Here is a 64164-nt window from a genome sequence, read left to right on the forward strand (position 1 = left end):
GAAACGTCTATAATTATTTTTCTATACTTATTACTTAGAAGTGGAAACAATGAAAAATAATACAAAGAGTGATTTTTAACCTTTATTATTTATGCTTATTATTACAGAATTAACCAAGTGATCTCTCATTTAATCCCACAGGCTTTGCGTGATAAGCATCTCCTATTTCACAGAAAGACTCTGAAAAGAAGGTGTTTTAATCCTGGCTTACCCAAAAGAAGGTTTTTTTCTTCTTCTGTCACACCTCAAATACAATGTGTTTGAAATGAGACTTATTTATGATCTACACCTCAGCACTATCACTCTGGATACTCCATCTATATCATTTTTTGTTTGCTTGTTTTTAACCCTGAAAAAAACACTTCTATGGTACAATTCTTCTTCATTGTGAAGACAAATATTTCCATTCCTCAGCTATAAATTTCATCTTTTAAATTAATATCCCTTTGTCTGTGTAATATGAGAAAGCTAGAGCTAAATATTCCACTCTTTGCTCTCTATGTCATATATTATTTTATAAAGCTTTATCTGGCCTCCTTGTATTTATCCTTTCTCTAAAATAAACAGTCCTATTCTTTTTACTCTCTTCAGAGGTGTTTTTTTTTTCATACCTTCCCTTATCCTCAGAAATCATTGCCAACTGTTTTCTATTTCTTCTTTCACTCAGCTCTTTCAACAGATGTAACAAAAACTTTTTACCATAAGCTTGTCAATGATTCATATTCTGACATGAAATGTTTTCCTTTTTTTCTATAATTCATAGATTACACTGCTTGAGGTACACTGGGTTTAATGAATGCTGCAGAGAACACAATGCCCCTATATACAAATAAGAGGTGGAGGCTTTTTAGGTCTTACTTTATTTTATAGCTGTACTCTTTCTTAAATGTGCCAGGCTTATATGTTTGTATGTTATATGGTAATACTGACTGCCTGTAGCTCTTTCCAGAACTTGATAATTTCAGCTAAAGCAGAAGTTTGTTCTTTATTGATTAAAAAAAATAAAATAAAAGTAAAACTTGCATTTGGAGCATTAGTTTGTACAGATACAACTTGTCTGTGCTGTTTAGCTATAATGGACTGTAAGAGGAAGAGAGACAGATCAACATCTCAAAATTCAGTGAGGGGTTCATTTCAGCCATTGTGTTCATGCATGTCTTGTTCTTTGGCTGCCTCCCCTTCTCCCTGCCTTCTGAAATGTGTGGCAGCCTGCTACTCTGCTGGTGAAACCCTGGCTGCCACGTCCCTGTGACTCTGTGCCACCATGCCAGTGTGCTCACCACTGTGCTGCTGGGGCAGGCAATGGAGCTTCCAGGGCAGCACACTCCCTCTCTGCTGCAGTAGGTCCTTAATGATCTTGAAGCTTATGCCCTTCAAGCATTGTTACACCCACCTGGCATTTACATGCCAAAAGTACAAAATGGAAGCACGAGAAAAACTTGAAATACAGAGAATGAAGTGCACTTCATTAGGCAGTGCTTTGATCTTGAGAAAACAGCTGGCTAATGGAAGAAAGCTAATCCTGCTGAGTGGTGGGGGAGACTGTAGGTTCACTGTTGAATTCCCAATATACAACCCAGGATTTCCAAGCCCATTAGTTTCAGCTACAGTCATAGAAGAACAACTACACCTTCTAGATAGATTACAGACGGCATATACCTGAGTCAGGCATGTTTGGCCATAACTTTGTGCCCTATTAAACCTGGCTTACTGGATTTGAAAAAAAAGAAAAAGTCTTACCTGTATGTTTCATATCTCTGATATCAGTGCATGATGATGAAGGACCCAGGGGTTTTAATCAACCAGTGGCTGAATAGGAGTCAACAGTGTGCCCAGGTGGCCAAGAAAGCAAATGGCACCCTGGTTTGTATTAGAAATGCTATGCCCCACAGGAGGAATGTGAAGGTGATTGGTGCCCTGTGCTCAGCACTGGAGAGGCCACATCTCAAGTACTGTGTCCAGTTTTGGGCACCTCAATACAAGAGAGATGTGGAGGTGCTGAAGCGAGTGCAAAGGAGGGCAACAAAGCTGATGAAAGGCCTATAGAATAAATCTTATGAAGAACAACTGAAGGAGCCAGGGCTGTTTAGTTTGAAGAAGAGGAGGCTAAGGAGAGCCGTGATTGCTCTCTACACCTGAAAGGACATTGTGGAGAGGTTGGTGCTGGTCCCTTCTCACAGTTAATTAGCGATAGGACAAGAGGGAATGGCATCAAACTGCAATACAGTAGGTTTAGACTGGACATTAAGAAAAAAAATTTCACAGAAAGAGTGGTCAGACATTGGAACAGGCTGCCCAGGAATGTGGTTGAGTTGCCATCCCTGGATGTGTTTCAAGGTCACTTAGATATGGTGCTTGGGGATATGGTTTAGAGGCATGCTTTGAAGAGTAGGGTCAATGGTTGGACTTGATGATCCCAGAGGACTTTTCTAACCTGAATGATTCTGTGATTCCATATAGATTTCTAGACATGCTCTGTTATATATTACAGGTGAAAGAATTGAAAATCAAATTTCCTGTAAAAAAAGGGAAAAAAATAATGGTATTAATTTCAGCCAAGATAAAGGAGAAGAAGAAAATATGCCTGTATGCCCATATGCATGTAAGCTTATGCACACACAGAGACACACACAGGCACTCACATTTGCTCAGTCACCTCCTAGTTTGCTTATATGCAAAGAACAAAAAATTTTATAGACAGAAATCTGAGTTCACTCTTTAATTGTTCTCCCTTATATTCTGAAGGATATTTCTTCTTGTTCTCTGCTAAAACTAGTTAGCTGAATGATGTTCCATGCTGTTATCTTATCCTAGAAGAAATGCCCTTGTTATAGAATCAGAGGAGACTGATCAATGTGAAACACCTGTTTATATTTCTTACTATTTTTATTATTTCTTCAGCTCCAGTGTATTTGAAATAGCTGGCATGCAGTGGCCAGTGCTTTTTTTTTTTTTTTTAAATAACTTGCACCCTAACTGTCTAACTGCTCAGTTTAAAGCTTCCCAGATGTCTCACTAACCCTCCCAACTTTGCCAGACCCAGAGATTTTCAAGGCCTCAGTGAAAACAAATGGAGTATTTCAAGAAAGAGGTCTGCAGTTTTTTCTACCTTCTTCAAGAAAGATCAAAAGTCTCTTCAAAATTTTTTCATGGAGACCTTAAAATATTTTTTCTGCATTCTTGTCACTATGCCCTTTGTTTGCTTTAGTGAAATCAGCCATTGCATTAGCAATGGTGGCTATGTAAATCTTGAAGCTTTTTGATTACATATACTCTTTTCTAGCATTTCCTCCTGCTCATTTAACAAGTGGCTTTAAATTTCGTACCATTGTGATGGGGCATATTTTAAATAGCAGTCTTTGCTTCCCTATATGTCATGCTGATATTAAAAGAACTCTAACTTGTTGTTTCTTGGGAAGAGATTATAAAGTCTTTAGAAATAAAATATGCATCAAGTTATCCTGTTTATTTCAGTGGAACTGCCTTTTGAGAATGCTTTGAGGGAGTAATTGATCTACCTGAAAAGATGTAGTGAGGTGAATCACAGAATCACTAAGGTTGGAAGAGACCTCAAAGATCATCGTGTCCAACCTGTCACCACAGACCTCATGACTAAACCATGGCACCAAGTGCCATGTCCAATCCCCTCTTGAACATCTCCAGGGATGTTGACTCCACCACCTCCCCAGGCAGCCCATTCCAAGGGCGAACGACTCTCTCAGTGAAGAACTTTCTCCTCACCTCGAGCCTAAACTTCCCCTGGCACAGCTTGAGACTGTGTCCTCTTGTTCTGAGCCTTATAATCTCTGTCCATTCCAATTAGAGATCTCATTCAACTACAAGATGACATTCAGCTAAGACTGCCCTCCTCAATGAGCCAAATGTCTACTTAAAGCTCATTTCTTAACAGTATATCTTAAAGGACTAGGTTATTTGTCCTGTTTCACCAGCATCTTTAGTATCGTTGTGTGGAATTTGTTCTCTTCTCCCTAGTAACAAGTAATAGGACAAGAGGAAATGGCTGTAAGTTGCAGAAGGGAAGGTTTAGATTGGATTCTACAATATGACCCACGTTGATTACAATTATTTTATTTTATTTTTTTTTACATTAACATGGTTTCAAATATCATGAGGGGAAGCCTGAGATTATAGGGGAATGTTAGTTTTCTTCTTTGTTGATGTTTTATTGCTGTAAAGTGTATCGCTTCCCATGTAAGCAAAATAGCCTCCATGGCTATCATATAAAAAGTCTTCCTTCTGGTGGACAAGACAGACAAAAATGTATAAAATTACTAGTTGTTATAATACACCTCATTCCCAGCCCCACAGTTTGCAACTGAAGCTGTCCACTGGCCAGCAAAGCAGGTATTGAATGGAATCAATAAATATTTGTCTGGGAGACAAATTGTATATGCACAAGCGCAGGGACACACAGAGTTTTACCCATGGGAAAGTTATTTTCCTGGGACCATCCACCTATCTGATGAAAAGGCTGACAAGATTTGCCCTTCTTTAGAGAATTTGCTGATATGGTGTCTGTTACTCTGATGATTAGTAAAAAGTTTTAAAAAGAGCAAGTAATTTTCATGGTCTTCCCTTTCCTGCCTTCTTTTTTGCTCACTGTATTACATCCAGTCTTCCTCTATGTCCCTTCTGAACAGATTTTACATTCCAAAAAGGACTTCCAAGAAAAACAAAACCAAACCAAACAAAAACAATTTCAAAAAAAGGGGTGGGGGGTGGGGAAGAGGGGTTAAAACCCCCATGTTTTGTTATGAAATAGGAAAACAGAGTCACAGAATTATTAAGGCTAGAATAAACTTCTGAGATCATGAAGTCTGGCTCATGACCTAACACCACCACAGTGACTAGACCATGCCACTAAGTGCCATATCCCATCTTTCCTTAAACACCACCAGGGACCAAAACTCCACCACCTCCTTGGCCAGTCCTTTCCAGTGTCTAAATACCCTTTCCATGAGGAAGTGCTTCCTAATATCCAACCTAAACCTCTCCTGGAGTAGCTTCAGCCCATGTCCTCTCATCTTGTCATGGTTTTCTAAAATATGTAAGAAAATATATCTTACAAAAAGACAAATCTTGTTTGGACACATCTCAAGTCACATGTGCATAAACTTACTTTAAATTGATGTCATTCTAATTCTTTCACCATATTTCAGAAATGTGTGCTAGTGAAAGAGATCTATAGTAAAAGTCCTTATATCATATGTTTGAAATAAGGTGATTTACACATATTAACTAAGGTTCAAAACACTTTGGAAACAGGTTGAAATTTTAAGTCAGTGTCAGAGCCTGGATTAAGTTTGAAGAGCTAATGAGAACCTGTAAACCAGAGGAATTAAGGAAGTGCTTTAGTGCATTTTCTCTATAGGAATAAACTTAATTGAAGTAAAGACTGAGTAGAGGTATCTATCCTCTTCCCTGGTCTACATCCCCTCTATCCACTCAAAAGACTGATTAGTTTGGAAAAAAAATTTAAAATATAGCCACATTGAAACTGCCATATTTATTAAAGCAATACCTTTATATTTTTAAATATTTAGAGTAGAAATTAAAATATATAGCACTCTCAGTGATTGCCAACCACATTCTTTTCAGCAGCTTCTCTACTGCCTTGGTTAATTGGTCCTAATATGCAGTTAATTACGTCACCCTGCATTTCTCCTCCTTTCCATTTACTTATCAAATACGGTGATTTTTCTTCCTTCTCTCTGTGTGGAGTGAAAAGATATTGCCATATTGACCCTTGAGTCCACTACGTAACAGTCAGGTCCCAGTGATATGTTGATAGTTCTTCTACATTTCACAAAATTGTCTCCACATATTGTGATAAGCTCTCCTAGAATTATATTTGTTCTTATGATTATGCAATATGTTAACTGCCTAAAAGGAAAACAGTATCTAAAATATGCATAAATAAGTACATCGAGATGCTTGAACGTGTCCAGAGAAGGGCAACAAGGCTGGTGAGAGGCCTTGAGCACAAGCCCTATGAGGAAAGGCTGAGGGAGCTGGGATTGTTTAGCCTGGAGAAGAGGAGGCTCAGGAGTGACCTCATTGTCCTCTACAACTACCTGAAAGGTGGTTGTAGCCAGGAAGGGGTTGGTCTCTTCTCCCAGGCAACCAGCACCAGAACAAGGGGACACAGTCTCAAGCTGCACCAGGGGAAGTTTAGACTCGAGGTGAGGCGAAAGTTCTTCACCGAGAGAGTCATTAGCCATTGGAATGGGCTGCCCAGGGAGGTAGTGGAGTCACCATCCCTGGAGGTGTTCAAGAGGAGAATGGATGTGGCATTTGGTGCCATGGTCTAGTCATGAGGTCTGTGGCGACAGGTTGGACTCAATGATCATCGAGGTCTCTTCCAACCTTGGCGATACTGTGATGCTGTAAGCAATCTCTTCATGTTAGGTGCTGAAGATCCTGCCACTCAAACAGAAAAGCAGGACCAGGTAAAGTGGAACAGATTGAGGTGAGATAGAGATGAGGTAATGGTAAGAGCATGCAGTTCCTTATGCAGGGAAACTCCTTGACAAAGGCAGCAACTGTGTTCCCTGAATCTCAGCATTAAGTCTCTAAAGTGTGATTCTCCTTCTACATCTCTTACATATTTCTCACCACTTGACCCTCTTTCTATCACTTTATGACAGAGGTGCTTTCAGTAGCTCTTTCACATAAGGAGTCAGGATTTCCTTTAATAGGAATGAAAACAGCTTAATTTAAGTTGTCAAAATACAACACAATTCAAAAGATGAATTCCTGTGTTCCCCAACAACATTCACCTCCTGAGTGCCTTATAATTACATTGACAGTGAACCCTGGGAAAGGATGAAATTGAATGATATGAAGGATGTGGAGGAAATGAGCATCAATTTGTTAAATACTATGTTTTCACTTTAGATTTTAACCTTTGTAGGGTACAATGTACACATGAAATGTGACTGACGAGTGAAGAGTGAACAGAAAAGCCTTTTAGTGAGAGTATAATATCATGGCTGTATTTAAAATTCTTGAAGCACTCCAGAGTTCTGGCGCAGGATGTTTTCCCCAAAGTACCTAATGTAAACATAAGCCTGTTTATGTTTCAGTAGGTGTGAATAAACTCAGCCAATACTCAGTGCCAAGAAAATGAAGCATTTTTTTCCCCATCACAGCAACTGACGTAAGTAATCAACTTGCTGTGTGTTGCAAATGAGGACTTCATTCTGCTGACTCCAATAAGCAATATTAATGCGTGTTTGAGAAGCTCAGAAAGGATAATTTTCTAGAGAGGAAAAATCTTAATTTTGTAGTGGTTTTTAGTAAAACAGACCCAACACAATGTTTTACAAGCCCAACTCCCTGATGTGATAGCATGCAACAGATTTTAATAGTTAGTTCAGAATCATGCCCATGCTATGAAAAGAACCATTGTGCCAGAGAGGTGGCATAAGGAGTGGAGGCAGGGGAGTGGTGGCTTATAGCAAAGAAAATAGTTTTAGTAGCCTGTGGAGCCAGTGGCCTTTTCTCTTTCTTGGGACACTGCAGAGACAAGCAAGCAACTCACAAAAACACAATTAAGCTTTTGATAGCACTGAAGGGAGAAGCTTGAGTATGGGTGCAGGGCAAAGGCAGGATTTTTCTAACATGAGGAGTCAATAACATCAGGTGGAACAGAGTTCTCTGGGTTTGCAACAGCTTTTTAAAAATGAGATGTTTCTGGGGAATTGAAACATCTAATCTGTAGCCAAGAGCACAGAAGGGAGGTGGCTTTGTGTTTTGTAAAAATAATGAAGCCATAGATCCAGAGCCAAATTTTGAAGAGGATTCTAAATACTGTTTTGGGGAAAAGATTATGGAAAGAATTACCGGTAGCTGTTGTCACCTCCCAAAGCACCACTGCTGAAAGAAAGAACTGAATAGCTTTTCTAATCTTTTTTCTTGTCCCTTTCTTTTGGAGGAAGTCAAGCAGAATGTAGTTAAAGGCTCTATTTCCACTGAAATCTTCTGTGTTAAATCAGACCTTCTGAGTCCAACCTTTCCTAGCAGATGCTCTTTTACTTTTTTATTCTTTTTCCTTGCTCCTTTTCTCCTTTTTCTCTTTTCTCTTTTCTCTCTTTTCTCTTTTCTCTTTCTTTTTTCTTTTCCTTTTTCTTCAGTAAGTAATCAGCATTTCATTAAGTGACTTTTACATAGTACAATCTTTGAGATATTTGTAGCTTGATAAGTATTGAATATGTGCTGCTAAGAGTGTTCAACAAATCCAGTTGCTTTGTTAATACTTAAAATGCAGGAAGGGAAAGGTAAAAAGGTAACAGAAGTTGTAACTTACTTGTTCTTTATATGTCTTGAAATCAGGGACTGCATTGAATTCAAACACTAATTAACAAAAGGCCTTTATGATTTTTCTGTCTGATCCAGCAGCATATGCATACATATACAGACATATCCAGTTTTAGTTTGCATTGGGACTTTGCACAATTTTCTGGCTTAGTGTAAGCAGAAATTTAGGTTACAACCTGTGTGGGCTCACACCCACTTCCACCCTCAAATTTGACTATGAGGTTTTGACATTCAGGTAAACTAAAAATTGCAAAGTGAACAACATCAAAATCAATGCGTTTTCTCTGGCTTGATGTCAGAAGTGAGGGAATCTGCACATTTTGCATGCTTTTGGAATATGACTTCATGGGAACGTTTCAAAAACATTAATCATCCTTTCAGGAGACTTCAGGACTCATGTTTTACCTTTGCTAACACACATAAATCACAAATCTGGAACATCAGCTCTGATTTCAATTATATTTGACACAATTCTCTTTTCACCAGTTGGATTAAATATGCTTTACTCTGCTTCCCAATCCTATAAACAGTTTAACAATAAAACTTTAAAATAAAGCATGTACCGCAACGCTTGGATAACCACAGTCTCAGTTTCAGACTATGAAGCTTCAGTTTTCAGAAGGCAAAATTGTTGTATTATGTGATAATTTTTTCCAGTTTTCTTCTTGTTGTTTTCCCTATCTATTTTTAGTGGATAAGAATTTCAAGTAACGTCACACTATACTTCAGCAGAAGCTTGAAACATTGCATTGTTTGACTAATTAAGACTAAAAAGTTTCTCTTGAACAAAATGTCATATGCACCAATTATATCTAATGAGGAAAACCGTAATTCTTAATAGGTCTCTTGTAAATTAAATGGGTCCTTTTGAAAATAAGTAAGTGTTAATTATTTGATAGAAACGAGATAAAACTCTACTGAAACTTATATATGAATAAAATATTATTATCTAAGGAAAAATGTAATTAATAATTGTTAAATTAAAAAAAAAAAAAGTGAAAGGTTATTTCAGTTCAAAAAAAGTTAATCCTTCTCTGTGATTCCTTACAAAAGCACAGAAAGAGAAGATACTGTCGTAGCACTTAACTACAGAAAAAAAAAATTACAATATTGTGTTCCTGCTGCTTCCAAAAAGATAACTTAGAAAGCTTTATGTAGCATGCAATGAATACCCTACACATGCAGAATCTTAAAAGAAAATGTTAATAACCAAAAATTTACAAATTTCAACCAAAGGCAATTAATGTCTTGGATATGAAATAGGTAACTCCTATTTTACTGATATCAGTTGAAACAATCAATTAATAAAGAAAAAATGCCAAAGAAAACCCAAAAGTAGTAATTTAATGTTGTTTTTAATTTCAAATTTATTTGTAACTCTAGCTGAAGAATGTTTTGCCTTTCTGTTGAAATTCACAGTGGTAGAATTATTATGGTTGTTGTTGCTGCTGCTCTTGCTGCTGCTGTTGTTACAATAAAGTCTTCAAACTGGAGACTGGAATGTCATACTAGAATATCCATTAAAAGTGTTTCACTCATGCTGTTACATGTAAACCTCTGAAGCTGGACAAGGTCCCCTAAAATCTCAGTTGGCAATAAACTGGAAAATTTTTCTCCAGTGCTCCTCCACTGAAGAAGTTATTTACTTCTATCCCTCCTTCCTACTCAGTAGACATACCTTTTGGGTTACTTTGCTATTTGCTTGTGATGGGTAAGAGCAGGAGGGCTTTGGCTACTCAAGCCTGATTTGTAGTGTGAAAGTGGAAGTCATTGCCAAAATGCTATGTGGTTAGTGGCAGCTTAAATGGTGATATATGATTTTCACTCATTTTAAGTTAATTCTGCCCAAGTCTTCTCTCCTATTTAAATGAATCTAGAACATTTTCTCTGTAAAATTGAAAGATTTGTGCATATTAAATGGGGAATTATAAACACTGATTTTTCATCTGTCTGATCTCTTGCTAGCTAACACATCATTTATTTTGTCTCTGAATTCTTCAGACACAAATCTGGAAAAGACTAACACAGTTTCTCAGTTTAGCCTGATCCAAAATTTTAGGAGTGAACAACTGACCTAATTACATATATAGTGAAAGCATTAAAATGCAGGATGATTTGAAAAATGCAGTATAGTTGGCAAAATACTATAGACCCAAAAAGCCTACAAACATACTTGTACAATTTCCTTCCCTACAGATAGACACAATCAGGTCACTAATGATAGTGTGGCCTTGAAAACTAAAGGTAGCTGTATTTTAGTTCTGAAGTTTGGAGAAAAAGAGAGTGGCGGAGGGGAACTCCTGAATACCTTCCAATGAGAAGCAACTTTATTTTCTGATGGGAAATTAGTTGCAATACCCTGGATGCTGTAGTGAAACACTTACTAAATATGAATAAAAACTATGCTTTAAAAACAGACCTAACAAACAATCAGTATTTTATTTATTTTTTTTTTTTTTTACGGTCAGCCTTTTATAGTCTCCCTAAGAGATTTACAGTCTCTATAGTCGTCAATGGTGTGACTGAGTGATCTCTCAGTGAGAACTGCCATGGTACTGTTGCTTCCCAGCAGGCAGTCCAGTCAGATGATGTAGAGTAGGCATAGGGAGACAGATCCCATTTGAATGCATGAAAAAAACATGATGCTGAAATTTCATAGCTGTTGTAGAGTATATTCTAGATGCCTGATCCTCATTTTTTGCACGCTTGGAGCTTCCATTCAGACATAATGCTGGATTTGTGCAAAACTGCACTCTGTCACTTGTTTGAATTTATCAGCATTTAATTTATGCCAACTCTGAGTGCATTGCAGGGCAGCACAGAAATCACAGGAACAACACGTGGCTGATGACCGTGCTGCTTTCATTCCTGTACCAGCTGGTGTTGCAAAGCTATGCAGCCTGGCCCTGTGGAAAGACAAGAGGAAGCAGGATAAACTCTCCGGAAATTTCTTACCACAGATGCCTCATCTGTAAACTGGGACTAATAGCACTTCACTATTTTGAGCAGTCCTTAATGTAGAGTTTGGATGTCCCTAATATATTACACTCTGAGCCTGAAGTGGTTTCTCCTGTGTCCAACAACCTGCTTCTCCAAAAGTTGCTGACTAGCTTGATAAGGAGTTGGATTAAGCTATTTGTTATCTGTCTGTATTGTACCCCAGGTACTTATCTATCTAAGGTACTTATATCAGCACCTTTACACCTAAGTGCTTCCAGTCTGTAATGGAAAGTATTTTCTTTATCATAGTCCTGGAAACAGTATTCTTTTCAATTTATAGATGGAGAACTGAAGCAGAGAAAGTAAATTACTTTCCTGCAGTTTTAACAAGAAACCTGAGGTGGAGGAAAGACCTGGCCCTTGCCTGGGTCTATGTCAGGCTGTGGCACCAACTGCCTGACAGGGAAAACAAGTTCAGGGAGGGGGGAGAATTAATTTTTAACAAAATGCATTGCTTTGGTTTATATCTGCCATATATCCAGTTCCACAAAATGCCCTGATCTAAAAGGAGAAGAGAGGCTCATTAAAACCAAATTGTTATTCCTTTCTCTCATAATATGTTTTTGAGCATGTCACATCCATAACTGCATGATTTCAAAATCTTTATGAACCATGTAAGCATCTTTTAGGAGGATCTTTTTGTGGCAACCTCTAACTATTCCCTTGTTGGGAAAAAAAAAATAAAGCTCAAAATAAACCAAAACAAACCACACACCTAAATGAAGTGTGGCCTAGCTAATTCTTTTTGTGACCATATGTGCTTAAGGGCTCTAACAAAATTACTTTTGGTTCACAATATAGTCTTTATCGTTTCTTAAGATAGAAGAAATATGCCTCAATCAGGGAAATAAACCCTACAGTAGCAAGAAAACCCATCTCTTCTTGCAACAGTCAAAATTGAAAGGGTAAGCATTACTATTTTGAAATACATTCTGATAGATTAGAATTTTGAATTCTAATGACAATAAAACCAACTATTTTGAAGGAATTGGTCAAAAGCAATTAACAATTAACCAAGCATTAATACCTTTTGTTCGTGCTGGCAGTTAGTAATTAGCCACTAGTTGGGACCATATGTCAAATATCTGCTATGGAAATTAAAATGACTGACAAAGGAAATTGGAGTGACTGGGGTCACTGACTGTATTGAGCCAACTGAGAATGGGCCAGGTTACTGTGTATGTATTGCATGTTGTTTTGTGTGAAGTGTGCTTGGAGCTAAATGAGGAAGTCTCTGGAGGAATGGGAGGAGAGAAGGAAAAGCCTCCTTCCCTAAACCCAGAAGTGCATGAGCAGGGACTGCTCTGCTAGAGCAAGCAGGGAAGCTACTGTATAAGAATCAAAGATCACATGGCCCACTCTAAAAGGTAATAGCAGGAGTGAGATTTTTCTAGGAACTTAGTGAATACTGTGGAGAGTTTGGGCAACCTTTAAAGCCACTGAAAGAGTAAAGGATTGTTCCCATGAGAACAGACTGACAGGGAAAAATTGGTTTCCTGTCTTTCTTATTTAGTCTTTCTCTTGTGGCATGTCTGAGATTTTTTTTTTTTATCTGAAGTGTTTTCTGTCTTACAGTTTTGTTGTCTCTTTTTAGTGGCCTTTTGTTTTATAGCCTGGTAACCATCTAGGTGTGTTATGTGCTTATTTTAAGGAATAAAGGTAAACCATTCCACACAGAGCTCTGACAGGCATGTGGTCCTACCACTAATTTTCTCTACATTGGTTCATCTAGAGTTAAGCAGTAAAATGGTATCCAAGGAGAAGTTACTCTATAAAGAACCACAAAGGTGAAAGTTTTTTTTCTCTAGGGTGGCACAGGAAATTTCTCTCCCGAGGCATGATATGGCAAAGATCAGGTGGTGGGTGGCTAAATACATGTAGGTGACTCGAGATGTGAAATATTTCATTCAACTCTTAAGGAAAGTAGATTAATCTTTGTTAAAAAAAGAATTTTTTTTATTAAAAGTCAGGACGAGCTATAAACTGAGTCATTCAACAGAAATAACCCAAACTGGTTTGCAATATAGAAAGACGTCAAGTTATTCCTTACTATAAATAGAAAATGCTGAAAAAAAGAAAAATGAAAGAAAAAATAGAAAAGGGGAGTGGGAGTATCAAAGTATAACATACTTAGAACTATTTAAATTATTTCCATATGTTGCATGCCAGACATTTGTTGTCCAAACTAACAGCAAGTAACTGATCTACAAAATAAAGAGCTTCTGCCTTATATAGTTTCTGTCACTTCATATTAAATGTCCCTGTTGTGGGTTAGAGCACTGTCTAGCATTAGATTGCAATACAGTATAGGTGACATGTAACAGGATAGTTGTGGTATAAAGAAAAAAAATGGTGTTAGGAAGAATCAGTCCTTACTACAAGGGCTGTTTAGCAGTATTACAAGAGAAAAACTTTCTTAATTACAGTAAACTGTAGTCCATCTTCTGACTCTTCTCTGGCTGAAGGTGCAGAAAGTAGCATTTGTACAGGCTTTGTTCTACAGAGGGATTCCTCTGAAGGTGACTCTTCCACAAAAACCACTCCCTGGATACTCTCTCGTTTATTGCAGTTAATATTAACTGGAGAGTCTCAGTTTAATGGCTTATTCCTTCAAAGGTGCCCAGGTTCTGTTGAAAGCTAAGGTGCCTGAGAGAAACGTCATGCTTTCTTGAAGTGAAACAGCCCCTGAGGAGAGTGGTTGGTTGGTTTTCACAGAGGATTTCATAGCCCACGTTCTCCCTTGCAGCAAGACAGCTGGGCTGTCAGGTGCTTGAGGTGACACTAGGCATAGCCCACCTTATTTTGGCTAGCACATGCATTCGTTTTGTGTCAATGACCATCTTTATTATCTAGTTGATACACTGTGAGTTTCAAAGGTAAGTCTCACAGCCAGATATCTACAAAACAATAGTGAGATTACTGTTGGCTTTGATGGTATGTGAAGAGAAGAGCAGGTCAGATGGGCAGGAGGCCCTAAAGCGGGGGAAGTCCTCTAAAGAAAAGTGCTGGAGAGCACAGATTGCTGCCTGGATATGCCAGACCTCATTTGTATGATGGATATGAAGTATTTGTGACATATTTTTTTTTTTGTTAAAATATCACTCTAGGTAACCCTGGAGTGAGCATGATATTTGTATTCATATTTGGAAATGTTTGTACAATGTTTCTGGGAGAGAGAGGTCACCAAAAGCTCCATCAAAGTTTTCAGCAATTCCAGAAAGAAAACTGTGAGAAAATAAAAGGGCAAGTGAAGAGTTTTCTTTCAGGTCTTGTGTGGTTTATAATGAGAATGGAGAGGATCACAGGATGTTAGGGGTTGGAAGGGACCTTAGAAGATCACCAAGTCCAACCCCCCTGCTAAAGCAGGACTATTGAATCCAGCGCAGGTCACACAGGAACACATCCAAATGTGTCCTGAAAGTCTCCAGAGAAGAAGACTCCACAACCTATGCTCCAGTTGCTCTGTGACCCACACAGTAAAGAAATTCCTCCTCATGTTGAGGTGGAACCTCCTGTGCTGGAGTTGATATCCATTGCCCCTTGTCCTATCCCAGGATGCAACTGCGCAAAGCCTGTCCCCCATCCCTCAGATATTTATAAACATTTATTAAATCCCCTCTCAGTCTTCTCCTCTCCAAACTAAAAAGCCCCAGGGCTCTCAGCCCCTCCTCATAGAGCAGTGCTCCAGTCCCTCAATCATCCTGGTGTTGTCTGCTGGTATCCAGGGAAAAAATTCAGTCTTGCAGAACTTGTTTGATTTATTAAAACTTTTTCTCTCGATCTGCAAAGCACAAGTTTTCCCACCAAGCAAAATGATAATGATGGAAAGATGTCATTGTACTAGCCACCACTGTGCTGCTGTATTCTGATGGGTTTGTTCTTTTTGCATGGAGGCAAAGCAAACCATGAACTGCAGTTGTACATTATGAAAGATTTATGGAAAATAAAGTTATTTTGAAACACCATCCTTTCACCACCACCTCTCATTTCCCATCATATCTGCCCCTTTGCCACCCCACCCACCCTATTTTCCCTCTTTTTCTCCTCAAACCCAGAGCATCTGGGCTCTATTGGAGTCTCCTCCCACCCCAGGTGTGGCCACTTTGCCCTCCCCACCCACTCCCCTATTTAATCTCCCCCAGGAAAGGCAGAAACCCCAATCTGTGCCCATTTGGGCTGGAGGATCCTCCTCTCATCACTGGTGAGTGCCTATGGTGCGCACTGGGTGATGGTGGTGGTGACAACAAAGGCCGGGGGGCCTGGTGGCCCCCCGGTTGTTAGGACCAGGATTGATGACTACTCCAATATCATCTATGGGTGCTGGCTGGGCCTTCTTACTGGGGCTGAGCTCCTCTGGGTGTTATCTTGGCTGGTTAAGGGTCTTGACCCTGGTTCTAGAATGGATGGTGGAACAGGAGCTGTTTAGGCAGGGTGGAGGATGGTGTAGAGGGAGCAGGAGCTGCTTTGGGAAGATGAAGGGGGAGGAAGGATTAAAAGGCCTGGTGGCTCCCCAGTTAAGTAGAAAGGCTTATTGAATGGAGAAAAGGAACATGGAGATAATGCTGAGTTTACAAAGAGTTCTTTGCCTTTGCTGCTGCCTTTCCAGCACTTTCTGCCTTCATGTCTCCTGACCAGCTTGAGGTCTGACTGCTAACATGAACTTTGAGAATCACCAATGGCTCCTTGAAATAGCTTAGACTTGAAGTATGGATTGTTAAGAGAAAAGAAGGAAGAACAGTTGTGAATCTCACAGGAGCAAGGAAACCAAAAGTGAGATGGAAAGAAAGTTCGATTCTTTGGGCTGATTTCAGCGGTGGAGAGAAGAAATGCTGGAATGGCCCCCGAGTCCTACTGAGTTCTGATCACTAGCAGCTCTAAGTAGAGCCTGCTTAATACTTGTGTGTCCTTAACAGGCCATGTGAACTGCAGACCCAGTGAACTACATGCAAGTTTAACCGGAATAGGAAGACTATATCATCTGATATATCAGTATCTCTGTCCTGTTGCAATAGCCTGGGGCTATTGCTAATCTTAATTATTCCAATTTCCCAAGTTGCTGTTTTCTTTTTTTGTCCCTGTTGCTTGCTTAACCTCTTGTTGATTAGTTCTGCTTGATAACCCCCTGTTTTGGGGGGGTTGTTTTGTTCTTACTCATAGCTGGAAAATTAAGAAATATTGTATATTCTTGAGCTCACAGTTTAAACTTATTTTCTTGCCTGTGTGTGGCTTGCTCTGTTATTCAGAGAAACCCGTTTCCTCTGTATTGTTTAGCAGGGGGTACTTGTGGATCCAGCATTCTTCCACTGCTAGAGAAACTGTCTTAGGGCTTATGATTTTTAAATAAAATATGTGAATAGTTGCTCGTGTAAAATTTCTACTTCAATTATTGGTGGAATTTCCATCCTCCTAATGTTCTACCTAAGGCACTTTTCTCCATTCTTTTGTATTTGTCATTCTCTATAGTATGTAGAGAGGATATACATATTTCTTACTATCATTTTCCATCTGTATGAAACAACACATCAAGTGTTGATCAGCAAGGGAACAGAGACAAAAAATCACTGGCATCTGTTGACAAGTTATTGCTTTCCTAGCAGAAACCTTTGCTTGGTTTATACTATCTTCTTTCAATTAATTGGGCAGCCATGTAACCCAAATATTGGTTAGCTTAATGTATTGTTGAGGTTATATGAGTCCCCAATTTTACCTTAAAAAGTGAAGTATTCTGTCAGTGATTTTACAAGAGTAGACAAGCATGAAATTAACTTTCTATATTAGCACTAGGTAAGCTTGCAGCCTGCTAGCATTGGTAGGAAATTTTACTAGAACCATAATATAAGGCTGTGGAGATTTCCCCCCTTCAGCTAGGTGAATTTCTTCAGCAAGTCAAACTTTTTTTTTTTTTTCTTCACTATTTTTTAAATATGGTATCTAAATTTCTATACTGGAACTTCCTACTGTAATTCCACTCTGCTACCTTGTGTTGTGTGTAGCTGTGGTATAGAATATTTTTGTGTACATAATATTATTATGGCACTACATAGTTAGAATGGTGCCATGTTACAAAGTTTTGGCTCACTGAATTAGAGCTTACTTTACAGCTCAGTTTAGACTGTGAAAGTAGGATTGAATAAGCATGGAGATACTTATCCACTATCCTAATACACGGGATCCTGTTTTAAAGCAAAAGAAGTCCCAACACAGTAGAGCTCAGGCTGTTGTTCAGAAACAGCTGTTCCTCTCTTCCTGTGCTCCTGTGTTCCTGTTAAGCCAGCTGCAGCTGAGAAGCACCATGCCTTTACTGTAACTTTCGTGTCAAATCATTCTGTTTGTGATTATTTGCATGCATTGTAGTACAACCATTCTAGGAATTTGTTCTGCAAGCTGAAAACCAGGTTGTATTTTTATATTTGTGCCTTTCCACCATGATATATTTTGATAGCATCTGTCTTCTAGCAAGAAAGCAAGCTGGCTCGAGTTTAACACTAGATCAAAAAGTACTTGCTCTTACACTGGTCCCTTGAATAAGTAATTGCAGTTGGGCAGTATACTAGATGGCTTCTAATACAGTTGTATAATCTCATCTTTTATTTTGAAAAGAATGCAAAATAAACTTTTTTTATCTACCTTTAATTGTAAATTAGCGTTTTAAATGATGTGGCTGTCATTTGAGCATGAAAACTAAGCTATACTATTTTACAGACCATTAGCCAAATTTACAAACATGTCTTGCGTTTTAAGCCTTTTGGTTAGCTTGTTGAGACTCAGTATTCCCCAGTACTTGCTTAAGACTGGTAATTGGCATTCAGAGAGCAGAATTCACCTGCCATTCTGACCATTGGTGACCTTCACTATGAATTAACTCAAAATCCATGTCAGGCAGCTAATTGAATGAAGCTGCGAACTTGTAAGTGGTAATGGTTATGATTAGTGTATAACATGCCATAACAGACATGATGTAATCTTGGTCTCAAGAGTATTAGGGTTGAAGTCTTGGGGGATTTGTGTGCCAGATTAAAGAGGGGATAAATGACAAGTGCGAACTTGAAAGGGGGAGAGAGGGAAAGGATTCCCTCTTCTTCCCAAAGACTACAAAGATGAAAATATTTAATTGGATTTGAGAGGTTGCTGAACTTTTTATTCGCATCAAAGTGCTTCATCTGTCTTTAAGTTAGAAGAACTGTCAGCAGTTCTTTCATCTGGCCTAGCAGAGGTATTTGTCACTTGTGGCTGGATGTGAAGAATAGTATTAGAATGACTGGGTTTTGTCATTGTTTCAGGGAGCTGGAGAACATCCATGGTTCACTAAAGCACATGCTGTGCATAGAGTGTACATGTGGGCTGGCTTATATGCTACTTTTTTGTTAGATACTTTCATAGCCATTACAGTAACAAGATTAGTGATGCAAAGCTCCTCATGCTTTCTTTAGACTTCACATTTTTTGTGTACTGGTGACAAATATGAACTGAACAGCCAGAAAAAGACATTTGGTAAGGATGATGTGGGTACATCTAAGCACACCCTGTGTGCAGGGAGGAAGAGCTATTGTAAACTGGATGGATCCTGCTGGGCTTTTAGGTTTAGAGCTCACAGATAAAAAGGAATTTATCTTTCATGAAATTTTCTTTGAACGTTGTGCCCTGTTTATATGCTTGTTAGAATATGACATCTTGCAAATATACTCTACAAGGCATGTTGCTGAACCAGTAAATGAAAGAAATGAAGCCTTTCATGGCTATTGCATGAGACCAGTAACCAGCCAGCTCATGAGTTGAGCATATGTCCAGAAATGCAAACGAAGGCTTTCCAAAGTGCTGCCAGCACAATAGTTGTACTACTGAATCACAAAAAGGATGTTTCAGAAATCTGCATATTTGCACTAATAGATTAAGTATGTAAATTATATTTAATATGAAAGAATTATGGGAACCAAATTTAACCAGTTTAGGAAGAATAATGGCATAATAATCTAGCTATTAAAATGGTTGAAGATCTGCATCACAGGAGTTATATTAACCTTACTAGTAATTTAGTGCATCATAATGGAGTTAGGCTTTCTCTTGTCAGTACATTTGCAAACTGACTATAAGAAAACTCCTGTTCTGGCAAGGAAGACTTGGATAGAAGCATATGCCTTTTTTGTGTCATCCATACAAAATTGTCATTGTGGTTATGGTAATGCATACAAATGGATGCACTGAGTAACACGACTTGAAGTCCTGGAATGGGTTGTCCAGGGAGGTGGTTGGGGTGCCATTCCTGGAGGAGTTTAAGAGCATGCTGGATGAGGCTCTGGCCAGCCTGATCTAGTGTGGGGTGTCCCTGCCCATGGCAGGGGAGTTGGAACTAGATGATCCGTGTGGTCCCTTCCAACCCTGAATAAAACTATGAAACTATGATGAAGCCACTCTCAAGCATTACAGGAGCACAGATAGGCTACATTATTTTCACTTGTTATCACCAGAGTAAGGATGGAATTATGTCTTTCTGGAGGTTTTACTCCAAGTGTTTGGTTATGGTTTGGCTTGATTTTCTGAGAATACATCCTTTATCTTCATTGTATCATTATTTATATGATTCTGAATACAGTTTGTAATGTCTTATAATTTCCCTCCAATCTGGCATGCCAAGCATAATTGTATCAAATGTTTTAGTTTTTTTTACCCAAACACCTTTCTTGTCCATTATTTGACCCAAGAAATATGAGGCTGTATATGTTTTTCTATGCTCTTACGCTTAACTCTAGCTTTGTTCCATTTTACTGAAGTTATTGCAGTTCCATGAGGCTTTGCTGCATCTAAATAAACAGTTCACTCTTTCATTTTGTTTCTAAGTGAAATTAGTTTAGAGCAGTCACACTATATTTTGTTTTGTTGGTATTTTTAAAAATTTCCTTGCAAATTTGATTGAAACTGATAAAGGTTTTCAAAAATTATGGATGGAAAAGGTCAGTGCCCTGGGGGATCTGCTTGATGGGTCAGGTGCACAAATAATTTTTTCGTCTATACACTTAGCTGCAGGAGGGAATACCATAAGGAACAGGACAGCAGCTATAGTCAACAAATGGCTTAGAAGCTGGTGTAATCAAAAGAATTTTGGGTTTTTCGATCTTGAAAAACTTTCTACTGCACCAGGTCAGCTGGCAACAGATGGAGCACATCTGTCCCAGAGGAGGGGAAAGATCAGAGTGTACGAGAATGGCCTATCCCTCAAAGGGAAAAAGATTCTAGGAAGAGAATTGGCAAGTCTCATAGATAGGGCTTTAAACTATATTTGAAGGGGGAATGGGCTGAAACCAGTTCCCCCAGGCAGGAGTCTGGGGGTGATAAGCTAGTGCCAGAAGTGAAACCAGCAGCCCAGCTGAAGTGCATGTATGCTAATGCATGAGGCATGGGTAACAAACAAGAGGAGCTGAAAGCCTTGTTGCAGCAGGAAAGTTATGATGTAGTTGCCATCACAGAGACGTGGTGGGATGACTCACATGACTGGAGCGCTGCAATTGATGGCTACAGGCTCTTCAGGAGAGACAGGCAAGGAAGAAGGGGTGGAGGGGTGGCCCTGTACATCAGGGAGGCACTAGATGCCATTGAGATGGAGATCAGGGATGATCAGGTTGAGTGCCTGTGGGTGAGAATTAGAGGGAAGGCCAACAAGGCTGACATCCTGGTTGGAGTCTGTTGTAGACCACCCAACCAGGATGAAGATGTTGATGAAGCATTCTATAGGCAGCTTAAGGGTGTCTCAAGATCGCCTGACCTTGTTCTCATGGGCGACTTCAACCTGCTTGGTATCTGCTGGGATCTTAACATAGCAGAGAGGAGGCAGTCTAGGAGGTTCTTAGAGTGCATGGAGGACAACTTCTTATCCCAGGTGCTGCATGAGCCTACCAGGGGTAAGGCTATGCTTGACCTCCTCTTCACCAATAGGGAAGGGCTGGTGGGTGATGTAGTGGTCAGAGGGTGTTTAGGGGCCAGTGACCATGAGATAATTGAATTTTCATTATTCAGTCAAGCTAAGAGGGGCAGCAAGAAGACCTCCACTCCGGACTTCCGGAGGGTGGACTTCAGGCTACTCAAGGAACTAACTCAGAAAGTTCCTTGGGATACAGCCCTTAAAAACAAAAGGGTCCAGGAGAGCTGGGCCTACTTCAAGGAAGACCTGTTGAAGGCTCAGGAACAGGCTGTGCCAATGTACCAGAAGATGAACCGCCGGGCTGATGGCCAGCCTGGATGGGTAATGAACTTCTAAAAGAACTAAGGGAAAAAAAAGAGGGTGTATCATCTTTGGAAGAAAGGTGAGGCAACCCATGAAAAGTTTAAGGATGTTGCTAGGTCTTGCAGGAAGAAAATTAGGGAGGCAAAAGCACATTTGGAGCTTAGCCTGGTCTCTGCTGTGAAGGACAACAAAAAGCCCTTCTATAAATAGGAAGGGTAAGGACAACCTTCACTCCTTGGTGGACATGGAGGGGAATGTTGTAACAAAGGATGAGGAAAAGGCAGAGTTACTTAACACCTTCTTTGCCTCAATTTTTACTAGCAGGACAGAATGTCTTCCAGACAGCTGGGCTGCAGAGCTAGCAGAAGGACCCAGGGAGCAGCATAGTTTTTCTCTGTTCCGGAATGGAGTAGTTAGAGATCTCCTCAGCCGCTTGGATCCCCACAAGTCCATGGGACCAGATGGGATCCATCCTAGGGTGTTGAGAGAGCTGGCAGATGAGCTGGCCAAGCCACTCTCCATTGTTTTTCAGCAGTCCTGGCTCACTGGAGAGGTCCCAGTAGACTGGAAGCTGGCCAATGTGGTGCCCATCCACAAGAAGGGCTGGTTGGATGAGCCAGGGAATTATAGGCCTGTCAGCCTGACCTCAGTGCCAGGCAAGATTATGGAATAGGTGATCTTGAGTGCAATCACACAGCACTTACAGGATGGCCAAAGGATCAGGCCCAGCCAGCATGGATTTAGGAAGGGCAGGTCCTGTCTGACTAACCTGATCTCTTTCTATGATCAGGTGACCTGCTTGGTGGATGTGGGGAAGGCTGTGGATGTAGTCTACCTGGACTTCAGCAAGGCCTTTGACACTGTCCCCCACAGCAAACTCCTGGCCAAGCTGTCAGCCCATGGCTTGGATGGGAGCACACTGCGATGGGTTAGGAACTGGCTGGAGGGCTGAGCCCAGAGAGTGGTGGTGAATGGTGCCACATCCAGCTGACAGCCAGTCACTAGTGGTGTCCCCCAGGGATCAGTGCTGGGCCCTGTGCTCTTTAACATCTTTGATGGTGATCTGGATGAGGGCATTCAGTCCATCATTAGTAAATTTGCTGACGACACCAAGCTGGGGGCAGGTATTGATCTGCTGGAGGGTAGAGAGGCTCTGCAGAGAGACCTTGACAGGCTGGACAGATGGGCAGAATCCAACAGCATGAGATTTAACACATCCAAGTGCCGGGTTCTGCACATTGGCCACAACAACCCCATGCAGTGCTATGGGCTGGGGTCAGAGTGGCTGGAGAGCAGCCAGGCAGAGAGGGACCTTGGGGTGCTGGTTGATGGTAGGATGAACATGAGCCTGCAGTGTGCCCAGGCAGCCAGGAGGGCCAATGGCATCCTGGTCTGCATCAGGAACAGTATGGCCAGCAGGAACAGGGTGGTCATTCTGCCCCTGTACACTGCACTGGTTAGGCCACACCTTGAGTACTGTGTCCAGTTCTGGGCCCCTCAGTTTAGGAGGGATGTTGACTTGCTGGAGTGTGTCCAGAGAAGGGCAGCGAAGTTAGTGAGGGGCTTGGAACACAAGCCCTATGAGGAGAGACTGAGGGAGCTGGGTGGGGTTGCTTAGCCTAGAGAAGAGAAGACTCAGGGGTGACCTTATTGCTCTCTACACCTACCTGAAGGAGGGTTGTAGACAGGCAGATGTTGGTCTCTCTTCCCAGGCAACCAGTACCAGAGCAAGGGGACACAGTCTCAGGCTGCGCCAGGGGAGGTTTACGCTGGAGGTCAGGAGGAAGTTTTACACAGAGAGAGTGATTGCCCATTGGAATGGGCTGCCTGAGGAGGTGGTGGAGTCACTGTCACTGGAGATATTCAGAAGGAGACTTGATAGGGTGCTGGGTTGCATGGTTTAGTTGATTAGGTGGTGTTGGATGATAGGTTGGACATGATGATCTTGAAGGTCTCTTCCAACCTGGTTTATTCTATTCTATTTGTGATGGTAAGAAGCCAGGTAAAAGGGAGAGTTTATTAGAAATAGTTTGGATGGAGCCTATATTAGGCATCAGAGAATCCGTAAAGAGAGAATACTTAGAGGTGTTTAGACCTTGGAGACATTTAAGTCAGGATTCATGTTGTCTTCAACATGCAAATCAATCTGTAGCAATCCAGGCTGCCCTGGATTAGTTTAAATGATGTGGCTGTCATTTGAGCAAGATAATTAAGCTATATTATTTTACAAACCATTAGACATACCTATAAAAATGTCTCTTGCGTTCTAAGCCTTTTGGTTAAATTGTTGAGACTCAATATTCCCCAGTACTTGCTTAAGAATGGTAATCGGTATCCAGAGAGGTAGCAGAATTCACCTGCTATTCTGACCACTGGTGACCTTCACTATGAATTAACTCAAAATCTGTGTCAGGCAGCTAATTGAATGAAGTCCCAAACTTGTAATGGTTACGAGGTCTGCAGGTGCCAGAGCAACTTTCAGTGGGTGCATGCATCCTGGGAGGATTTCAGACCTTCAGTCCTAGAAGTGTGAAATTCAGCAGAGCAGAAGCTGAACATAGTAAAAGCTTAGAAAGCTGAGTGCTATTCAAGATTTGGGCTAGAAGGCCACAACCAAAGCTAAAAAGATACTTAAAAGAAAATTAATGCCTCAGTCCAAACCTGAAAGCTTCATTTTTTTTTTTTTCTCATTTAAGCATGGGATTCTGATAATTTCTTTCAGAAAAGATTCTGAGACAGAAGTGCAAACCTGTAGACTCAATGTCCCTGGGTCCCATTATTTTTGACGTGTTTAAAGCATTCTCATGTATAAACATTTCATATATTCAGACAAACCTTTTGTCTTCTCTGGTTTATCAAGAGACATGGCACAGATAGCTATCATATGGTTGATGATATTTCTAATATTTAAACTTTACATCATTTAGATATCTATGTAACAACAAATATCATAACTGCTAAAGGCAGTGAGCTGACCTCTGGAGAATCTAGTTCTCAATACAGATTGTACCACTAACGAAATATTTTTCAGAGCCAACGTCTTTGTCCTCAGGACAAATGTCGCTTTGACAAAGTTCATTTTTTGCTTTAATTTCCAGCTTTGCACAGGAGTTTAAATCCATGATCCTGAGTCTGCCAAGCACTGAGTTCACCATGTAGAGCTCTTCTGCTGTTGTCATCAGTGAAAGCCAAGGGCACTCAGTACCTGGCAGGAACTGGCACTTTGATGGCAAGCAGGGATGTTGCAAAGCAGGATTAAAATGCACTTGCTGACAGAGCTGTTTGAAGAAACTTTCAGAGCACCTGCCCATGCTGTGCCTGGCTCTAGAGTTTCCTATCAGACCCTCAGCCTCATTAGCACCAAATTCATTTCCAGAATAAAAAAAGTGATAGTGACAGCACTGCTTGTTTCCTGCAACATGCCTAAAGTATGACATCTTACAGTTCTTCTCCCCACCCCTCCATGGCAACTTAAAGAACACAGTTGTTCTGGACAACTTGCCCCAGAATAAAAAGATGAAGGGTAAACCATTAAAAATGCCTGAAGTTTCTTTAGTTTTCACTAAAACATAGTTTATCCCTACTCCCCACCACAAAAGCAAAGTAAAATTCAGGTTTTAATGCTTTTGTTTCTTCTGAGATTTTTTTCATTTTCACTATATTTCGGTAGTGACCACTATTATATTAATAGAAAAAGGGTAAGAGAAAAATACATCCTGTGTATTTGGAATTGCTCCCTACCCTTTGGAATTATCTTTGAATAAAAATCTGTTTCTTTGAACTGATAAGTGAATTCAAGTTTTAAGAGGTGAAGCACACTGAGGTGATTGGTTTTCCATTAGAATAAAAAAAGGTCAAGATTAAGAACAAACCTTGCCGTAACGAACAAAACTCTTTGGGTGTAAAGGAGAAGGGAGAAAGGAAACATAAAACCTGAAAAACAAATACTTGGAGAAAGTCAATCCTTTCCTGCAATTATGAATTTGTAGTTTAGGAATATTCAGTCCATTTTTAAGAAAAATTTTGCATGCACAGTATTTCTGTTAAAAGGCTACTGGAGACATCTTGACATCTTTCTTTGATAGAAAACAGTCTATTCCACTGATGACACAGAAACAGAGCAGTATGTTGGTATGTTTTGGTGGTTATCTTTGAGCTTGTTCAAGAGAATAGGTTACTTCCTGAGTTACTATTTGCTAGCAGTTCTTTGACTCTAGCAAGACCTGCATTTTCTTCACCCTAACATGTAACACAGCCACTTTCCCTCAAACTACCCTACCTGAGACTCCTACCCTAAAATCCAAAGATTTGGTGAATTCTTAACTGATTTGCTGCTATCTGAACATCATCCACGTAATTTTGATACTGCAACAATGAAGAACAGAATAAACAGATCACAGAGAGGTGCATGAGGAAAAGTCCATGTTTGATAAAATTCAGATTTCTTACATTAACACAGCTCCTTAACTTAAGATTTTTTTTCCACTAAGGCATCTATAAAGCTATGCATAGAAAACAGATCATTGTTTCACATCACTTTCAAAGCTGCTGGTGAATGTGTGTCCACTGACTACCTCAACAGCTTCTGCAATATCACTGGATAGCTGCTAGAATCGATTTAAATCAAATAACATGCATAAATCTAATTATCTGCTATTATTTATAGAAGGAAGCCCTGAGGGATTTAACAGATAGGGAAGCAAAGTGTGGAGGAAAAAAAAAAAAAAAGCAAGCTTTGAAGTGGGTGGTTCTGCTCCACTGCCCCTCAACTTTCAGGTATTTAAAACTACAGGAAATTTTTTTAAAAAAGAGAAGAAAAGCAAGCCAGTGTGACTCTCACACAGCAAATCATTACATCAGGTTTCTCACTGGTTCTTTTAATTTACTTTGCGCTGCAATGCCAATCAGACTAAAAATTACTTATTCTTGACTGGAACATGTTTATTATTTCAGTCAGAAAAATAACATATAATTTTAGTCTTCTGTCATCTCTCCTCTTCTCCACTAAAAAATAGTAGGAAATAAAAATACAATTTTTATTTCTGGTTTATTATTTTCTTTTTTAAATACTATTTTGTCACCATCTTGGCTGGTTTGAGCCTTGCACAATGTTATTCTTTTTTTCTCATTCTGTGTTTTCCACCGATATATAGAATTTCAGTTTTTTCAATAAACTAAAAATATCTTGAGGATTGTTTTCTAATAGTGTAAAGCAGGAGTAAATCAACTGAATAATTTAAAACAGATGGAATGGGCTTGAAAACTAAATCTTTTTCTCTGTCATATTATCTTTTAAATGAAGTTGCTGTTCTTGTTTTTAACTACATATGTTTGTTTCATGTTTGCTCTATGTTGATTACATCTCTCTGGGCGGCAAAGACAAGCTCACTCAAGTTATAACAGGAGCAGTGTCTTATGAATGAAACTGATATGAAATGCTTGCAGTTTTGTTGACATCTTTAGCCGACTCATTTTTGTGTGCCACAAGACGCAAAGGTTTTAGAGAGAATTGCATTTCTAATTAATAAATCCAAATCTTAGAGCGTTAATAGCAGTTTATATGCTACTTTATTGTTTTCTCAGATGTTCTTTTTTTGTGCTGGAACACCATAACGTGAATGTTTTCATAAACCTTCCTGTAAATTACACTGCTTGCTATTTAGTGATTGCTTTGTTCTTTCTTTTTCTTTTTTTTCTCTCCTTAGCAAACTGGTGTTTAGTGCTATAATTTAAACCTGTGCTGTTCATCTTTTTTAGAGAAGAATATTTGACACCAAACTCTGGCATACAAATCTTAAAAGTATACTATTTGCATTATTTTATTTCTTGCCACTTAGTGAAGTAGGTTTGAAAATGATACAGGGAATAAAAGAAAGAAGTGGTCAGCAGCCCTGGACATGATTTCTGATTTTGAGAGTTCTCTGAACTTTGCCATTCACACTTCCATGCTATAAACAAACTTATTGTTCTTAAATACTTAGGTAGCTGTTAAAAATTAAATAAGTCATTGCTCGAAAAATGTCTGTAATGCTTCTAGCAAGGCTTTATCTTTATGACACTAATGATAATCCCTTGTGTAATTAACTGCAGAGTGGTTATGCATGCAGTATGCAGTCCATGACAAGCCTCATAGAAAATACATCAGTATTAGCCACAGGTGAATTCATTTAGAAAGATTAATGACTGCACCTGAATTTTAATGTCTGAAAAGGGATGGAACACTGAATCCTTAATTAAAAAGTTGAATGACTGGTATGGTTTGTTTAACATCGCAAATTTCAACGGGAGATTTTTATATTCAAATGAAGTCTGCAAAGGGAAACTTTCGTTAGAAGGTGGTGGAGTAAGAGTGAAAAGCAAAAATGTTTTATGTGCTCTACTTTATGTAAATCGATACATGGATCAGTAGCTTTGATATGGATCAAATGAAATATAATTATCGCTCCTCTCTGTTTACAGTAAATATGGGGCAAAGAAGTCTTAAGAAATGCAAGGCATTGCTACACTCTTACCAATACAAAGTTAGATGAGAAGAGCAGTAAAACTGATGAGAGATCTTATTCTTTCCTTAATGAGATGGTTTCCTTTTCATTATTATTTAACAAAGTTTTTAATGAAGAGAAAGTAACCTTGAAAAACAGTTACAATCCCATTCCCAGAAGATGCTTCATTCACTTTTTTCAAACTCAGCTTTCAATTAGTAAGTTAGTTACAAGTAATTCAGAGAACCACCATTATCAATGCAAACAGTGTCTTTCAAAAATTTCTTGTTTTAATATTTAATAAAAAGAAAGACTAGATTTTGAGAGGAATAAATAATTGAAATGGAACTCTCATACCTGTTCAGAAATGCTAACATAAGGGACATCTGAGTGTACTGTTATTATGCTGCCTAAAATACATCTTTAAAAACCCTCTGCTGACAGCCTTCTATTAGTCTTAATCACAGGAAATGTATTCTAAAAACTGGAGCCCCAGTCAAGCTTATTTGAGCAGTAAAATGGATCAAAATTTTCAAAAGCAATACTGTGACGTTTATCTACTGACCTGAATAGATACTGAAGGTCAGTTGTTTTGCTGTCTTCTTCCTAACAAATGAGAGTCACCCAAACCTTATTTTTAATGAGATCTCCTTCTATTTAAGTGCAGTATCAGACTCTAGAAAGACAAGTTTCCAAGAAAACTAGTTCAATTGAAGATTGTCTTGCTAATAACCTAATTATATTTCCCATTGCTTCTCTTTTATCCACTTGGAAAAGGAACAGGGACCAAAAGCTTTGAAATGAGAGAGAGGAAAAAAAAAAATCATAAGGAAAGGAAGGAATGCCACTGATTTTATCCTGGAAAGTGTCTTTGACTACTACTCGCAGAAGTAGTAAAGCAGATTGTGATGTTCTTTAGCATGGTGCCTACTGTACTCCTTTTACTGCTAAGAAGAATAATGGATTTATTCTTGACCAGTTTCCAAGGAAGCATATTTTAAATGAAATGTTATTTTTAAAAAATGTGTACTTTCTTGTAAAGCTTCAAGGGAGGGAGGAGGCATCTGAAAAGCTGGGGTGTAGATGTACATGTATGCGTTTGTGCTTGTGTATAAACACACTTTCAGTTGCTCACACAATCTACCTGCGATATTTGACAAGACACAGAAAATGAGGTATTGTTATACTAGTGACAAGGAAATGCTGACTGATGTCAACAGGTAAGTCAATTATCAAAAATATTTTGCATAAAATTGATTTGGGTAAGCCATGGAAGTACAGCAGGAGCTCAGGTGCTTACCTAAATATTGCAATCAAATATGTTTGGGGCTTGACCAAAATCCATAGCTTCCTTCTATTCACTTTATTAGAATTTAAACCATTATAGTCTAGATAAACAAGGTTAATAACATCTTCCAAAACAGTAAATTTAAGGTCCCTATTTTTAGCTTTTCAAATTTAAGCAGGATGGTTATTGTAAGAGATGGTACTAGAATGACAGCTTCTCTCTTGGTTTTAGCTGCAGATCAAGTTCTTTCCTTTAGTTGTCTGGGCAGCAAATTATTCTAGAAGTCAAAATTTAATGTGGACAAGAAAATAAGCAAGATAAGAATTGATATAGTAAAGGAGTGAAAAGGGAAGATACAAAAATAACTATTTCAGATTTGTTCCATTTTGCCTTGAATAAGCTTTTCACGTTTTTTAACCCCTCCAGATTTTGTTTTTCTTTACTGTTTTGGGGATTCCACATCTTCAGGAGAAAACTAGCTCTTGTAAACATTTACTGTACACACAGTATCCAGAATTCCAGGTGCAGACCATCTCTTAAGGGTACAAGAACACACATTAACATGCATCCCACCTCTGCAAAGCTAAACATGTCTGCACCCCAGCTCTCTCACTTTCCAAAGGAGGTGAGGAGCAAGTGTAATACGAGCACCCTGTCTCCCTCTGCTCTTTGAAAACTCCAAGGAATTTGCTCAGAAATTTCCCATGAGTTTTAAATGTTTATAATGTCCAGAAGGTGACCATCCTGCCCACCCACTTAATGGGTCAAGGGTAAATGTAATCTCCTTCCCAGGAACCATGGGAAAATGCTCTCTAGTTTTTATGGTAGACTTTCCATTGACTCTTTTGTGAAAGTTTCCCTTTATGGGAACCATCACCCTTTTAAGTCAGGACATCATATTTTTAATGTTTTAAGTTCAAGTTAGTATTCAGTTTTATTTCAGATTGGCAAGGATAACTTTGTCCAGGAAAACAATTTCATGTGTGGGTGTTGCATAAATTTAACCAAAGAGATACTTTGAGAGAGAAAGAGAAACCATTTTGTGCAGCTTTTATCAACTCTGAAAATCTAAAAAGTCTTGGGCAGTTGATTTCCTTAAAGGAGCAGTGGATAACCTCTCCAGGGTGGACTGCAAATCCCAAGGTACACTGTAAATCCCCACATCTGCTGTAATCTTAGCCTGCTTATCCGGAAGCCAGACACATGCAGTGCATTAGTGGATCAGACCTGAACCATTTTCTTTGCTGAAAGAAGGAATATAACGAGTTTTGCCATAAACTGAGCTCAGTAGTGTGTCATGGCATTATCAACGCAATGCGAACTGTTTTTAACACAATTTAGACTTGTGGCTACGGTTGTAGTATCTAAGAGTTGTATCTGAAACAGTTGTTTCTCGAGGTAATCACTTGAACAATATATAACCTTAGAAAGAGAAGTCCCAACTAAAAGCTATTTGAAAACAATGTAGCCCACAGGGCACCCCGAGATAAGCTGATTCTCCTTTCATTACTTCTTAACCATCCATTAAAAGCTAAGCGCTCTATTCTGCCTCTGCTTGCACCCTGCGGATCCAGGAGCCTCGTGCGATGTGAATGAAAGGCACTACCTCAATCTGTCATTCAAACTACAATTACACATCCATCTTCAAGAACCCAGGGCATAAAGAAAATATAAAACAGAGGGAAACAAGGGCTTACTTAGGAAAGTAGGAAACAAAGAACACATGGCCCTCATAGGCATGTTATGTGTGTTTTCATTTCTGAAATGTTTTGTAGGCTTGGGAAAAAAAAATCGAGTGCACAGGTTAAAGCAGTCTCTAGGCAACTTTAACTTGCACAACCGGCATTTACTGAGCTGATCACCATCCATTATCACTGACCTTGGTAATACTACAGGAATCCTATATTCATACAGATAAACTCTCCTCCACAACTTTACCAATTTATTAGGGATAAACAGGCTTTACTTCAGCATCTGGCATGTGTGATTTATATCTATGTATTTCTCATTCAGTCTCCTCTTTCCACCTCTCTTTGGACAGTGATTGCTTCTCCTCCCTTTCTCATGCTGTGAATAGGCTATGTAAGTAAGTTTTCAAGGGATCAGTTTATTCAGGAGACAAAGCTGACAGTGAATAATATCCAAGAGATTGTAAGCTTTTGTTGCCCCAATTAGTCATGAAGAAGTATGTAGAAAAATATGAAATGTAAGGGATATAACTAAGACTGGAAACGTATCCTTTAGGTTGGGGTAAACTGTGACAAACATAATTACCCATTGTATATTGATCTATCTCTACTTGATAATTCTTGAAGGAAAAACAAATCTGGGAGAGATACAAAACTACTTTTTAAGCATCTCTCATTACGTTTATATCTTAATTCAAAGCCTGAAGTCAGATATGAGTTTCTTTATTGTGAAAAAGTGTGGAAAATATCTTCATGCCTGTATAAAAATAATGTCAGCCGATTAATATTAAGGATAAATAGCTGTGACTAGCACACTGATGTCATATTAAAGACCATCTCAGTATCATTCTTGTGCCAGACTGTACACTTGATATCAGAGAAGCACATGACTGGGTATTACTGAAAAATAAATTATTCTTGTAAGTGGTGAGATTGAAGTAAGCATTGCCAGAATGAAAATGCAATTCTTCAAAGATAAGTTACTCCTTAAGATCATACACTTTGAGAAATGTTTAGGTTTTTCCTTTTTTTTTAAGAACTGTTGCAGATTTAATATTTCTTCTATACTAGAATGTCTGTGGAAAAAAGCAAATAGAGCGCTTATAGTTAAGCCATTTCTCATATAGTTCCAATGTCTATTCTGTACCTTTTCTCTGCCACTAAAATTCATCGCCATTTTAGTAGAAACTGAGTATTATGGGAATAAAAAGCAATGTTAAGGCACGCAAAAAAACCCCACCAAACCCAAACCATTATGTCAGTGTTTATTCTGTATGTGTGTGTCCTGATTTCAAACACTGAAATCATTTCTTGACCAAAACTGACTGCTGTGCAGTGATATGCTTTATGTACCCAGCAAAGCTGGAGGTTTATAGTTTTCACATTTAGTGGTAATATTCTGGGATTATGCAGCTGAAGAGCTAGACTGATTCACAGCAGAGCTTTTGTTTATATGGTGTTAGGGTGAAACACTCCAGCAACGACTGTATTATTTCTTGCCTTTTCAGCTGTCCGCACTTGTGCAATAAGCTCAACATACTGTCAGGTTTCATCATGTACTCTCTTTATTATCACATTTTGTGAATCTGTATAGTTGTAAATTAGAACTACCTCCTTTTCTTTTTTTTTTTTTTTTCTTTTTTAAGTTGAATTCCTGATCACAGCAAAGATGCCATATCAATCAGGCACAGATAATCAAGTCATAATAAGGGGGTCTCGGATATGCTTCGTATCTGGATGGAAAAATAAAATTTTAAACCTTAATATTATCAGGACTACAGAAGGAAACAGCTGCAATATTGGTAATTTTTCAGTTGTTGTTTTTTTTAAGGCTCAAGGAGTATGCATAAAGTAATGCCTGTTCTGTTTGATTGTCTCTCATGTACACATATTTCTATTAATCTTCAGAAAATTTCCTTCCAAAACATGCTAGCAGGAGTCTGGTGAGGTTAATCAGGACTATCTAATCATGCCACTAGGTTTAGTGTTTGTATACTGTGTTTGTCACTGTGATGTGGGACTTGTTTTATTTGCAGTCTTCATAGTCAACATTTCCTTTGAAAAGTAGTTAGCAGCACAAAGCAATCCCACAGCTTAGTTTATGTTTGTTTCCATCAGTATGCAATAATCCAGTCTCATAGGATGGCTGTGAGAGCCACAAAAGTGTAAATGCCATTCTTGCCTATGTTCTCATTCCAGGTGCTGAACCAGCTATTTCTCCTCTGAAAGAGCAGCGAATCTGCTACTTGTCAGCAATCCGAGATTTAGATGTTAACTTTTCCCCGTGTGTTGCTGTGTATTGATCTCCTTTATCCTAATTTCTGTTTGTTTGTTTTTTCCTCGGTTCGCTGTCTCTGAGTAAGCTAATCTGTTTAGACTTTATGTATACACATGGCTCTGGCTTAGGCTTGTGTTTGCTTTAGGATGGTAGAAGTTCAAGAGTGATTGAGGTGTCTGTTACACAGGGCAGACTCCCTGTTACGCACACACCCTCGGGGATACTGAAAACCTTTGAAAACTGGAGCTTCACCCTTTTGTTGGTTGGTTGGTTGGTTTGTTTTTTTTCCCCTTGATATCTGGATTTGGTGAATTTTTTTTTTTCTTTAAAAGGGCAAAAACAAAGTAACTTGGGCATCACAGTCAGTTGGATTTCTCTTTGTAAGATACTAAAACACCCCCAAATCATCCAGCTCATTTCCTGTCCTTTCTGATGTGTCCAGATCTTCCCACTGCTCACGCTACTTTTAAGAGCTGTTAAGGTCAATGGGCATTTTCATTTTGTGTCATCTGTGTCTCTGCTAATTACCTCAGAGGTATAGAATAAAAACAAAGAACAAGTAAATAAATAACACAAATTGAATCCCTCGATCCAATATGGGGAGAAATTGCTAATAATTACTAGTAAATTGATGGTAATTGCTAAAACTCATAGCAATTTGTTTGCTTTCATATAAACAAACTACAAAAATATGTTGCTGTGCCTTACGTGTCCCCATTTCATCTCATCCACTGCGTAGTTATTGCTCCACACTTTAAATTGTTTATCTACAATTCTGTAACAAACTCACTGTATGTCAAACACACATTAACATCTCGAACTTTGTGTGTGGCATATTTGCACTCACAGAAGATCTGTCTGAAAGGCCCCTGAGATAAATAAGAATTTTTCCATTTGTTTTTTTCAATATGCTTACTGTGAATCCCAAAGTGAAAAGAAGCTTGCAGGGAGCTTGGACACTGAGCAGGCTGGTACACACAAGTAGGAAGTGCCAGACTGTAAATTTCTGGGAAATGTTTTTGCTTCTAAGCCAGACTGCTGGGTCAGTGTGAAGCTTCTGCCTGTGGTCTCTCGTGAAGTTGGGGCTACCAAGCAATCAGCAACAGTGACAGGCCTGACCTCCATTCTAGTGCTTTGGCTGCCGCAATATGACTTTCACCCTAAATGAGTGAATTTTGAATTAAAAATCAAACAAAAAAAAAAACCCCAAACAACCCACCCACACCCTAATGGTTCTTTTATGTGCTTCAGTAACAGTTTTTCCTCTAAATGTGTAACACATGCTATGTCTGTGTATTTTCTTCTCTTCCAGTGTCCTCTTACTCCTCTCCATTCTCTATGAGAAGGGAAATTTCAACAATATTTCCTCTGCTGTATACAGGAGCACCAATCAGACTCATGCTGTGTCAGTCAAAGCTCATCACTCCACAGACAGGCGTATCAATTTAGACCTGCCAGAGAGTTTGACTTTCTCAAAACCTCAGAACTGAATTTGTCAGCAAACAAGTGGCATTAGGTTCCTTGTTCCACATATTGAATGATGGAATGCATATACTTATTTCTTTTTCTGACTTTCTCAGCAGTTCGTTTGCTTCCGTGATGGGAACTCCAAAAACTTCCATTAATTATTAGTAACCCTGCTCAGAGAAATTTGTCTGGACTTATATTCCTCTGGAATACTCAGCTTTGTCTAAACAGTACAAGGTCAATTCTAATTTTGTGACAATGTGCTTTCCAAGAATAGCCTGTGGAATACATTTCTGACAATAACAGTTCTGTCTAGTTGAAACAGGTTTTGTTTCAAAATGTTCTGTTTATAATAACAATTTTTTTTAAAGTCAAAATCACTTTTTTGGTAAGTGAATTTAAGAACACTCTGGTTTAATTTCTTGTCTCTCTACATTAAAAATGGTTTTACAAATCAAAATGGTCCAGGAAACTTCAATGTAACACTAAGCAGAGAGGACTCTAACATACCTCAATGAAATATCTCGTTGTATGGTCTGCCATACACGTTAGTCACACGTCTTATGTTTCCTATGTGATCTAATAAAAGGTAGAAGTCTCCTGGAAATAATGAGTTTGATAGAATGCGTTTACAGGTCATACTTTGTTTAAAGGATGTTATACAGTGTATTGTGGATAATAAAAGGAATGCAAATCAAATTAACCAGATTAGTCTAAATAGATAACAGAGTCAAATACCCTTTTATACAAAACCCAGGTAGCCACTAAGTGTAAAGATCCTAAAACAAAGCTTTCAGCATTTCTTAACATTGCATGCTTTGCACTATGACTGTTTAAATGAAATATTTCATGACAACAAAAAAAGGTAAATATATGTACAAGCTCACACACACACACTACAAACACTGTCTCATATCCTGTATAGTTTAAATGGTATCTATCCTTAAACAAACAAACAAAAAATTCTATATTTCTCATTCTAAATGAAAGGGAAAACAAAATATAGCAGAACTATACAATTTAAATAGTAGTAGGAGAAGTTTAGCAGATACAAGTTTATTTCTTTGGAATGCACAGGCAGCTTGTGTCTTTCTTAGCTTGCTTTTTTAGTGTCCTGCATGCTGCTCTGTTGAACTTGTTATTAATTGGTTTTGAATACTAGCTTCTAGTAGTGACAAGGTTTTCCCACATCCCTAAACTGAAAACGCCTGAAAATATTAACTACTAATTCAGTAAGTATGAGGGTTGTGAAAGAGTGTAAGCGTTAGCTGTAGTTTCCTTCACCGTGACCCTTCTCTTAGAACAATCCTCACGCAGCTAATCCCACTGCTCCAGATTGAAATTTAAAAATTAAACTCTTGAAAGTCACTGCCCGTTGAGCAATTTTAATAGGGTCTCAATTCAAAATGTAGGTTCTGTCTCACTGGTAACTTTACTGTCTTGAGTAAGAATCTTTGAAAAGCTTTGTGCTGTCCTCTACAAAGTGTCCTTTAGCACATAAAACATAAATGGTGAGAAAGGATGTTAAATCTGTTTGCACTTTTTTTTTGTTTTAATGGATATAATTATATCTGCTTATTAATTCCAATAAGGGGAAGAATTTTTGTTCTTTAAATGCAGTATAAATCTACTGGTGCCATCTGAATTGTCTTGAATTTAACCCAGGTAAATGGCAAGAAAACTTCCCCACTTGGACTGTAATGGTGCAATATTAAATGCATTAAACAGGAAATCAGAACTCCGAAAGACAAAGAGTTTGTTAACACAGAACTGAATATATAAACTAAATAAATTATCTAGGACATATTGTGCCCAAAGAAATGGTGCCAAACATAGCTATTTTAAAAGCTGTCAGGTAAAGGTGGTTTGCATAGCAGATAGACTGTTGAATGCCTCCCTTGAGCCCAACACCATTAATGCTGCACAACCTTAATTGAGATCCACTCCTTTCTCTTCTGCTGTTGGCAGTCGCGTCTACCTGTGATAGACAAAATTTCAGAGGTACTAACTCAAATCTGTATCCTTCCTTCCCTGACATGATAGGATTGCTTAATGCTGAAAATGTTTGGAAATAATAAAATAGCACTTGTCATTTCTTTCCTGAGAAAGAAAATAAACGTGGTTTTCTAAACTGGATGAGATCTACTATAATTATCCTACAAAGCAATTGCCAGATGCACAGCAACAAAGTCTAAAACATAAAAGCTAAACAAAACGTCCAAGTCTCTACTTTTCTCCTCATTTCTGTTGAAATAGTTGGCAGGTATGCATAACCAACTGTCTGAAGCACATCTGCATGCAGAGGTCAAATGTCTGTCTAAAAATACTTGTAATACTAATTGTGAGCATGATGAAGTCTGCTAATACATACATACCAACCACATGAGTAAGCAAAAAATACATCCAGCTGTTCTGTCCTTGGAAGAGTCCTGGGGTTTGCACGATCCTTTTTTTCCTTTTATTTTCTCCAAGGACCACAGGTCACAGTTTCATTTTGTTATTCTGATCATTATCTTCAAGGGATTAAAAAGAATGATTTTTCCATAATATCTCAAAAGATGTACAGTCTTGGGTTAAGTTTGGTGACTCCTGATTTTGTACCCTTTTCTGCCTTCCTCTGTGCTGCTACAGTTTCTCTCTGCTTTCCTGGCTCTTCTCCAACCTTCTGCCATTTTGCCAATGTTTTCACATTAGTTGCTCAAAAAGCTTTAGATTATCTGATGCTTCCTTAGGATGCATTCAGCATTTTGCTTTGCTTTGCAGAATATGTCAACAAAAGGAGGAAGAAGATAGGTATAGTAAGAAACTTTGGATATTAAAAAAAAAACTTCAAAAAAATTTCTTTCACAGAGTTTATATTTTCTCTTATTTACTCTTGAATGTTATTAATCAAAGGGCAAAATAAGAAGTTGCCATTGGCTGCCTTTAACCACTACAAAAATAGCTCTGGAAGGACATTGAGACACTTGAATGTGTCCAGAGAAGGGCAACAAGGCTGGTGAGAGGCCTTGAGCACAAGCCCTATGAGGAGAGGCTGAGGGAGCTGGGATTGTTTAGCCTGGAGAAGAGGACGCTCAGGGGAGACTTTATTGCTGTCTGCAATTACCTGAAGGGTGGTTGTAGCCAGGAAGGAGTTGGTCACTTCTCTCAAGCAACCAGTGCCAGAACAAGAGGACAGAGTCTCAAGCTGCACCAGGGGAAGTTTAGGCTCGAGGTGAGGACAAAGTTCTTCACTGAGAGAGACGTTCACTATTGGAATGGGCTGTCCATGGAGGTAGTGGAATCACCATCCCTGGAGGTGTTCAAGAAGGGATTAGACATGGCATTTGGTGCCATGGTTTAGTCATGGGGTCTGTGGTGACAGGTTGGACTTGATGATCTTTGAGGTCTCTTCCAACCTTGGTGATTCTGTGATTCTGTAATTTTTTTCCATTTTTTTTTTTTTTTATTTCATACTGAAAGGAATTATTATAATGTTTTGAGATTATTTTAAATTGTTCTTAGAAATCATGCTCAATACGTTTTGCTAACTGCAAGACAGTTTAAGATGCACACTTGTTTTGTGCTTCTTTCCATGTATTTCTTGATGTGTTAAGAGACTATCCTTTTTTCTGCATAGGGATGAAACAGGCCTTTTTACAGTATTGCCAAAATTAGAAGAGTACAGAAAGAAGAAATGTCCTTTCTCATACTCAGGACTTTACAGAGAGAAAATTGGTGGCTTTCAATACATGAGGTGCTTGATTGAAGTCAAACTGTTATTTAGGTCTCATTACACATAGTTACTTTGGCAACAAATAGACACATTCAAAATGAGACATCAATGTCTTAAGAGATGCTTGTGGGATAAACAACAGCTTCTTCTTTAACATACTTAATTTTTGACATCAAATTAATATTTTATTATTCCTTAGAGTCCCCAATGTGGTCTTTATGGTTTTAAGATGTGCAACACGTCGTATACCCAGATACTAAATAGAGTCTTGCAAGTCCATTGAGAAAAGGTGCTGAACTAAATATTTTCATTTCCAGCAGAAGTAATTAAGTGTGTATAATGTTATTATTGTTTTAAGTGGGAATAAACAAGAGAATAAAAATACAAATAAATGCAATTTTTTAATTACTTACCTATAACACTGGCTTCTGTTTTCATCAGTGAATATCTTGTTTAAAGCTGTTGAATGAATCTTCTGCTGGTAAGAACATATCTTATAGCCTAAACCATTCCATATTTCTCAGAAAATACTTCATAAAGGAGACAGATATATAATTTTTTCCAATTATCTCAAAATTATCAATTATTTTATATGAAAGATTTTTGTATTGTTTACTTTGAAGATATTTGTGGCTTTATAGACTCTTTTTCATCAGTCATTCGGAAGTAAAAGATTTATGAAGTCAAATGGGTTTTATCATGCTTCGATTCATACAAGCATGTTAGTTAAAACTGGTGATGCTTCAGTCAAAATAAACATTCACAGTAGTGAATTTATACATTTTAATAACGCTGAATAGGTGAAGTAAGAAAGAGGAAGCTATGTATATATAGATGAAGAGATATTAATATGGGCCAAAATTTTAAAAAGTAGTTTCATTAACTACTTGCATGTGCTCACTTGTTTAATTCTTGAGTATTTCTCAATTATTATTATTGTAATTACTGTAAAGGGGGAAAAAGCTGCCACATTTTAAGCAGTGATTACACCAAGCAGAAACATAATAAATTGTAGAACAGTTGTACCTAGGACGTGCCAATAGCAACATATAAAAGGATACTTAATATTCCTTCATGTTTAATACAAAACAGGGGCTGGATAAGTAGTAACTTGTGGGATTAGACTTGCTATTAACCTAATCTCAATACATTTTGGAAAGTTTTCTGTACAACCTTCAGGGCAGGTGCGCTGCTATTTATACACTCGATGAAGGATTTCGTCAGGTAGTTTTTAATAACACCAATGGGATCCCCTTATGCTTCTGTAATATGTCCTTCTGTAATAATAATCCCTTAAATAGAGTTTACATGGATCTATTTCTGTCTGGCTCCCAAGACATGTACAAGGACTGTTCACAGCTTTGTACTGATATACTCTTACACAGATCATTTTACATTCCCGTGGAAGTATATATTTCTGACAAACATATGCAGATACACAGTTGTGACAGTTTAGGCTGTGCCTTTAAGAAAAGGATAGCTGCAGAATTCTCTAGCTGATTGTTTAGGTGTAAAAAGGAAAGCAAAGATTAATTCTAAATGAATTTCATTGGTCAGATATGAGATGTGCCATAGCAAATATCTCTCACATTATTTTCTCTCACTCACTCCAGCTTCAGTCTGTCTGACTTCTCATTTCTTGGCCAGAGAGCATGCAACTGACCCTGGACTGACACTGATAAGATAAGAGAAACTAACTTTCTTAACAACTGCTTTGAGCTAACGAATTTCCCTTAATATCCTTTTCTCTCTCCTTCTCCTCCTAATTAACTACTGGGGAAAGGGAAGGAGGGGGAGAGAGGTTTGGGGGAAACCCAAGGTGGGATCCTCCTGAGAAGGGGATTTTGGTGTTTGTGTTCATTCCTGTAAATTCTTGTATATTATTGTAAATACTTTATATCTTGTATATATTCATTGCAATTCCATTATTGCTTGTAAAATTCATGCCTTCATTCACTTCTCCAACTGAGTTAGCATGCTTTATTGTTGGTGCGTGTGGGCTAAAGCATCACACCAGTACAACAGTATAGCTGTCCTATCAAAAAAGTTCTAGAGAAAAGCAACTATGAGTCTTATTGTTCATTAACAAATACCTGGATTTAATTCCATATTGAGGGAATCTGGTTATCAAGATAGCTTTCTACAAATGACGAGTAGACTGATTATAGAGAATTACAGGAGAATGGTCATATTCGAGAGAAAAAAAAAAATAACAGAACAGTTACAAAGCTTAATCTGAGTTGAGTAGAATAGGCCAACTACAGCCAAGTAGGGTAGGATCGCTCCACCAGAGCATAGCGAAGTAGGCCAATAGTGCTGGCAGTAGGAAGAGGAGTGTAAGCCAACTCTCTCAGGAGGAAAAGGGTTGAGAACAGTTGCTTTGATGAAGAGTGCAATCAGCCAGCCTCTTTAAAGAGAGAAACAGACCACACTCAGTAGAGAAGAGAATTGTACAGCTACAGCACTTAAAAAAACCTTAAATCAATACTACTTGATTGGAAAGAACTGTAAATGTTATGCCAGAAGAGGCAGCTTCAGGTTGGAAATGGAGTCAAATCCATTATGTACTACATGTAAAATAGCTTGACATGCAGTATTCTACAGTGAGACAGACTAAAGAGAAAGTGAGTGAAATCATGGCTTACAGATCTCATTGAAATATGTGTTCATCGATGTACTAACAGAAAGGCCAGTGATTCAACAAGTGTCTCTCACTGTATTTACTTTCCAACAGTATTTCTGTCCTCTGTTCTGTCCACCAATGGCATATTGAGAAGAGGAGACAAGCAAGCACAGAACTTTTCAGGAATGATTTTGAGAGAAATAGGGTCTAGTAATGCTTTTCATTCATTGCCAGATATGATGCAAAAGCTAAGTGAGGTATAATTGTCAGTCTCAGACAAATGGAACCAAGCAGTAAGAGTTTAAGGTAGTTTTCTAATGTATGTTAAAGCAAATATTTTCTACTTTATTCCTCAGAAGTTTGCACTGAAGTAGCAGGTAAACTCTTTCCTTTGAATGCAAATCAGGGACAAGCAGGTATCTCTGAATAAGCACTGGGGAAATGCACCATGCTTCCTTTAAAAGAATGACAATTCATGAAACAGCATAATAGACACCTTTGTTCTTTAGTTTAAATATCTTAGTGTCAATTTCACAATTACTATGATGACCATCTTCAGGTTAGAAGACTGGCATGCAGTTCTTAGAGGATGACCCTGTGTATATTGGTCATTGTAGCTGGAAGTCCACTGGAATATCTTATCAAAACCAAACTAGTGAATGGGAGGTATATGTTTTTGAAAATGAATAATAACTTGGGTTTATTACCATCTGTTAATACTTTTTTTATTTGCACTTTTTTTCTGGGTAGTTACTTTGTGAGCTCCACTACAGCGATAAATGGTGGACGTTTTCTTACTTCTTCCTCTCCCAGATCTCAATCAATAGTTATGGTAATGACTAATCCCTGAGTATTCATTAGTCTTCCTGTATAATTCTGATATAGGAATGACAATGAGGAGGATTCCTTATAATGGAATGATGTAATACTCTGGGAAAATAGTCACTGAGAGTTCCAGTATAATAATGTTACATTACAGAGAGATAATCACAAGTCCTACAGTGACATAGCATGTCTATGAAAGTCTTCAGGTTACAGAATCAAAGTGTTTTCTACAACCCTCTGCCCTTGTCAAGCTTTAATAATGCCTCATGACATTAGACAAATCAAACTGTAACTTCAAGCCAGAACTGCAAATCCTGGTTATGTGTGATAACCTCAGCTGAGGGAAAATAAAAAAAAAAAAATTAAAAAGGGGGAAAATGAGAGGAAGAAAAAGGTCTCCTCTAATTTTCCAGACACTGTCTATTATAGGCAAATCACTTTCAAGAAATGAGGTACAATTTGTGGTGAACTGACATTCCTCAGAGTGAATGGTGGCTGAATTTCTGCCAGAGAATGAAGCTGCCCTGGAGATTTACATGCGATGCTGAACCTGTGAATCCAGGCAACAATCTGATGAAGTTTCATTTTAGCCCATGCCTAAATATAACATTGAAGTCATTACAAAAAACTCAAAAATGTATGTGTGAAAGCCTATTAAAAACAAAACAAAACAACAAACTTCCCACAAATATGTGCAGCACTTAGAAACAAGAAAAAGTGCAAAAGAATGGAAAGATCACTTAGTATAATGTTTAACAGAAAATAAGCAAGTAGGGAGCACTAGGAGCAAAGAAACATGATCATATGTAGAATGCCCTTATACTATCTCAGTTTAAATCTAGTCTGAAAGTTTTCTGATTTGCACCAACTATTCAGGTATACCTTCATCTTTTTCCATCTTATAAAAGACTTTGAACTGACAGCTTGCTGTTAAAAAAAATTATACAAATTGAAACTCTATTATGTTTCAGAGCAGATAGAGATATTGCAAATGCAATGAAAAACTTTCAATTGAGACACAGTACAGCTGGAAATGCAAACCACATTGGTTTAGAGATTTGCCGGGGGAAGAGAGAGGTCAAGGGCATTGTTTTAAAGAATATAGGAAGGGATATGAAACAAAATCATAAAGGACAGTAAAGTAGCTGAATAACAAATGAAAACACACACTGGCCAATGAGTCCAAGAGACCAGGCAGGAAGCCAGCAAATATGGTTGCTATATTAAAACAAGGGATGAAAATCATCAAGAAAATTATAGATGTATTAAATACCTGGGGGGGTGAGGGAGTGTGGGCAGGAAAGGGTCAAAACCAAGTGACCCAGAGAGAGATGCCAAGTGAGTGCACAAGGTTATATTTTACAGCATGGGCAGAACACTCAGGTTTTGTCACATTTCACACTAGGCAGCAATAAGGGTATCCTAAATATTAGATGAAAGCTGATCATATTGGAGTCAATGTGAATTTTGACATCGACTCTGACAGAGCCAAGATTTCATTCATTAAGGGAGGATGTCAATAACCACCTCAATGTGATAAGAAAAATCCTATTGTTTTAATTTGTAGAGGGGAAACTTGGACTCCAGTAGACAAAACTTAATATTCTGGTAAAAATCTGTAGTATCTAGAAAATTGAAAATTAAATTTTTATTTTTTTTTATCTAGAAAATTCAAATTTTAACAGTTATGTTTCTGGGACATGGAATGAGAACTCAAGCAAAACTTAAGTGTTAAGCCTTTCACTACAATATTCAGATGAAGTTAGTAGCACAGTATCTTGAACTAAGCCAACAGAAGTAATCTCATATTAGACATTGAGAAAAAACTTGGACTTTCAGCACCATGCCTAGTCAAAGAGCTGGTTTGTGGGTTTAGTTTTAGCAAAATCTCTATGAATAATTGATACATTAATCTGATCCTCTTAGGCTTGACATGATGCAAACACAGTCACACAGTATTGTTTCAAATCAGGAAGTGCTTGTAGGTCACCAGCAGAAATGGCATAGGAAACATTCATCAGGTCCTCAATATATAGATAAACAATACCTTAAGAAATACTAAAGAAAGAAGCCTTCAACTCAGCCGTTCTAATTTAAGGTAAGAGGTAAATAACTTCTAGATCTAAAAATTTGTTTGTATTCCTTGAATGAACTGTGTATGGCTTTTTTAATTTAAGGAGTTTCTGTAGGACTTGTGGAATGCATGTCATATTAAACAATTATTGACAAAAGAAAACCCTCTGAAATAAAATGCTGGGAGTACAACCAAGCACACTTTCCCCTTTCCACAGTTGAATGCCCTACTAAGATTAAAAGTTGTGTTCTCTCTTTTATTTTTCCTGCTGTTGAAGTTAGTCTTGCTTTAATTGCTGTTTGCATTATTTGCTATGACATACTATTACCAAGATAGAAGATGTCTATGAATTCCAGAGAAATCTGGTGACTCTTTTAGTGTGGTGGTTACGGCTTGTAAACATCAATCAGGAACTTCAGTGCTAGCTTTTGGTTTCTGGTGATTCGTATAGAGATTTTTGCATTATTCATGTCCAAAGTAGATGCACAATGCAGATCGGGGGGGGGGGGGGGAGGGGGGGGGGAGGGGCTGAAATAAGCAAACAAAAAAAAATCTAGTTTTATATTCTTTTTGGCTTATAATGCCACAGATCAGAAGGAGATTTATGCATTACTGGACCGTTAAGCTTACCTAAGACTCCTTTTCACTGTGTAAGACATATAGACATTCACTTTGCAACTGGTTGGAACCTTGAAGCGCTCCAGCCCTCAGAATCTGTGCTCAGTCCACTGGAACCTCACTACATAGCCACTCACACTTAATCTAAAACCACCAAATCTTTGGCTGCTGAAACCTCAGCTAAAACTACATGAGCTCAATTGCCTCTGGCTGAAAGTAAAAGAGCAGTAACAAGGTCTGTCCCATTACCTGAGCTGAAGCTACAAGTCTGCAGTTGTAACTGGATGCATATGCCCCAAGCTTCTTGGACCTATTTCTAAACAACATGCTCTTGATGTCCCAGATCTCTCAAAGTTTCTTCCTTGCTGCTGGGACTTCTCTCATGACTATTTGTCCTGGAGTCTGGAAGTCTCTCCCTATTCAGCTTATTCATGAATTACAGTATCACAGTACCACTAAGGTTGGAAGAGACCTCGAGGATCATTGAGTCCAACCTGTCACCACAGACCTCATGACTAGACCATGGCACCAAGTGCCACATCCAATCTCCTCTTGAACACCTCCAGGGATGGTGACTCCACCACCTCCCTGAGCAGCCCATTCCAATGACTCTCTTAGTAAAGAACTGTCTCTTCGCCCCTAGCCTAAACTTCCCCTGGCACAGCTTGAGACTGTCCTCTTGTTCTGGGGCTGGTTGCCTGGGAGAAGAGACCAACCACTTCCTGGCTACAACCACCCTTCAGGTAGTTGTAGAGGGCAATAAGGTCACCCCTGAGCCTCCTCTTCTCCAAGCTAAACAGTCCCAGCTCCCTCAGCCTCTTCTCCTAGGGCTTGTGCTTAAGGCCTCTCATCAGCCTTGTTGCCCTTCTCTGGACACGTTCCAGCAAGTCAACATCTTTCCTAAACTGGGGGGCCCAGAACTGGACAGAGTACTCAAGGTGCGGCCTAGCCAATGCAGAGTACAAGGGCACAATGACCTCCCTGCTCCTGCTGGCCACACCATTCCTAATACAGGCCAGGATGCCACTGGCCTTCTTGGCCACCTGGGCACACTGCTGGCTCATGTTTAGGTGGCTGTCGATCAGTACCCCCAGGTCCCTCTCTGTTTGGCAGCTCTCCAGCCACTCTGGCCCCAGCCTGTAGCTCTGCATGGGGTTGCCGTGGCCAAAGTGCAGCACCTGGCACTTGGACTTACTAAATGACATCCCATTGGACTCCGCCCATCTCTCTAGTTGGTCGAGGTCCCTCTGCAGAGCCCTTCAACCCTGTCATCTCCAAATTTGCTGATGACTGACTCAATCCCCTCATCCAGATCATCAATGAAGATGTTAAAGAGCACAGGGCCCAGCACTGATCCCTGGGGGATACCACTGGTGACTGGCTGCCAGCTGGATGTGGCACCATTCACTCTCTGGGCTCAGCCCTCCATCCAGTTCCTAACCCAGCACAGAGTGTTGCAGTCCAAGCCATGACCTGACAGCTTAGACAGCAGTTTGCTGTGGGGGACAATGTCAAAGGCCTTGCTAAAGTCCAGGTAGACCACATCCACAGCCTTCCCCACGTCCACCAGACGGGTCACCTGATCATAGAAGGAGATCAGGTTGGAGAGGCAGGACCTGCCTTTCCTAAATCCATGTTGGCTGGACCTGAGCCCTTGGCCATTCTTCAGGTGCACAGTTATTGCCGCCTGGATAATCTGCTCCATCACTTTCCCTGGCACTCAGGTCAGGCTGACTGGCCTGTAGTTTCAAGGTTCCTCCATCCAATCCTTCTTGTGGATGGGCACCACACTGGCCAGTTTCCAGTCATCTGGGACCTCTCCAGTGAGCCAGGACTGGAGGAAAATCATGGAGAGTGGCTTGGCCAGCTCATCTGCCAGCTCTCTCAGCACCCTAGGATGGATCCCATCCGGTCCCATGGACTTGTGAGTGTCCAAGTGGCTCAGCAGGTCCTGAACTAATTCCTTCCTCATGGATTTCCAGGGCATTACACTGCTTCCTGACCCCATTGCTCGGCTCAGAAGGCCACTCGTCCTGAACTCCTGCCTTGCTGTTAAAAATTGAGGCAAAGAAGGTGTTCAGGACCTCAGCCTTTCCCTTGTCTTCAGTCACAGTGTTTCCCCTCCAGGTCCAATAAGGAGTGCAGGTTCTTCTTGCCCTTCTTTTTAGTGTTAATGTATTTGTAAAAATACTTTTTATTGTCTTTCACAGAGGTGGCCAGCTTCAGTTCCAACTGGGCCTTTGCCTCTCTAATTATTTTCCTACATAATCTAACAACTTCCTTAAACATACCTCAAGAAGCCTTCCCCTCCTTCCAAAGGTGATACAGCCTCTTTTTTTCCCCTTAAATCCTCCAGGAGCTGCTTGCTCATCCAGGCTGGTCGCCTTCCCCTCCAGCTCATCTTTCGGCATGTGGGAACTGCCAGTTCCTGTGCCTTCAAGAGCTCCTGCTTGAAGTAGGTCCAACCCTCCTGGACCCCTCGGTTCTTGAGGGCTGCTGACCAGGGAATTTTACAAATAAGTTTCTTGAACAGGCTGAAGTTTGCCCTCTGGAAGTCCAAGGTGAAGGTTCTGTTGGCGCTCCTCCCTATCTCCCTGCATATTGAAAACTTCACTATCTTGTGGTCACTGCACCCTAGGCAGCCTCCCACGATCACATCTCCCACCAGCCCTTCTCTATTGGAGAACAGCAGGTCAAGCAGAGCCTGGCCTCTGGTGGGCTCACTTAACAGCTGCATCAGGAAGCAGTCCTCCATTTGCTCCAGGAATCTTCTGGACTGCCTCCTCTCTGCTGAATTAAGTTCCCAGCAGATATCTGGCAGGTTGAAGTCACCGAAAAGGACAAGATCTGATGATCTTGAGACAGCCTCCAGTTGCTTGTAGAATAATTTGTCAGCCTCCTCATCCTGGTTGGGTGGTCTATAACAGACTCCAACCAGGATGTCAGTTTTGTTAGGCTGCCCTCTGATTTTAACCTGCAGGCTCTCAATCCCTTCATTCTCCACCTCAAGTTCTGTGGCAGAGAGTGACTCCCTAATATACAGAGACACCCCTCCTCCTCTCCTCCCTTGCCTGTCTCTCCTAAAGAGCCTGTAACCCCCCAGTGTAGCACTCCAGTGTAGCACTTATTACACTGGTCCTACTGCAAGGTTCAGCAAAACACCATGTCTTATTAGAAACATGATTGTCAGACTTTTTATTTATGTATAGAGTTGCCAAATAATATGTGATGTGTTCTAGTCAGAGTATTTGCTATATTTCATATACTCCATATTCTGTTTCTCTATCAGCCAGGGACCACTGTCTCGTAAAGATAAATCCTTTGTAAGAAAGAAGTAAAACTGGCAAGCAAAACTACTTATTCCAAATTATTTTTCAGTTCTTTATCAGCTACAGGCTTAATGTTGCATATCCATAAACCATTGAGCCAGACTAGAGTATTGCATATCACTCTAGAGCCAAAACTCTCTTATTAGCTTAAGTTTGTGATTTAGATTTATGTAAAATCAGGTTGGATGCATTTTTCTACATTTCTAATAGTTTTTTTCACTTTTAACTTCTACAATTAGGGCTAAATTACAGATGAAGGAGACAAAATGGTTAAGTACCAATACATTAAAAATAATCTTCAAAACACTTTTCAAACATGTAGAGCACAGGTTACACAAAAGTAATTCCTATTAAAGATTTTTTTATTTATTTTGTCATTGGCCAGGCTATACAACTCACCTTAAGCTGTACTATTCAGGTCTTGTATTCTGGGTCTGACAGTGGGTGAGCAGGTGTCAATGCATATGTAACATCAAATAAACAATCAACCAACTGTATTCACCAAGTAATTATGTAAGGTGCTTCCCAGATTCTCTAGAATTCTCTCTGTTTCTCCATGCCTCCTCATTTCTCCCATTCAGGAAACCATTGTGGAAGAATAGAGGACACATAACAGGCTTTAACTAACAGAAATAATTAAATAAAGTACTAGAATTTACACTACTTTATCAATAGTTACAAATGAGATAAGTAAGTAAAGTGGCAGTCTAATTGAACTATATTAATTTTATCTTATTTCTTCCCAAGTGTCCTGGGCAGCTATACAGAACATACATAAGAGATGTCTAAAGAGCAAACTCTCATTAGGGAAGCATGCATCTTTTTGCATGCCATACAGAAAAACCTGCAAAACACAGTTTTACAACTCCTTTTGTAGCAAAGTACAAATATGGTACTGTAGAATAAAAAGGTAAAATAAAATTAATATATGGTGCCTGTTGATTGCTACCATGAGATATTTCTCCAGTAATAAAAGCAAGGAAGGGCTGCATGGAATGCTATTATTTCTGTGCTATCACTTTTCACTGAGATATGACAATGCCAATATACCAAATATATTGATATTTGGTATTTACCTTAGCATCCTGGTTTTGTTGGTTAAGTGCCTATATAAGAATCCCAAATTTCACTCGAAAAAATAAAGTGTTATTGCACTCATTTTGGGGTGAGAATCAATTCATGACTGTTCACATCTTGGGTTGCTGGTACAGATTCTAAGCTACTTTAACATCATTGTCTAAGAGCAATACAGAATTTTGGTAGCAAAAGCAGTATAGTAGAAGTATAGCAGTATAGTAGAAGTATAACTAGCTCACCCTACAGAAATGTAGTAGAAAAAGATATATTTCAGCCACATGCCATAGATGCCACTTCAAAAATCTGTGACTAGCACCTTATTTCATCCCCAAACATGTCATTTTGACTCATTCATCAAAAGCACTTACTTCAGTCTCAGCCAGCTGCAAAACCATCTGAGATTATCTTGCCAAAGAAGGAGGCTGCTTGACTTGAAAAGTACCTTTGCACTTTACGTACCAGAAAGTAAATACACTATAAAAATGCCAAGGCCTACCACAGTTCAGATATTTGAGAGCCTCATGAAGAAAAAGCACACAGAGAACTTGAGTAGATGCTGCCTATGAACTTTTCAAAAGAATGCAAGAACATAATTCTTGGATCTCTGAGGTGAGCAAGTCATCAGCTCACTCCTAATTCATTCCTTTCTTAACAAGCTTATAGTGCAAACCACTACAAAAAGGACAGTGCTTTAAAACAAGATTAATGGCAAACCCATTTCCCAGCTGTGCTGTGAATCTTCTCAGGAGGCAAGATATTTTTGGCCCATTAGGGAAACAGTCCTTCCTGCATCTCTTGCTCTTCTTGAGTAAAACAACTTCAATTCCATTTTCTCAGTGGAACCCCTACATTTAAGCTGTGGTGTTTTTCTTCATAAGAAGTTACTGCTGAGCTACATCTTGCAGAAATTTGATGATCTGAAAATGGCTAAAAGTATCAAGAACAATTAAAGTAGATGATGCAATCTCATAGAAAATCCCATAGAAAAGTTTTTATCTGTAGAGAGACTGATTAAAGAGGAAGTGATATCTTTCAGGTTCAAATATTAAATTTGATCCTTCAAGCCTGTATATGTGAACAAAACTGCTATTGATGGGGTGTTTGGATTCCCTTATTTTTTCCCCCTAATTAACGAAGTTCAAGGTGGAAATAAATTATTTAAATTTTTTTGAAAACGAAATACAAATGGACAGAAATAATACATCTGTGAATTCACTGTTCATTATGCATGGTTTGTTAGAATGCATATTTCAAAAAGAAAGTCATTAAAGTAATTCTCCCGTTCTGTTTCGCAGGTCTTCGTGACAGTTTAAGCAATAAAATGGTTTAATCTCTCTGGATTGCAAAAGCAGAAACCCTTGACAAGGACAGTAGATTGACAGAATTTGTAATAATATACTTTTACTTATGTCACATATTTGTAATTTCAAGGACATGATTCACAATGACCCTATTGCAATGTTGTGCAGGCATTGTTCTACAGTGATTTGCATTAATATCTACAGAAGCGTTTTCCTCTCTTAGTACTGCTTCAGAGGATATGCCTGCCATTAAAATTCTGGTCACAGATATGGGTTAAAATATCTCTAACCTTTACAAATGTATTATGTGGCACTACTGACATAGCTTTTATTGCAGATAAAATCTATAACAAATTCTCTGTGTGACAGGAGAGGAACATGGTTTTGTATTAAACTCAGATGATAGAGATGCATTCCTTGCTTGTACTTTTAAAATGTTTTGGATATAGTTACAAGCTATGTTTTCTACTCCATTGTGATTACAAAGCCATTAAATCTATTAATTTTTGAGATAGCTTTGATATTTTAATATATTTTTTAACTGACTTTCAGAGAGTACATAAAACAGTGGAAAGATTCCAGCTCGTTTCCAATCTTGATTGAATCCATCAGAAGCAAATAAGAATTCAGTTTATTAGGATGGATTAACTGACAGCTATCATTGAAAACTTTTTATAACCTACATTAAACACAACCCTCTGTTTCTCTTTCCTATCTGCCACTGGAATGTCTAAAAGTGTCTCACATTAACGTCTTTATTTTCCAAGTACTCTTTTTGCACATCCCTCTGTATAAGTAGCATCCTGAACATCACATCAACATGTGCATATGCACAGTAAGAACAACATGTTCATATGCACAGTAAGAAGGTGATACTTTCCCTCTTGCTTATAGTCATGATATTGTTATCTTGCATGTGTTTAAACAAGAATGTTGCATCAGTTCACAAACTGATGGCATGCATTTAAGCTGGTGTTTAACAGATCTTATTCCCCCAAACAATTTTTTTCCTACAAGAACTCTACCTTTTTCGCTTACATGAAATTGGACTGATGCCACTGTCATTGTGAAATAGTGATTTCTGTTGGATCAGGTGACAGTTTCCATCGGTGGTTATATTGGCATGACTGTCACTGAAATACTACAATACAATCTACCACTGTAATCATCATCAAGAGTGGTGAGGCTGTCACCATTCACCTGAAGGAGTTTGCTATGGGTCAAGATTCAGATATTGTAAGTTTGTTGTTATTACTGTATAGAGCTGGAGACTTAATTGGCTTGTGACATCAAGCACACTCTTTAGGATGAACCTGTCCAAATGAGCACAATGCAATAAGCCTTCCATTTTGCAACATAGTACACATCTCTATCAGAGTTTGTGACTTTATTCAGGTATTATCCATGTGGTTATATTAATAGGAAAGCTTACTGCATTTTCCTCTTTTAAAGAAAAGAGGATTGCACCAACTGACTGATGCAACATCAGCTGTCATGATGGACTCACAAAATATAACTGACTCTTACATTTACTGGTGGGGAGACAATAGATTTTATTGGATGATCTTTAACAAAAATATGTGGGTGTATTGTCTTTGGAAAGGTGGGGAGGCAACTCATGATATGTTTAAGAATGTTGTTAGATCATGTAGGAGAAAAATTAGGGAGGCAAAACCCCATTAGAACTTAAACTGGCCACTTCTGTGCAAGACAATAAAAAGCATTTTTATGAATATATTAATGGTAAAAAGAGAGGCAAGAAGAACCTCCACTCTTTATTGGACCTGGAGGGGAACATTGTAACTAAAGATGAGGAAAAGGCTCAGGTACTAAATACGTTCTTTGCCTCCATTTTCAACAATAAGGCAGGAGGACTTCAGGATAACTGGCCTCCTGAACTGGTAGATGGGGTCACAGAGCAGTATAATCCCCCTGAAATCCATGAGGAAGGAATTAGGGACTTGCTGAGCCACTTGGGTACTCACAAGTCCATGGGACCAGATGGGATCCATCCTAGGGTGCTGAGAGAGCTGGCAGATGAGCTGGCCAAGCCACTCTCCATCATTTACCACCAGTCTTGGCTCACAGGAGAGGTCCCAGATGACTGGAAACTGGCCAGTGTGATGCCCATCCCCAAGGAGGGCCAGATGGAGGAACCTGCAAACTGCAGGCCTGTCAGCCTGACCTGAGTGCCAGGAAAGATTATGGAGCAGATCATCTTGGGGGCAATCACAGCACACCTGCAGGATGGCTAAGGGATCAGGTCCAGCCAACATGGATTTAGGAAGGGCAGGTCCTGTCTGACTAACCTGATCTCTTTCTATGATCAGGTGACCTGCTTGGTGGATGTGGGGAGGCCTGTGGATGTAGTCTACCTGGACTTCAGCAAGGCCTTTGACACTGTCCCCCACAGCAAACTCCTGGCCAAGCTGTCAGCCCATGGCTTGGATGGGAGCACACTGTGATGGGTTAGGCTGGAGGGCTGAGCCCAGAGAGTGAACGGTGTCACATCCAGCTGGCAGCTAGTCACTAGTGGTGTCCCCCAGGGACCAGTGCTGGGCCAAATTCTATTCAATATCTTTATTGATGATCTGGATGAGGGCATTGAATCCACCATTAGTAAATTTGCAGATGACACCAAGTTGGGAGCAGGTGTTGATCTGTTAGAAGGGACCTTGCCAGGCTGGACAGAGGTGCAGAGTCCAACATAATGGTATTTAATAAGTCCAAGTGCCAGGTGTTGCACTTAGGCCACAACAACCCCATGCAGTGGTACAGACTAGGGTCAGAGTGGCTGGAGAGTAGCCAGGTAGAAAGTGATCTGTGGGTACCAGTTGACAGCTGGCTGAACATGAGCCAGCAGTGTGCCTAGGTGGCCAAGAAGGCCAATGGCATCCTTGCTTGTATCAGAAATAATGTGGCCAGCAGGGGCAGGGAAGTCATTCTGCCCCTGTACTCAGCACTGGTTAGGCCACACCTTGAGTCCTGTGTCCAGTTCTGGGTCCCTCAATTTAAGAAGGTTATTGAGACACTTGAATGTGTCCAGAGAAGGGCAATGAGCCTGGTGAGAGGTTTTGAGCACAAGCCCTATGAGGAGAGGCTGAGGGAGCTGGGATTGTTTAGCCTGGAGAAGAGGAGGCTCAGGGGAGACCTTCTTGCTGTCTACAACTACCTGAAAGGAGGTTGTAGACAGGTAGGTATTGGTCTCCTCCCAGGCAACCAGCACCAGAACAAGGGGACACAGTCTCAAGCTGCACCAGGGGAAGTTTAGGCTTGAGGTGAGGAGAAAGTTCTTCACAGAAAGTGTTATTGGCTGTTGGAATGTGCTGCCCAGGGAGGTGGTGGAGTCACCGTCCCTGAAGGTGCTCACAAGAGGATTGGACGTGGCCCTTGAAGACATGAGGTGTTTGGTGATAGGTTGGACTTGATGATCTCTAAGGTCTTTTCCAACCTTATTGATTCTGTGATTCCCAAGCAATTTTCTCTTCTTGTTCAGTCCCTAGCACACTGGATATTCAGCAGCATCCTAGGTTATGGAGTATTTCATTGCACAGTCAGGGAGCAGTAAGCTATTTGAAAAGTTTACATAATTGCCTGTGAACCCTTTGGAGAAGCAGCCTGTATTGACAGTAATGAAGATAGATAGAAAATTGCACAAACTTTCATTATTTAGCAATACTTGGTGATGAAAGGATGTGGGAAGAGAACCAAACAAAAAGTAGTGAAAGGGTGGCATGGGAAGTTCAAGAATTACTGAACTTTTGCTAGGATGAGGGGTGGAATTTGGCTAAGATGATACACATCTGACTGTCCTCTTTTTTCTTCTTTTTTTTTTTTTTTTCTTTGTATTTTTCTTTTTATTCTTTTAAGAAGGAAGATAATTTGAAAAGGAATTATCACTCTGTGGTGTCTTAAAAATAGGTGTTATTTTAGCAGTGATGTGGTTTTGAGTGTTTACTGCTCACCGCTGCAGACACAGGACAGAGGCTGATCAGAGCTAGAAGAATACTGTCCAGTGCTCTAGGTGTACACTCAGAATAGAAGCAGAATAAGTGAAAGAAACTACTCAGTGTCTTTAGCTACTATGCTCTTATTATTTAACCCTTCTTTCAGTGCAGCAAGAATTTGTCACAACAATACAAGACTGGATATTTAAGTGTAAGAGCTGGGATACGGCCCACCCACTGCGTTGTCATTTGCACCTCTACGCTCACTACAAGGCCATTGTATGCCGGGACACTACTGAGAGCTTAAGGAACAGGTCATGATAACAGATGCTTTTGTCTCATAAGTTGGTAGTCAGTTCTTCTCAACATACTCTCACAGTTAATGTTCCTTGTAATGTCTTAAGTCAGCTTCTGTTCTGTGAATCCTTCATAAATATGTGTCCATTTTGACACTCAAAACACAAACATATACTTACTGGCTTGTTTCCTTGTCTGGAAAAACAAACAAACAAAGAAACAAAAAAACCCAAGTGGATTAAAATTAAGAACTCCTGAATTATTTCAGGTTTTCCAGTTATTTCATTGACGCATTTCCAAACCTATCAACTCAGACCAACAAGGTAGCAAGAGAGCTGAAAAACTAAATCTTCATAAAATAAAGTATTTGAGCAGTGATAGCAATGGAATGCTTCTTTTAAGAGTTGCAAGAATGAGAGGGACTTCATGATGGAAAGAGGATTATGTAGATAAAAGGTCCCAAATCCTACTGCTGAGTTTTCTTTGCAATCCACTTACTTAAAAAGATTAAGGGAACAGGCATAATTTTGTTGTTTTAAATTTGTTTAATTTAGTCATCTTCAGAAGCCTGCATAGAGTATAGTAATTTGAGATAGACAGGGAATACTAGATGAGGCCTTTTGCAAACACCAAATTCCCCTACCTGTAGGATAGGAATAACAATGTTAAAGATACTTTTTTGAGAAATTCTAAAGAAAAAATTATATAAGAAGAATATACACAGATAATCTTTGTATTACAGTACATTTTAAACTTGCTTATATAAATGTGCATAATTAACTTCCTGATATTACTGGATTTTCCATTATATTTTATTAAGTATATTATTAATATACATTTCAATATCAACACCAAAAAACTGAGAAAAATGCTGTTAAGATTCCAATTTACAGTTATTCACTTTGTGTCAGGTTCTAACTTCACTGACAGTAATTTCATAGAGATGTTAATGAATTTTACATGATATTCATGAGAATGAATGTATTTCTCTTCAAATAAGTTGTACAAGATTCTGGCCAGAAAAGAACAACTGAGTTTGCAAAAATGTTAAAATGTAGTACATTTCTGAGAGAACAATCTGCAGTATGCTTTGGAGAAAGCTGATAGCATTTGTTCATATTGTGACTTACATAACTCTTTTCCATGTAGCATACTTCTTCTGAACGAAAAGTAGAGGGAATTTGCCGCACTTTAATGCCCTTTACAGGGTGCTGAATGCAGATGGATCCATTTGTATCAGTCCAAAATTATGTCTAAAAGACAGAAATATGCTATAAATAAAATACCAAGGCATTTCAGCCTTCACTGTCATTAAATGCCAGATGAAAAAAAAAAAAAAAAAAAGTTTTTTTATCATAAACAACTGCAGTAAAAATTATTTTTATTCCTTTTCTCCCTGGTAAAAACAAATGCAGAAAAATATCACTGAATTTCTTTCACTTTTTGGCAAAAGAATAAATTTCTTTCTTAATTACAGCAAGTTTTTTATTCCATTTTCTACTAGATTTTCAGTAATCCTTTTTCTTTAAATCCAGTTTATAGCTCCCAGAAAAGAATTCAGCCTGATTCAGATGTGTGACATACCATTGAAGTCAATAGAGCTGTCTCTGTATGACACAGATTTTTCTTTCCATCTCTCCGTCTGTCATCTGTAGTTATATCAGTATGATTCAAGATGAATAAGCTCAGCACAGGCCAGAGTCTGCAAGGTGCTAAGTGTCCTACACTCAAACCAGCCTCAAAGGAAGCACTCACTACGCTCTAGCATATCTGGTTCTAGATACAGTATTTCTTTATATTTCTCCATAATTGCCCTGATGAAATATTTCAAACAGGACAAATATCGGGGTTTTAGGTGTGTGTGTGATGGGAGGGGTTGACACTCTTTTACTCTCTATTCCCTTCTCTTCCATGCACATGTAACAATTTTTGTTTGAGCATTGTGCCCATTCAACCCAAAACGGATCTTAGAGGTCTTTTGGAGGATATGACATAGACTTGGTGTTACACATAAAGGCTGAATGTATGTGAAGTGCATTTGTGTGCCTCTGTCTCTCTGTTTTGGGACAGGCAATACTTGTATTCCCCATAATGCTTTCTTTTTTGCAAAAATGGAACCCAGCCACCTCTAACTGTCATCAATCTGAAATAGTTCTGTATTCACAAAGGAAAATCCCAGTGTTGCTCTTCTTTCCCAGCCATCCCACATCAGTCAACGTTCACAGCTGCCATTCCTTCAAGAGAACATTTAAAAAAACATCCTAGGTACATCCAATAGGACTTCACAACCTAATATTATTCCAACTTAGTGAGCTTTGGAGCTAGTGTAACAAAAACCTGCTTACAGATATAGATAAGGGAAAGGGGCAGAACTGGGTTATTTCAGCCTGAGCCAGTACTGGGCGGGGGGGGGGGGGGGGGGGGGGGTGGGGGGGTGGAGATCTCTCCACTGTGGCATTCGCTCTCTCTCTGCATCTTCAAATAGTGCCTAGACATGACTCAACCTACCCTTAGCTTCTTCCAGCTATTCAGTACTGTCATAAGAGACAGCACCTTTGACAGTTCGACCCAAAATAATCTGAATTATATTTGCATTGATAAATATACCTAAGGGTCCTAGGTGAGAAACAAATGAATGTAATCCTGCTCACTCCTTCCTAGGGTTTTCCAACAAGGTGAGACATCTGCATAAATTAAGTGTTGGTACTGTAATAAAACCATGAATATTAATAACAGAACCAAGAATAAAGCATACAACAAAGAGTCACAGGAGAGTGGCACATTAATGAAAAGGTGGATAAGCTTTACACTCTTCATGGAGTAATTTCTTTGCATTACATAATCCAGTGGAAAAGGCTAAAGTGATTTTTCAAATTCAATCTTCAGTATTGCTTCTCTGCAAAAACTAAACGTAATGAATTAAAACCTAAGACTTGCATGAAGAACAGGATTGCTTGAATTCCTGAACAAACGAAAAATGAACCCGGAAAGATTTCTTTTAAACCTGATTTACTGATTACTTTGACCTTATTAACTCTTTTTTAACAATTTGATGGATTTCTGCCCATAAGCCCCCTGTTTCAAATTGGCTTCAATATTTATATAAACTATGGTTTGGCAGTATGTAGATCGCTTTTAATGAAAAAGATTTTCATAAAGGTACCCTGAACTGAAAGATTTAAGTCATCCAGGTGCTAAAATCCATGCTTGCCTAAACTGGTTTTACTCACTTCTGAAAGGGAAAAGATAATTTGGATTGCTAAGACAAAAAGTGAGATAAATTAATAAAAATATTTGAGGAAATAGGAGACTCTGGTCAAAACCAAACAAGCATAGCAACCAAACCAAACCAAAACTGAACACCACCACCAACACACACACATATACAAAAAAAAAAAAGTTAGATCTTCCATTCTTCCATTCAGAATATTGTCACTAGAAACACTGAGTTGCCAGTAATGGTAAATGGGTATCAACATCCACTGGCTGTTTCTGAAAAAGATCTCACAAAATATGTGTCCATCTTTGACACTGCAATCCCACCATTGCTCCTGAAACTCACCTGGAATAAAAGACCACAAATTCATTTAATTTATGCATCTCCTTCAAAAACTTGCGTTGCTGCTTCACAGATGAAATCTTAGTTTAAAGTGGGGTTGAGGATCCTGACTATCTTAGATGACTTGGATTGTTCTTTGTAGGAATGGCTCTTACTCTCTCTCCCTTTTGAATACAGATATAATTAGAAAAATCAGGTTCTCAGTCATATATTAAAATGAAGTATTTAAAGCTGGGGTTTATGAATATGTTCCAGGATTAGCAAGCAACTTAAAATCCTAGTCTTTAAAAACATACTTCATTATTCAGATCTTTGACATTAATGCTATGAAATAAATATATATATTTAATTTTATGTACTGTATGCAGTTACACTGACGTGACCAGAAACTGGAAATAGGAAACTGAAGAATAGCCTAAAGTTTTCAGGAATGGAGGTATGAAATGAGAACATTCTTAGTTTAGTGTTACTTAATATACTTGATTATGATATTGTGTCTGAAATTAAATAGCAAATCTCAAAATGCTACTTGCAAAATGAGCATTTCATATATTAAAATACTGTATTGCTAACTGGGGAGGAGAGAGAAGATTATGCTATGATGTTAGTAAAAGTGTTATTGCATTCACTAGACTAATTTGTTGCACTGCATGGACCAAAACCAGCAGAGTCCATTGTGGGGGATTAAAGAGGAAAAGAAGCAATGCAAACTAACACAGAAAATGCCAAAAGTTTCCAAGAAAATCAGTCACTAAAAATGCCTATCTTCTGTCACGTTAACAGACCTCTTTTTTCAGTTGCAAAGACAAAGATCAGCAAAGTCTGTGTAGTCCTGAGATGCAGTGAGACGCCTCTGTAAGAGGACCTGCTTCTCCAGGGAGATGGTGCAAGGCGCAGAAGCTGGAACGAGAAGTGGAAGAGCTTATGTCAGAAAATACAGGGGGAGCTCTGATGCAGGCAAGGAGGCAAAGACCCAGGAAGGATGATTTAGATTTCACTGCCACTCAAAAAGTAAGTAATAAAATGATCAGATATCCAGCTCCTGCCTTGAGTCATTCCAGCAATTAAAGGCAAAAACTCTAATTCTGTATTTACCGACAGAAGAGACACTTGTACTGTAATGGCAATGTCTGACTCCTTTGTCTTGTTTGATGACATTTTAATTATAAGAAACAAGTGGAAGAAGCCCCGGGTACCTTTGAAAATACAGCTACACTTACTTGAATACTTGCAAAGCCGTTTCTTTCGTGGAGTGTACTAGATGTGATTTGTTTCATTTGGTCACTCAAAAAAAAAAAAAAAAAAAAAAAGAAAAAAGATGTGATAAAGATGTACTGAATGTGATTCTATAATATCAAGTCATGTATTCAAATATGATGGCTACAGTTTAAAAGAATCCCTGTGAATTCTGATACAAATCTTGAATACTGGTAGATAACACCTCTAAAATAGAGGGTTTCTATAGTTTGTGCTAATCTTAGTAAAACAGAATCCTGGATTAAGTACATCTAATTCTGTAGATTTTTTTTTATGTGTCGTTCATCAGTGCACATGCTGATATCTAAATTCTTTCTTGCTAAATCAATTTGTATACATACAAGTTTACACTTATCTATTTTTTAAAAAGAGCAATGTTTCAGGTGTTTTTGAAATTTAACATAATTGTTATTATAAGAATTAGTGAGTGGACAATAAAGACAGAATCATTTCATGGAAAGGAAATAGAAAACCTAAAATTATTTTTGTTTGAAACAGTTCCAGAAAGATGCACATTTAGCTTCCGTAGACTTTGTAATATTTGTTTTTAATTTGCTTTTAAAAATAATTATAGGAAAGTGGATAAGACTACAACAATTAATAGAATAAACTTCCCCGTATTGCCTTCTGTGTCTCTTTAATTATGATGTTTGTGAGTGTAGTTGCTACATACTGGGATTTGGAAGTCTATGGTATTCTACCTTATTCTGTTACATGATTTTTATGGCAGTTTTTGTTTCCCAATGTGATGTTCCTCAGAGTCCTTTTTGATGCTGAGTTTCACCAGATATAAAACTGTTTCTCATTATAAATTCAGAGTCAATTTGCATAATAATGCATAACATGACATCTATGTGAAGGCATTCTCTCTTTAATACAGAGGTATATTTCATTATTTTATTTCTTCTGCTTTTCCTTCTTTTCTTGCCTTCCCTCTTCCATATCTTCTTTTTGATTATTTCTTAATTTTACTAGACTATACATTAAAAAAATCTTAATACTGTTATTCCTATTCTTTAACTAATGAAAATAAATTAATCCCCTGTTTGACCATTTCTTCCCTTAGTCTGTAAAAAATGTGTTTTGTTTCCTTTTGAGATGGATAACAGACTCGTACTGTGAAACACATTGAGACCACTTATATGCAGATAATCTGCTGTCCTGCTTCTTTCAGGAGGTGTCATAAATTAGCATTCAAATTTTGCTACAATTTTGTCAGGGATTTTTTATTCATTTCATATGTATTTAATCCCACATCAGTCTCAGTTGTTCTGCAATATGTGCCATATTGTAGCAGCTTTTTAGCTGCCACTGATGATTTTCACATTCCTTTAGTGTGAGGTTTTAATTCTACTAAGAGTGTTGTTAATGAAATGCATTTCACTTAATGGAATAAAATGCATAGCCTGAATATTGCTCATTATATTATGCAGTCTTAGAGTTTGGATTTAAATTTCACCCCTCTTCTATAAAGATTATCTGCCCCATTTTGGCCTAACAGACACTCTGTGCTTTGTATAAAATGTGGGAAAGCTGTCATTAAAAGTAAAATAGTTTCAATATTCTCTAGACCATTCCATATTATTCCTTTTTCTTCTGTTCCAAAATACTTTTTAAACATATTTTCTACCATTTCTCTATGTGGGGTTTGAAAGGCTGAGCTAGCAATTTAATCACCTACAGACATCACAGGTCTGTATTCAGAGCATCCTTTTTTCCTTTTATTAATAGAAATTATGAAACACTTCAGGGATTCTCTCCAAACTAAGAAAAACCTCATATGTATCTGCAAGCATACACAAGACTTAAAATACAGGAATTTACTAATTACTTTCTCACCAGATATCAACTCTTTCTTCTTTTTTTTAATAGATTGCGTATTTTGTGAAAAATCTATGGAACATTTTTTTAATTTATATTTTTATTGGGATGTAGGTTGTCAGCTTCTGAGTGAATTAGTTTGGAGGCGTTTTCCACATGCATGACCTAATATCTCCTTGACAGATTAGACTTGAGCGGTCTCCAGGTTGGAAACTAAAGACTGGTTGTTATTCAGACAGGTTGTTTCTGAGGTGGTTCATTCTGTCTTTTATAGAGGCTTTGGTACAAGTTGGGGTGAAAAAAAAAATCATCTTTGTAATTGCAGATTGAACTTTAGGATTCTTTTTTCAGCTTTGTCCTGAACCTATGGACTTCACGACAAAGGCCGCTACAGAATAGGCCCTTTGGACTTATTACAGGGAATTAAAAAGCAAGGTATCTACCTCATAGGATTGAGACAAATATTTATTTGCTTGCTTGTTTAAATTAAATGAAGAAACTTTTTTTTTTTTTTTTAACCTATATGGTTTCCTGACTCTATAACTTCTGAATTAAATTTGTATTATCATCAACATCTTTCGTTTTATCAGTGAGTTTATCTGAAGCAGAACAGTGAATATATAGCCCATATTTACATACCTGCAACAGGGAAAACAGGTTCAAAAACTAACAGCCAGCTGCACTGCTAATGCATCACATTTCTTCACCTCTATAAAAGACCCACAAGAGATCAAAGGTTTCCTCAGAGCCTTCCTTGGAATCTACAACACTTTGTCAAAAGTTCTCCAGTTTAACAAAGCAGCTTTTCTCAATGAAATTTCTTCAGCCAGAAAATCTCTAACTGGCCTGGCCTCCTTCAAAGGCTTCATTTAGAGGGTCACCAGGGATCTAGTTTCTCCTACTTTTCTCCTTAGGAAACCAGATCATAGGTTGCTTTTTCTGGAATTAATCAGCTCTGGCTCTGCCGGAAGTACTGCTAGAACTTTTGATATTGATTACTTTGGATATTTGGGGGGTTGTATATTCATTTTTTGATAAATTATGAGAAATGCAGAAGTTTTATTTTATCTGAATGTGTTGACCTATTGTTGATATTCACATGTGCCCATACTGGAAGTGGGGGAAAAAAAACAACACCAAAATTAGCACCAATAGCAATTACATTTGTGCTTTTGTGTATTAATCTGACTTCATAGGTACTAAGTTATAACTGCTGGACATTACTTCGTGGGATGTGGCAATGTCCTATCAATGTGATAGCCAGTTGTTAGAACATATTTGGGTTTTCTGCCATTATAACCATGATTATTTCTTTTCTGCTTTTCCACTGTCTAATTAACAGAGAATTGTTAACAAGTTGTACAACTGAAGAGCAAAGATGTTCATGTGCATTTAAGTAAATTAAAGGGCCCTCTTTTATAAGTGAATCAAAATCAAGCCTCTTGTAAAGTTATTTTTTTTAATTTGTCTATTATCTCTAATCTTTCCTATACCATTCACTCCTGAGTCTACCTTACTTGCTCTGTGATCTGTCATGCTAAAAAATATGTTTTTCTCATTGGTTATGCCCCAGTAATATTTTCCTTGTAAACTGTATTCTTGTCTTTTCCCACTAGATTATCTTGTTTCTTTCAATATTCTTTTTCTTTTTCTTAGTTATCTTGAGTGGAGGGCCAGAGTCTGTACTGGATGCTAAAATAATTGTTGTATCTATGACATAATCTCTCCTTATCAGACAGTTTTCAAAATGAAGGGTAGAAGTGAGAAGAATGCGCCATGCATCTACGGACAGCATATTCTGAAGCGTGAAAGATACACCATTGAGTCTGCTTGATTCTTCAGCAACACCAAAGACTGATTGGCACTAAAAAAGGAGGAGGGAGAAGACACATGACAGGTCACTGAGTTCAATGGAATATATTAGAGAAACTGGGAACAAAAAGCAAGGAATCTCTGCAGTCTAAATGCATACTGCTAGGTGAGGTGACTTCTTTAATGAAAGAATCATTCTCCATTAAAAATCAGCCTTTTTTTCTTCTTTTTTTTTTTTTTTTTTTTTTTACCTCTACTACAGATACTGGGAGTCTGGAAAATTCACTTTTCTGATGGTTGAAATCATGTCTGCATTTCTTATCTAAGCATAAGCTGTGTTTCCATTTGTCAGCATTGCCCTATAGCTTTATATGGCTGTTTTCCAGCTTGCTGTCTAATAAATACATTTATAGACATCAGTCATATCCCTTTTCAGCTTTTTGCTTAGCCAGACAAAAGCTGCAAAGCTTTTCACTCTCCACTTTGAGTGGTGGCTCTCCAGTCTGCCAGCCGTTGCAGTTACACCTCTCCAGTTTTAGCATATTTTATTGACTTGAAGTGACAAAGACTGTACATAGTATTTCAGATAAGGCCACACTCTCAGACCTGTAAATGGCATCATTATTTCTTTTTTTTATTATAAAAACATATAATACTGTATTTTATGTGTGTGTATAAAATACTTGGGTACATGTATTTTATGCAACAAACTTCCCCTATCCCCATGATCCTTTTCTGTAATGACTTTGTTTCTCATCTTAATGGAAACTATGGATTTCATATTTCTTCTCTTTGTGACTGAATCTTAAAAAAAGACTGATCCCAAGACTGATTTTTGAGAGCTTCTGATAGTAAACTTTCTACAGTTTGATGCTGCTTCTTTCAATAGCACTTGTTCCCATCTATCAATTAGACAATCTCTTATCCACTTTACAACTCTTCTCTTAATCCCCTGTTTCCTATGTGATGCTGTATCATATGCAGCACAGTTATAGATCAGATGTATCACAAATCCTTTGTCTAGAAAATCAGTTATCTTATTAAAGAGAGATAACAAATTCACTTGGCACAATCTAGCTTTAGTAAATCCTTTTTGTATGTTATCCCATTTTCCACTTACCTCCCTGTCTTCAATTATTTTTTCCTTCAA

At 38.5% G+C, this 64164-nt stretch overlaps 1 long non-coding RNA gene across 1 annotated transcript; it reads right to left on the reverse strand.

Annotated features, from left to right (window-relative positions):
- Window positions 1–11206: 11206 nt before the first annotated feature.
- On the reverse strand, window positions 11207–59002 carry LOC137442164 (uncharacterized). The gene is made up of 3 exons (XR_010987597.1): window positions 58910–59002; window positions 55696–55818; window positions 11207–11246 (listed from the first exon to the last, which is right to left on the reverse strand). It is a non-coding gene; the product is annotated as an uncharacterized lncRNA (long non-coding RNA).
- Between the last annotated feature and the right edge of the window lie 5162 nt (window positions 59003–64164).

This window comes from Melanerpes formicivorus, unplaced genomic scaffold (assembly GCF_026170545.1).
Source record: "Melanerpes formicivorus ecotype bairdi unplaced genomic scaffold, bMelFor1.0.p_v2 SCAF_7, whole genome shotgun sequence".
Taxonomy (NCBI): Eukaryota; Metazoa; Chordata; class Aves; order Piciformes; family Picidae; genus Melanerpes; species Melanerpes formicivorus.